General features: G+C 42.0%; 6 protein-coding genes across 6 annotated transcripts in view; 4 read left to right on the top strand and 2 right to left on the bottom strand.

Annotated features, from left to right (window-relative positions):
• rpap2 (RNA polymerase II associated protein 2) overlaps window positions 1-2,780 on the top strand; it is an 11,027-nt gene extending 8,247 nt beyond the window's left edge. Inside the window, exon 12 of the mRNA XM_080726062.1 lies at window positions 2,130-2,780. Coding sequence (XP_080582188.1) covers window positions 2,130-2,274 — 145 coding nt within the window. The 3' untranslated portion in view covers window positions 2,275-2,780. The remainder of the gene's footprint in view (window positions 1-2,129) is intronic.
• Window positions 2,781-4,134: 1,354 nt separating this feature from the next.
• gfi1aa (growth factor independent 1A transcription repressor a) lies at window positions 4,135-7,085 on the bottom strand (the record flags this gene model as incomplete). The annotated part of the gene is made up of 6 exons (XM_080725788.1): window positions 4,135-4,319; window positions 5,028-5,193; window positions 5,383-5,520; window positions 5,648-6,048; window positions 6,520-6,663; window positions 6,974-7,085. The coding sequence occupies 6 exons, from the start codon at window positions 7,083-7,085 to the stop codon at window positions 4,135-4,137; spliced, it is 1,146 nt and encodes a 381-aa protein (XP_080581914.1).
• A 9,717-nt stretch (window positions 7,086-16,802) lies between these two features.
• rpl5a (ribosomal protein L5a) lies at window positions 16,803-20,536 on the top strand. The gene is made up of 8 exons (XM_080726267.1): window positions 16,803-16,879; window positions 18,037-18,106; window positions 18,229-18,344; window positions 18,540-18,674; window positions 18,979-19,181; window positions 19,514-19,691; window positions 19,995-20,083; window positions 20,406-20,536. Exons 1-8 carry the CDS (start codon window positions 16,877-16,879, stop codon window positions 20,506-20,508), a joined length of 897 nt encoding a protein of 298 aa, XP_080582393.1. The 5' UTR covers window positions 16,803-16,876; the 3' UTR covers window positions 20,509-20,536.
• Window positions 20,537-21,168: 632 nt separating this feature from the next.
• Window positions 21,169-33,249, bottom strand: dipk1aa (divergent protein kinase domain 1Aa). Its single transcript, XM_080725451.1, has 6 exons — window positions 32,980-33,249; window positions 26,988-27,122; window positions 24,943-25,050; window positions 24,468-24,644; window positions 23,694-23,825; window positions 21,169-23,449 (listed from the first exon to the last, which is right to left on the bottom strand). The coding sequence occupies exons 1-6, from the start codon at window positions 33,031-33,033 to the stop codon at window positions 22,769-22,771; spliced, it is 1,287 nt and encodes a 428-aa protein (XP_080581577.1). The 5' UTR covers window positions 33,034-33,249; the 3' UTR covers window positions 21,169-22,768.
• An 868-nt stretch (window positions 33,250-34,117) lies between these two features.
• On the top strand, window positions 34,118-46,048 carry mtf2 (metal response element binding transcription factor 2). The gene is made up of 15 exons (XM_080725233.1): window positions 34,118-34,287; window positions 35,228-35,426; window positions 35,633-35,714; window positions 37,467-37,577; window positions 37,674-37,774; window positions 39,198-39,343; window positions 39,500-39,595; window positions 39,812-39,880; window positions 39,979-40,102; window positions 40,542-40,609; window positions 41,232-41,402; window positions 42,343-42,454; window positions 42,603-42,661; window positions 42,836-42,943; window positions 43,141-46,048. The coding sequence occupies exons 1-15, from the start codon at window positions 34,283-34,285 to the stop codon at window positions 43,523-43,525; spliced, it is 1,836 nt and encodes a 611-aa protein (XP_080581359.1). The 5' UTR covers window positions 34,118-34,282; the 3' UTR covers window positions 43,526-46,048.
• A 2,163-nt stretch (window positions 46,049-48,211) lies between these two features.
• ccdc18 (coiled-coil domain containing 18) lies at window positions 48,212-68,998 on the top strand (the record flags this gene model as incomplete). Its single annotated transcript, XM_080725787.1, has 26 exons — window positions 48,212-48,312; window positions 49,979-50,057; window positions 50,355-50,546; window positions 50,659-50,768; window positions 50,929-51,057; window positions 51,396-51,492; window positions 51,598-51,719; window positions 51,916-52,135; window positions 52,235-52,322; window positions 52,664-52,881; window positions 53,162-53,272; window positions 53,365-53,496; window positions 53,770-53,904; window positions 56,249-56,326; window positions 56,611-56,727; window positions 56,851-57,018; window positions 58,345-58,487; window positions 59,184-59,347; window positions 59,521-59,734; window positions 61,004-61,103; window positions 61,244-61,360; window positions 61,464-61,631; window positions 63,990-64,127; window positions 65,267-65,752; window positions 67,172-67,945; window positions 68,879-68,998. 26 exons carry the CDS (start codon window positions 48,212-48,214, stop codon window positions 68,897-68,899), a joined length of 4,422 nt encoding a protein of 1,473 aa, XP_080581913.1. The 3' UTR covers window positions 68,900-68,998.
• Window positions 68,999-71,344: the final 2,346 nt, after the last annotated feature.

Raw genomic sequence — 71,344 nt, 5'->3', positions numbered from 1 at the left:
TCTGAGTGGGTCTGCACTCCATGCATGTGTTCCATGTTTGTATGTGCATGTGAAAGATAGAAGGTCCTGAGATTTTTGGTAATGAGACCTAGACCTGTTGTATGCGGGCAACTTTGTCTTAGTGATTTTGAGACATTGTTTTCTCTCTAACAAACCCCCCTTAGTCATCATAAACATCATAACACACACTGTACTAAAAGTAAATGTAAAAAAAAAAAAAAGTAAATGTTTGTCCAAATAACTCACTCTTCCTGGAGTTCTGTGGCAGACAAAGCTACTTGATATAATGTTGTATGACCCGTGCCATATGGCATTGTGTGCGTGTGTGTGTGTGTGTGTGTGTGTGTGTGCGCGTGCGTGCGTGCGTGCGTGTGTGTTTTACGGACAGTTCCGTGCTGCTCCTGTCTGAGTACACACAGACAACTCCTGGCCTTATCTCCGTCTGATTGCTCCCTCTATATCCGTGATGGAGTAGCACATACACAGGCCCATGTCCTGTAGACGTTCAAAGCTAAATACACTGACAATCTAAATACACAGACTATAAAATGTCCTGGGAAACATTCCACCTGATGCCTAAGTGAGATGACAACAATGAACAGAGAACGGACCATTTAAACTACAACTCTGATTTATAACAATCTAGATTCTAGAGTATTGGCCGTTGTGGGTAGATTAACAAACTGTAAGAAGTATGTATATAGAATTATTGTGTTAATTATCCTGCTAATGCCACAACAGATCTCTGAACAGTAAGGCTAATAGGCTAATCTTACAAACCACTACACGTCTGTGACTTTGTATATCCCTGAATATTTTTCAAATTGGTTAACTATAACATTGTTCTTTTATTTTTTGTTGTTTTTATTAACTCAGAACCACTGTCCCTCCATGCTATGGTCAGTCTAGAGCCGTACTTGGAGGGCAGTGTATGTTACCAATCACCATCTCCATATTTGAGCAAGACTGACTTCATCAATATGATGTCAAAGATTCACAGGAAAGCCAAGCCATTAGAATGCACATCTCCGTGACAAACAAAATGGTCTAATGGACATTTCACCTGCTAGCCTTTTATTTTTCAACTGGCTTTGATCACATTGGCAACCGCCCCGTCATCGTCCTTTTTTCCTCACCGAGTCACATGTCCCATTTGTACTGTAGATGATTTCTTTAGTGTCCCAAATCAACTGCCCTAACCTGTGCGTCCTTCTCTGTCATGAATAATTTGACGTGCCGTCTTATCTATCTGCTGCCTGGCAGCTGTGGAGTAGGTCTGGCCCCTATTGTTGTGACCAACTGAATAATGGATGCCCCCCCTGCAACTCTAGACCCCGGGGTGAACCGGAGATTGGCCAACAGTACACCTATACACAGGTAGAGGTAGAGCTGGGGGAGGGAGGAGGCAATGTAACCACGCCAGTCGGAAGCGTGCCTCCATGCAATACTACAAGCTGGAACTCACAGCTAGAAATAGTCACTACAAGTACCCATACTGTAACTCAAAATGAACATTGTATGCAAAACTACTTTAGTTGTGTATATGCTAGACTAGAGGCATACATTCATACTGTTATTAATCCCTTCACCCAATTAATGCATCTCTATCCCTCTGTGCATCACTGCGGCCAAGTTCCTCTTTCTTGAACACCCCTGTGATTTTGTAATGGCCCAGTACGTTTCCCCCTGTGTGTGTCTATACAATATCACAGCATGCAATCTGTCTGTTAGAGTGTGGCAATCTGCATAGTCCATACATTTCTCTTGCCTCACATTTAGCAATAAACCCCACATATTAGCAATAAACCCCGTTAGTGTGTGGTAATCTGCGTTGTCCATACATTTCTCTTGCCTCACATTTTAGCAATAAACGCCCCACACATAATATTTTGCATCCAGCATTTAAGCAGTGCAAAGATGACTTGATCTAAAGTTCAGGGAAAACAGGGTTGAAAGGCTGATTTGAAAGCTAGGTCTTGCGACAATATTACATGCGGCTAATAGCCTAACTAGAAATATGCAGCAAGAAATGTGTGTAGAGTATGTTTTTTGGGGGGTGTGCCATGTATGATCTTAATACTTGGTCTGTGATGTAGGCAATGTTACAGTTGTGTGTGCATGTGTTTTAGGTTGTCTGAGGTGTCGCCGGTGGTCTGTGAGGCCCTGGAGAGCACAGCATCAGTAGAGTACCTCAACACCCTTATGCAGGAACTCACACTGCAGCAGCAAGATCTACTGACCCTGGTCCAGCTGATCAAAACCTCAGCTCTCTGACACACACACATACACTATTTTCTGATCTACTGACTATGGCTGCAACTATCGATTATTTCTGTCTTTTTCTTTTTTATATATATAGCTCTCTCTAACACATACACAAGGGCAGTCCATACTGTCTCCGACCACCAAACCTTTCGTTGGAAAGGACCGGTTCAACTACAAAACGATGTCACTTGAAACTTCTGAAAAGCATTACCCCGAATTTGAGTTCGGAAAGCTGCACTCCCAGATGTTGTGAAAGGTTTGGTGGTCGGACTGCCCTACACTCTTTCTTGCTCTGTCATGCACACACTATTCTACAGTATGTCGGAATAAAATGTATGTAAATAAACAGGAAATCTGTTAGCCCAGTCCACACCAATGGTCTGTGATGCAAACAAAACCGTTGCAATATGTTGCAGAGAGAAATTGCAGCGATCTGAAATTGCAGGTTGCAGCAGTTTTGGGCTTTTGTTGCAAGTGGTTGCAAATAGTTGAAGGCTGCAACTCGTTGCATTGCAAAACATGGTTGTGGACTGGGCTTTAGAGATGGCAGATGTTGTCTGTGATTCTCACTCTAAAATTCAGAATAAATGTTATGTATTTTTGTGGATTGAACGTTTCTCGGAATGTGTTCTTATTTTATGCTTACCTAGCTTCTACTGTACTACTGGATTGTCAGTTGATGCAGATTTCATTCTCTCTCATTCTTCTTTAGATATACACCAAGAATCTAATTCCCATTTATAATTATTATAGACCTATAGACATTATTTGAAGAGACAGACATCTCTTTAAATTGACAGGTGCATATACTGTATCAACCTGGTGTAGCCTATACTGTAGCTGCTCAAGTAATCTTGGATTGTAAAACATACACAAACATACTGTAGTCTACAATGTGGATGCGTCTAAATCAGATCCTAGATGATTTAAAGCTCAAGCAAATAAATCACACCCACTGAGGGAACGTCATGTGGCCACGGGGATTAATGCTATAAAGAACTGGTGGAGTAATAAAAGTGACGCTATTTTCTCTGGACTTCCTTCACTCGAAGGTTTATGGTATCATAACTTCATTTGTTGGCGGGCGAAAATATTTGGTTTTGACCAGGTGGCTCTCGCTAGGAGAATTCCCGATTTAGTTTTTTTATCCGGGAGATAACTTTAAATCGGGTTTTATTTCGACCAGACTGTCATATAGCCTGGCCCTTAAGACGTGATTGATTGCTTACAGATTCAATTTTTTACAATGCACACATTGATGTTTAACTAGTGAGTGTTGCAATGTTTGTAGCCTATTCAGCAATCAGCATGTTGAGTTTGGATCATTTTACAGTGACGTTGCTGGTTCTTAATTTAAAGCACATAATTAGCCTATCAATTTCTCAATCAATTCTTTTATCATAGAATTTAGAAAAACGAGCCATTTTTCTGTCATTTATTTTTAAGTGATTGTTTTCGATATAAAGGGTCATATCATAAAATTCAGCACAGTAATTATTTTAAAAACGTAGGCTAATGGACACGCTAGCCAGCTACCACTAAATCATTTTAAAAATCACTGCTTTGCATAGGCCTCAGGAAAATGGCATAAACATATACCCACTTAATTAATTATAAATAACATTTCATATAAAGAACACTTTTAGAATAATTTCAATATAGCCTAAATAAATTCGTATAGGTCTATGCCCGCAAAATCAACCAAATACCTTAGCCAAACGAACATCTGACTGCAGTAGAAAATTGAGTAGGCCAGGCCTATAAATATATAGGCTACAACAAACATAATACAATTTCTGCATTCAGTGCATCAAAAGAAAAAGTGCGTCTCGAGTACAATACAAACAAGCGTTCTTCTGTTCTCTTCACTCAACACACTTTGAGTCCATGTTGCGTCTCCTTGTGCCTCCTCAGGTCCACCTTGCGCTGGAAGCCCTTGCCACAGAGGTCACATCCGAACGGCTTGAAGCCGGTGTGTTTGCGGCTGTGTGTGATCAGGTTGGAGCTCTGGCTGAAGGCCTTGCCGCAGACCTGGCATTTGTGGGGCTTCTCACCTGCATGTGTAAATCAGAGGCGTCAATTGGGTATGACAAGCTATGGCAGCTGCCATACCTTAATTGGCTACAGGGGGAAATAATAAAATGTACTTTTCATCGCCTGTTGCTAAGGTATGGCAACATGACTGGTGTCTTGCACGCGCGCCCTCGCGCGCGTGCAAAGTTCAGAAAAAGCTAAGGTATGGCAACATGACTGGTGTCTTGCACGCGCGCCCTCGCGCGCGTGCAAAGACACCAGTCATGTTGCCATACCTTAGCTTTTTCTGAACTGACCCCGCTGGTGCAAATCACATGGAAGGAATAGGAATTATTAATTAAATGTACAAATAATAATAATATGAATTAAGACCTCAGTGTTCATTTAACTCCCAGTGTACAAATGGACCCTTAATGGGTCGATTTGGGTCCAGTTTTATTTCTGATTAGGCTACTGAATGTTATATCAGTATTGCTGTATTTGTCTGTCATTAAATGTCTATAAAAATCGAGTAGGCCTACCAAAGGATGGACCCCAATGTAAACGAGCCATTGTGCTTTCTTGAGTTTAATTCCTATTTAGACCTTGTAGGCCTCCCGTGCTTTTCCTGAACTGCTAAATAGGCCTGTGCAACCAATCAACCAGTTGCTACACAGTTGGTTGTTTATTTATTAATAGTTTATAGGTCTACATTGTGGAAATGTTCACGGGGCAGCCTATATAATCACCTGTGTGAATAAATGTGTGTTTCTTCATGTCGGACTTCTGGTGGAACCTCTTGCCGCAGTACTGACAGGGGTAGGGCCGCGTGTCCGAGTGGATGAGCAGGTGTGTGGACAGAGTGGAGGAGCGCTTGAAGCTTTTGCCGCAGATTTTGCAGTTGAAGCTTCTCTCCTGTGTGGAGGAGTAATAGAAAACAGATAAAAAAAAAAAAAAGCATAATCAATTTAGTCTAGTTATTTTTCGGTCACTTTTGCGCACACATTACCCTCGTCCGTTGGGTTATAGGCTATATAATTGTTAATAATTAATCATAATGTAGCCTATTATTATGTTAATAGTGCGTGGAGGCCGCCTCTATACCTGAGAATGAACTGCCCTGTGCTGCTCCAGGCTCACTGCGTGTCCAAAGGTTTTTCCACAAATCTCGCATTCGAAAGGTCGTGTCCCGCTGTGCGACCGTCTCACGTGAACCTCCAATCCGTGTGGCGTTGAGAATACCTTTTGAGAAAACGTGTTAGACATGCAACTCAAGTGTCATCATCGCCACTAACTCTGCCGCATTTATCTTTTTTATTTATTTTGTGTTGATATAAAATGCCACACATCGATGTATGCAATAGGCTACCTTGCAACATTTGATACACTTGTAGGATCCGTTTGTCTGAAGTTTAGAACAGCTGATTTGGTTTTCTGTCTTGGCTCCAGCGCTGGTGGGCTTGTGTTTGCGATCCAAATACAGCTCATCTTCGTCCCTCGTGCTGTAGATGTCGTGAGCCGCTGAGGAATAGTCCTGGTAGAATCTGGCACCGGGGCCGCGCTGTGCGTAAAGGTGAGAGTCGGCGCCGCTCTCCTCTCCATAGCCGCTCATTGGTGAGTCGGGGTCCACGGGGGCCGCCGGGTGATGGTGATATGTTCGCTGAGCCAGATGTCTGAGCTCAGAGCCTGGGTATGTCCATGCGTACGGTCGGAATGGAACGGTGCAATGGTGACCGTCGTCTCTTGCCGGAGTGAAACATTTCTCTGAATCTGAAAAATAATTTGAGTTAATGTTATAGGCCACTGCTTCTCAACGTGGGGGTCCTTGAGGGGTTTCCATCCAAGGGGGTCCCCCAGCAAAATAGCATCGAAATCAGTTTATCCTCAATCCTATTCTGCTTTCGTTTTTTCCCCTACAAGGTCACAGCTATACACAGCTTGTAGATCTGCTATTTTTGAAAGTTTTTGAAAATCTTGAAAATGTGTGAAATATTTTTGAATCGTTTAGGAAAGAATTAACAACACAAATCTCTTATAGGTCCTGGCACAAAAGCTTTTCAGATAGAGGTCTGCGGCCAAATATGCCTAGCCTATAGGCCTACATAATCAAATGTAGGGGGTCCTAGGCCTCTATAGGCCTATGTGGTTCCTTTTCCTTATGTCTTGAACATTTGTAGTAGGCCTGTAGGCTTGGAGCAATTACAGTAAAAGAAAATAAGGATGGAATTGAACAAAACAAACCTGGCGACGAGGAGGGAGACGGAGGACGCCAGAAGTCATAGTCTGCGGAGCGGTCACACACGCTGCCCTCCAGGCTGTGAGGAGAGCCGGCGGACAGGTCAGCGGTCCTCGCATCGTCCTGAAACTCCCCCTGATCACCGCTCTCTGTTTTAACGCACAGGACAACTATCTGAGATGCATAGTCTATATAGGCCTATACCACGGCCTATACCATGTGATAGTAAAATCACACAAATCCCGTTTGTATTTTCTGAAAACAGGTTCCAGCACTGATTATTTTGCGGGCTAGATTATAATTGTTTTGAGTGGTAGAATAATAAGAATAACGGCATTACAAATTTACGCACCATATTAAATCACAGACTTTGACATCATATTGTTTTCCCAATTACGCACGTCGTGTGACAAAGCCTCAAATACCAATAAAGTTATGAATAATGAACACTTAGCCTACCTGCGCAAACATGAGCCAGAAGTGCGTCCAGTTTGGTGTAGTCATCATCCAGGTACCGTGGCTGGTGGTAGCTGTGGGCCCGTTTACTCTTCACCAAAAAAGACCTCGGCATAGTTGTTTCCCCCGTGGTGTGTCAGACAGTCACTGTTTGTTATGAATCCTCTCCCTCCACACACTGGCCTGACTGACTAACTGACTTTATCTCTGGACAGATTTGAACACCATTGGTTGATAGACGATCCAGCTTTAGGATTTCTGGCAGACGATTACGCATGCGCAACACAACTGTATCGTTTAACAGGTGTCGTCGGGCAGGTGGCCAAAAAAGAGACCAAGGTCCCGCAGGGTCTCCGGGGCAATAACCTGTAGGATGGAAACAGATAGGATTTCAAAAAACGACATTCTGGAAGTGATATGGCTAAACTCATTGAAGGAAGTCTACTGTTAGGATATATGCCTATAATATTGTAAGCCTATACGTTATTTAACCGAGATTTTGCGCATGGCAGCTATTAGAATATAGCCGAGATTTATAACATGAATTAGATTAAATTCAATCATTCAAATCATTTTTGTTCCTTTAAAAATTCTTCTGAGAGAAGACACAACGATTTAAGGAGTTGGTTGTGTGTTTGTGGATTTTGCCAAAGCAAGCTCTCCTGGATAATGACCTATTTGTTTCAGCAAGGTAAAGTGATCTCACTCTGGTGACAGTATCCAGTTAATGACACGCGAACGGCACGGTGAGCGGCCTGTCTGCACAACAGCCTGCTAATGGGGACCCGAGGTATCCCTTACAAGAGTTATACTGCCTTGTCTTACCCCAATAACTATTGTTTTACATCCTCAAAGCTCCCCCTATAGCATCAGAGCGCTAGATAGGGGGTTTAAAATAAAAAATAAAAACAGTCCCTCCGAAATCAGAAAGCCTCAAATCTTTGCGGCTATTTGAATGTTCAAGGTTGGGTGAAAGCAAAGCGTTATCGATTTCTAGCCCATGAGAAAAAAGTTTGTTTGATGCACCTGTAAAGTAAACCCGTTAAGTTGAGATAACCAAAGGCAAAGATGAAACACATGTTCGATACTCACACCAGTCACTTTTTCAGTAGGCAAGAAGCTGTCATCCTATACAGTCACAATCTGACTGCAGCTGAACTATAATATGCTGCTGTCATTCAGTTATACAGTATTGGTTAGAGAGAGAAGCAGCATATAGTCACACCCGTGCAAGATATGTTGACACCCCCTCCCCTTCCTCTCTGCCCCCCCCCCCCCAACACACACACACACACACACACACACACACACACACACACACACACACACACACACACACACACACACACACACACACACACAGAGAGAGAGAGAGAGAGAGAGAGAGAGAGAGAGAGAGAGAGAGAGAGAAAATCTGACGTCCAGGAAATTGTTTGAAGAACCAAAATTATCACATGGACTGCAGAGAAGTGAGGCTGTTAATAGCACACACTACACTATAGCTATAGACAGTGATTGGTTGGGGCCTCCTGTCAAAATGTGTGCATGGCCATTGGCCATGGGTTATAATACATTTTAAAACGTGAATTATGGCTTATATATGGCTTGTATATTGACCTATAGACTAAAGAATTTCCTACATTGCAGAGTACATTATTTGGCAAAGTTCTGAAACTGACAACTCTGACAGAAATGTCTGTTAGTGTAATCAGTTGGCGACTGTCATCATCACAACACAAGAACTTCCATGTGAAAATTAATATAACAGGATGTTATCCTATTCCTTGGTAATGAATGTGTGAGGCAATTGTTGCCCCATTGCCTACAGTATGCGATCATCAAATCACAACACAAATCTGTGAAATTTCATATTGGTCTCAAATATCTATGTTTCAATTTAGTGTTCAATGGGTGAGGTCAAGAAGCTCAATTATTGATTATAATACATAACTTGATGAAATGCATCTAGAAGGATGACTGGTTGCATTACATCAGTTTCACTTATCTTCATTGATGACTATTCAAATCAATCCATTCAAGAATATTAAGAAACCAATCTATCACATATTCCAATTGTAGCAAGGCGTATTTCATGATCAACAGCTACTCTAGCCCGCTTTCAAAAATCTCTTTGTTGAAAATTCTCACAACTCTTAGATTCTCATACCTATTTTGCAGAAAAGTGGTTGGGTTCGGCAACACCAGAACGCTGTCATGCCAAATTCCTACATTTCCCCCCAGATTTGGCCTGTCACATTAACAGTTCAACCACATTTTCGATTATCAATTTAGAGTCTCAAATACCTGTACTGGGTCCATATACGGTTTGCTCTCAACTTTGATTTGCTGTTATTGTTAAATATTGCAATTAATACACTCTATAATCACTGTGAGATGACATGTTTGTAAAATAGGAGAGAGACAGAAGATATTGTGGCAGTGTAGTGTAGCCTAACAGAGAAAAGAAAGCAAAGTTGAAGGGACTATCACCTAACCATAACCTCTCTTTCTTTCTATCTCTCTCTCTCTCTCTCTCTCTCTCTCTCTCTCTCTCTCTCTCTCTCTCTCTCTCTCTCTCTCTCTCTCTCACACACACACACACACACACACACACACACACACACACACACACACACACACACACACACACACACACACACACACACACACACAACTCCTCATTCTCACAGCGAGAATGTGATTTAAAATAGAAATGAACACCTCTCAGTTATAGACCGAGCTGTCGGATATTTTCTGATGCTCAGAGATAACGCTGGTGCGGTCAGAGTGACTCCTCGACCCTATGACCAAGTATAACCAATGCTTGAGCTTCAATACCACATACATGTGAAAGTGCAATCCTCAACCTTTAAAATATAAGAGCTGTATATAGTCACCACATGTTTGAGTATAGGGTGTATATTATATATGGTTGTATAGGATAGGGTGATAAATGTTTGTATACCTTTTAAATCATTGTTGGTTTCTTTTTGTGATGTTAAACTGCTGTGGTGTCCCTGCAACCTGAATTTCCCTTGCAGGATCGATAAAGAAAAAGATACCACAAGCAATCTCATTGATTCAGCTAAACGTTTTTCCCCAAAACAAGAACAAAACAAGCAAAACACAGACACTCATGCAAGAGTGTGTTGACACCCCCTCCCCTTCCTCTCTGCCCTCCCAACACACATACACAGACACACACACACACACAGGCACGCACGCACGCACGCACACACACACACACACACACACACACACACACACACACACACACACACACACACACACACAGACACACACACACACACACACACACACACACACACACACACACACACACACACACACACACACACACACACACACACTCTATCTCTCTTCCACTCTCTTTCAATCTCTCTCTCTCTATTCATCCATCTCTCTCGCTCTCCATACCTCCATACCAGCATGCAAGCCAAATCTGACTGACTGCTCAGAGGGACCAACTGCAGCCACCAGATAGGAACGGAGTGTGAACACAATGCATGATTTACTGGACAGCGACCCCCCCCCCCCACACACCCACACCCCCACCCCCAACTGACCACAAGACACTTTGTCATACAGAGGGTTCATAACATCTTGTCCCCGCCAACCTCGTCATCTAAAATCATGCCATGTCTGCTTAGTGATTCATAGTTATGGCAAGAACATATATGTTTATGCTGTGGCCTGGTTGTTCGTTCTCAACGTGTCTACGATCTTTGAGCTCATATGATTTTTCTTCTTAAATCAGATATGTTTGTATTCAGTATATATATATATATATATATATATATGCCCAATAGCTGAGTGGTTAGGGCACCTAGGGGCTATAGCCTAATATCTGACAGAAGTCCCTGTGATCCGCATGTCAGTCCCCTACTATTTTTACATATTTCCTGTATTTCCTATCTAACTAACTATCTATCCATGTATCTATCTATATCTAATTATAATAATTTCCTATTTGCTTAGGTTCTTTGGGCCGTATTTGGTTTTCTCTGAAATTTTAAGGATCACGTCTGCTGACCATACCTCTCTTACATGAGTTCTGCTATTTTGAGAATAGACAGAATGTCAGCTTTGTGTGATTTCTAAGGAACTACCACAAAAGTGTTAAAAACCCAAATTACCATTAGTTACACTCAACAGATCTCTGAGCATGTGCCATAAACAGTCCACAAATCATTCTGACAGAATCCACCATCCATCACTGTGATCAACAAGTGCCCTTGTTAGCCAACCGGACCATTTCTGGTTGTAAATTCAACCCAAATACTAGGGACCCCATCGCAGGCAGTGGCCTACGGACATGCAGGGACCTACTCACGGTTTCCTGGTCATTGTGTCTTTTGGTATTTGTCGGGGGTTAAGTTGGTCATTTGAAAGGTTAGAGTTCAACAACTGTATTCAGGTCCTAAGCTTTCCTGTCATTGGTTTGATATAGATGTTGTGGTCAGAGCAGAGAGCATGCAGATGACAAATTATCAGTGTATAAGCCTACTCATTAGGTTTGCTCAACCAAATGGTAGAGCACATTTTAAGTCCATATTTCTCATTGAAAACAATGCTGAAATTAACTCAACCTCATTCAGCCATCTCTACCATTTGGTTGAGGTGTTTGATGGCCAATAATATCCACCTGAGGGTGCAGTGACTTCACACAGCATGCTTTCCAAGTCATGTGACACATAGGAAATCTTACACAAGCAAAACAGTCCTGACAGCTTGGCTCTCTCCTGCAGGAATTTCAAAGCTAGTAGGATTATTAAGTCAATATTTTTGAATTTGCCATTATCCAATCTTCAGATATATGTCCCCAAAATACATGAAAATTAGGCATTTTTGCGCATATAATGCCTAATTTGGATATTTAAAAATAAAGTTTCAGAAAACTTGTAATACGTTTTTTTTATTTTTTATGTAAGTAATCAACTGGGGAAGTTTCATTGTTCTAGCTATCAGTTAATTATCTTTCAATTAAATGCACCATAACATTAACGGACATGTCTACAGTTTGGTAGAGGCTTATATTTTAAAAACTGGTGGGTGAATTGTAAAAAAAAACAATTGATTGTTGTTATTAATGCCTAAAGGGAATAGAAAATGCAAAGATTTTATTTTTTGACAGCTTCTTTCTTGGTGCGCCCTTCAAAGAGTTAAATAATTCCTGTGTTAGGTGTTCATGATTGTAGGCTAATAGAAACCTTTCCATTGGTGTCTAGCAACATGATCACGTTGTATTCACAGTAAAGCAAGCAATACATCCATGGCTTATGTTCAGAATACTGTAGATTGTTGCCTTTATATATGTTGTGAATGTGCTGTAATTTTTCATCTTAAAGACACTGGGCCTTTTTACATACTGTACATATCTACTCTAGTTTCCCTCTTCAGATGTGCGGAAATCTGTGGTCTGAATCTCAATTATGAAAACTTCCGTCTGCCTATATGCGTTATGTCTCAACTGCACAGCTGGAGGAGTGCGATACATAACGGTCCATTTTTGTCTGGTGTCAAAGCCAGCACAACACATTTTGGTTTAAGTTAAACTGATTTGGTATTGCTATTTATTTCTACTGCAGTCAGAGCAGCAGAGATCTTTCATATTTAAGCTGAAATGTGAAAACCTATCTCTTTTAAAAGCACCTCCCACCCCTGTCATTCAGAATCTCTTGGTTCTTGTTCATGGTCTTATACTGACACTTTCTCAAATCGTCATTGTTAATTTATCCATTTCTAACTCAGTTAGCAGCACCAGGTTTCTCTGATCTAAATTGAACATTAATTTACTGTATCATGTCACTACGCTGAATGTGTGATATGTCAATTTGTTCTGTTTCTCCAATTCGGTTGTTGCCTTCTGATGATATACCGTACGTAACATACAGTACTGGAGTGGCATAAGGGGACAACTGACGGTTGCTTTACTTTATTGTGAAATCAGAAGCATAGCACCAAGTTGTACACTTGAGTGACTTGAACTTTCCTATCTAAAGCTTGGACCATCTGCACTGAGAATGACAGAGGAGAATCTTATCTGTCTCACATGGGCAGAAAAGCAGAAGACTCTGTTTCCTTTTTATAGTATTTACTGATAAGCTGATCAACCTTCATTTGACAGTTAACTTTTTGTAAAGCAATCTTTCACCACATTTCTTTCTTCCCGTGAGACAGTTGATTGTTTTGACTTTTTGTCTACAAATTCCCTGAACTTATTCCAGTATTTTCATTAATTAATATCATTGTCAACAATATAGAGTGAAAATAATGAAAGATATATAAAAACTCATGAAAACTGATGTAACATGACAATGGATGTAATAAAAAAAAAAAAAAAAAAAAATTATATATAAAATATATAAAATATATATATATATATATATATATATATATATATATATATATATATATATGACCTGTAACTGTGAGTAATGAGCATTGATCAGCTTTCCACTTTTACTGGAAAATAGAGAAGCTAAAAGAGGCCTTGCATTCCATGGCTGCCTGTAACCAATGTTAACCACTCACACTCACAGCGCTAGATTATAGATAAAACATTAGAAAAGCATGGGATTCTGTTCTACTGTGGCTAATAAGTCACCAAAGGATTGATCAACAACAACACATAACAACCATTGACTCTTCCATCGACATAACTGTATATAAAACAATGGTATGTTAAAAGCAGCCATGTTCTGAAATATAATGCTTCATGTTGAGTTCTGACATGGTACATGCTGCTATTGGAACTGGCCTTCAGCCTAAAATGTGTAATCAATGCATTCTGATACTTCTTATTACATTCCAGTCCTCTTTTATGACCATTGCGGTCTATGGTGAACTCTGTGAATGACCACATCTATTGTATTAATCACAGCAGAGGATGTTTCATATAGGGCGGCTCTAGACAGCATCTGCCTTGACTGGGAAAAAGTGAATGAGGAATTAGGAGGCTTACTATCATTGTCAAATTCCTTGCTGTGATAATAATAATTACCAATTTGCTGGTTAGGTGTGGTCAACAGATTCAATGACAACAGATTTTCTTTAGGTTCAAGAACAGTTCACAAGCTGAATCCGTCATTTAGGTTTCTCATGACCATCCTTGTAAACTATGATTTAATAGTGAGAGGAGGGCTCACCCACAATTACTATATAAATATTCATTAACAGGAAGTTTTTCCCCCTAAAATTTCTTTTTGGGGGCTTTTATGCCTTTTGATAGGACAGTAGACTGACAGGAAAAGGGGAGAGAGATGGTGAGTGACACGCAGCAAAGGTTGTCGGGAACGGGATTCGAAACAGCGACGCACTGTCATGTTGGCATTGCAGCCTAGGGTGCCTGGATTACCACGCCGGCTGCCCGGGCCTAATGTGACCCTTTTAAGATTGAGTGTCTCTTCAAACAACATAATATTTTGGACTTTCAGGTTATAATCTGACGTCTACTGAACAATAATCTTTTTATTCAGGCTGACTTATGCAAGTATGCATAATGTGAGATCCAAACCTGGTCATATATTGGGAAAACATTCAATCTAGCCTAATATGACTCATGCTCTGCATGATGGTGTGCTAAAGAAATTCTAGAGTACGCATTGACAAAAGTTCTGATTCATGCTCTGAAAAGATTCACCATGTTCCTGACTTCTCCACCCAATGTTAAGATATTTCTTCATTAGCCTATTTCACCCCAACTCAGCATTCTTTTGAAATGTGAAATTTCACAACCCAGATGAATGATAAGTAGGCTATCCTGGCTGTTAAAGAGAGATTAATCTCTCAAAACAGATTTTCATGAAATTAATAACTGACATGTTTTCAGGCCAGACCAGCAATGTCAACTTGTGTCCCTGAGCAAGACTCTTAACCCCTCCCGAGCACTGTAGAATCCTTTCAATCCTATAGCTGCTCACTGCTCAAAGTTGTTATAGGTTATAGTTATAATTTCACCTACTTTATGTGTATACATACCAGTCGGTACATAATAAACACCCCAAGGAGTCGGGTCTATTCTATTCTAAATAAAATAAAAATGATACATAGAGATAACCTAAACTCTTGGTGTGATTTCACACAGCTTCTCAGAGCTTATGAACCCATTCCTTTAACCAAAGAAGAATGCAAAGTTTAAGCTGCCTCCACAAAAACAAAACAATAATAATAGTAATAACTAGAAACGTGCGGCCATTGGAGCACAGGTCTCCAGCAGGCCGGGTTGCCTACCCAGGGGCCAGGGCCCACAAACGTTGTAGGCAGTCATAGCCAATTTGAATGGAATATGGAAAATCTGATCACATGACTTAATGTGCCCTGATTTGTGTGAGTTTCATATATGGGTAGTTGGTACATGATCCAAGAAATTCAGGGAAAGTATAATTTGATTGTACAACCTAAGATTCAAGAGTTATAGGCCAAAACATGAAGCGAGCTGTTATCATGCCACCATGAGGCCAATTTAAAAATGTTTATGGTGTTCCTTTGCCTTCTGGGAGTGTGCTTGCTGAGTTTCATGATGATAGGTTAAATGGTGCCGGAGATTAGCTGTTTACCAATCTGGCTAGCCATCGTCAAAGAAAAGGTCGATCCTTTTAACTGGAGCTCAGTCTCGAGCTCAGTTAGGCTGTTCTTGAGAGACTAGCTGTTTACAGATACACACATGGATTGTTGTCTCCCTGTCTAAGTGTGTCTCTCCGTCAAGCCATCCAGCCTGGTGGGGACTAATCCTACTATGAATGCTCTGTCCGTGTGTCTGTAGTTCACTATCTAAAAAAACGTTCAAACAAATACAGGTCACTTCGCCAAAAATCAACTTGCTATAGGACACCTCGCCAATGAGCAGGGTTGTCAACATTGGACTGTCAGTCAGGAAAATCCAGGAGATTCATTTTTTAAGGGGTGCACAGAACTCCCCAACCGGAGTCTGGTGGTCCTCCCCCCAAAACTTCTTAACAGATAGGCCTATAGCCTATATTTTCCTGTGTTCTGTTGAATTTTGTGCATGTTTGATACTTTTATCAGGCGGGTACAATTTCAGCCTTAAAATGCCAAATGTAGGTGTACAGATTTGATAAGCAAAGTAAGACATCCTTAGTAGATGTAATTGCCAATCATCCTGGCAAATCCAGGAGCATTGACAAGCCTGCCCAATGAGCGTGGACAATTTGGCGAATTGGATTTTTGGCAAGGTGACCGGATACCGTTCAAACAACTGTCATGACATGCCCGCAGTCGGATAGGCGGTTGTCCAGAACCCTCGATCCGACCAATATGGGCCATAGGCATAATTTTAAGGAGATCTAGTTGTCCAGAAGAGCTGCAACCACTATGCTCATACAAATATAGTTACAGTATGCAGTTTGTTGCATGTTATTTACAACTCAACTTTACACTCTATTGTCACAATGCAAGTTTACTGGTATAAAAGAGTTGGTGAAGTATTTTGCAGTTATGTATTATATAATTTAAGAAAAATACAAATTGTATTATTATTATTATTTAAAAGGTTTAAATATCCAAACAACAATATAGACATGAAGACAGTGTACCTCAGTCTCTTGCGTAAATAAACACACACACACACACACACACACACACACACACACACACACACACACACACACACACACACACACACACACACACACACACACACACACACACACACACAATAATAGCCTATATTATACTTTACTAATACATACACTGCTGCCCCCTATTGAGTCGTGTAGCTTCAGTTCAGCCCCCGTGCAGTAGCGGGCGCTAAAGAGACAGGAAATGGCGTTTAAACAGCTGAGGCAATCGCTCAAAATCTGCTTCGTCAGCGGGCTTCCGTATTGAAATCTTGTCGATCCAGGAGGACGTGATATACCTTTGAAAATGGTAAGCAAATAACATTAATATACGTTTAAAACAAGACAACTGGATGTGTAAACAAGTACTTCAAACGCACGTTCATATTAATAGTGGTTTGGTGTTCAGATGGCGTCGGATTCTGGCTGCGTTATGTTTTGCCGGTTCTGCGAAAACTTCCAGCGTGGCGCAAATGGCCGTGTCTGCCTGCCTGCCCAGAGTCCTACGATTATGTTCTTTTTTTTTAATAAGAATCACCGCAACAAGATTATACGATACTTTTGACGCTGACCACTATCTGTGTAAATTAACATTGTAGATTGAGCAAGTGTCATTTTGGATATGTCATCGGATGTCATTTATCTTTTGGGCAGTTTTTGACGTTAGTTAAAGTTAGTTAACCCCTAGCAAATACACCACGAAAATAGCCAAATATACAAGCTCACAACGCGGACTTGTACATCTTCTATTTTCGAAAAAATACTGTAGGCCTACTAACAGTTAGAGCTGAGCAATTGGTCAGTAGTACCAGGTGTCTCTTCACCTCTTAATGGAAACACAAAATGCATTTCTCAGGTCGGGATAGCAATACATTAGCTTGAATCTCATACAGAAGAATATGTTTAATTGGATGTGAGCAGACGCAATACGCTGCACTATGTGTAGCCTAATCTTTTCTGATTGCCTGAAATTGGCAAGCCGCCTGAAAATATATTTTCTGTTTACTAAAGAGCTGGTCTGGAGAGACTTGAGCGACCCCTGGCTGTTACAGCTTGCCGTGGAGGAACCGAATAGAACATGGCGCCACTTATCCATAATTGAACCGTATTATACTTTGAATGGTGGTTTTCAAGCTCGATAGCAATGATTACCATCAGAATTCATGCGTTTCATTTGTAGTCGTTTCATTTGTAGTCCTAAACGACCATGTTGAGGACCAACACAGGCGTTTTCAATTTGTCTGATTGGCATAGAACTAATGTTCTAATCTACGCCAATCAGATCACCTGTAGTGTGTTGGTCCTCAACATGGCCGGTGTAGGACTACAACATTAATGCAAGCCATGAATATAGTGCGTTAACCTTTGTATCAACTACCAACATTGGTTTAACCTAAACAATATAACTTGCCCTATTAAAGAATGTTGTAGACATATTTCTAACGTGATATGCTTGTGTGTCTGCAGGGGTTTGTTAAAGTGGTGAAGAGCAAGCAATATTTCAAGAGGTACCAAGTGAAGTTCAGGAGGAGGCGAGGTAAATTAATTACCAAATAATGCATGTTTTAGAAACTGCTGCATAGTACCATTGTGTTGCCCTCCTTATTAGAATTTTCGTAATTAAGACGGTACTGAAATAACTGTCACCATTTTTTACAGAGGGCAAAACGGACTACTTTGCCCGGAAGCGCCTGGTCATTCAGGAGAAGAACAAGTACAACACGCCCAAATACCGCATCATAGTTAGGTTCTCCAACAGGGATATCTGCTGCCAGGTTGGTTGAAACACCAAACCAGTGTCCTAAAGTAAATTCATGTCTTAGTTGGTACTTAACGTCATTGTATGCTCAGCTAATGGGTGGTTTTGCCAACAGTTGTGACTTCTTTGTTTGCAAAAATAGCGCTTTTTGGTGTAAAGTGTTCACCAACATTGCCATCATACCCAACACTTCTGCCTGTGTCTATTTCAGATTGCCTATGCCAAGATTGAGGGAGACCACATAGTAGCTGCGGCGTACTCTCACGAACTGCCCAAATATGGGATTCCCGTAGGCCTAACAAACTATGCTGCAGCATACTGCACTGGCTTGCTGCTGGCCCGGAGGGTAAGGGATGACGCGCATATGCACAAGCACACCACATAAGTGACATTTGCTGATGTTGGCAGTTCGGCACCTATGATCAGCCACCCCATGCCCAGTAATGCTGGTTTTGCGCTGATGGAGCACAGCAGATGTTGCTTTCGTATAGTTTTAAATTTTTTTCAAATCAGTGATTTTGGGCTGCCAAAAGGAGGCTGTTGAGGTGTTGCGATTTATTTAATACAATAGGTACACAACATAAACTATAACCAGTTTATTTTTCTGGGATCCTTACGTTTTTTTCCCTCGTTATTTCTCCTTTCATCAGCTGCTCAATAAGTTTGGCCTAGATCAGGTGTACGAGGGCCAGGTGGAGGTGACGGGTGACGAATTCAATGTGGAGAGCATTGATGGACAGCCGGGTGCCTTTACCTGCTTCCTGGATGCAGGCCTAGCCAGAACCAGTACAGGCAATAAGGTGTTTGGAGCACTAAAGGGAGCTGTTGATGGTGGGCTTGCTATCCCTCACAGGTCAGTGAAAAGTATAAGTAAGTTACCAGTAAGTGGTCTGGTGTGTTTAGGCCATTGACTATGGGACGGTGAAACAAAGTAATCACCCTGTTATTAATGACTGATATGATACTGTGTTGGCTGGTTCTCTGCTTCTTGATGATGATAAGAAGCACACTGAGCAAAATGTAGTTGGTCCTTCATTTGCATTAGCTGATGTTTACTGTCCTTTCAAGACGGGGCTGAGAGAAGCTGCATGAACCAAAGCATAGCAGGAGAATAGTTTCAGTTGTTAAATAATCAACATACTGTACAGTATGAACAAATATTGATCTCTGTCGTCTTTGTTCTAGCCTCAAGCGTTTCCCTGGTTACGATGCAGAGAGCAAAGAGTTCAATGCAGAACTGCATCGCAAACACATCTTGGGCATGAACATCTCAGACTACATGTCGTACCTGATTGAGGAGGACGAGGAGGCCTACAAGAAGCAGTTTTCACGTTTCATCAAAAACGGCGTCACAGCAGACACTGTAAGACTTATCATGGTTTTTCAAATGTAGCCCACATAACCCAGTGTTGAGTTGTCAGTTTCACTCACAACAGTGTATGTTTTGTCAGTTTCACTCACAACAGTATGTTTTGTCAGTTTATCTGCTTCTTAATGATTATACTAATCAAGCTGAGCAAAATGTAGTTGGTCCTTCATTTGCATTGGTTGATGTTTACTGTCCTTTCAAGACGGGGCTGAAAGAAGCATGATCCTGTTGGGATCCAGTGCTGCATGATATATATGCACCATATTTAATAACTGGGGTTCATTTGATCTTTTTCAGGTAGAAGAGATGTACAAAAAAGCACATTCTGCAATCCGAGCGAATCCTGTTCATGAAAAGAAACCCAAGAAAGACATCAAAAAGAAGAGGTGGGTTTCTGAGCTCCATAGGCTTTGTTAAAACAAAATCAAAGGTCTTGGAAGGTGTTGGAGATTTCTTTGGGAATGTTTTTGCTATCCAGAAGGCCACCGAATCATCAACCCGTGAACACGGTGGCATTTTAGCTATATACTGGACTAGATTCCAGCATTAAATATTAATACAGAGAAAAAATAACATTCCCTCCAAGTGCATGTTAGAAGTCATGAATAATGGGGACTGGGAGGGCATCAAAATGCAGAATGAATTGGCGTCTCCTTCCTCTGCTCTACTGAATGTTAATGGACTCATTGTTTCCTCTTCCCGTGGCAGGTGGAACCGTGCCAAGTTATCCTTGGCACAGAGGAAGGACCGCGTTGCCCAGAAAAAGGCAAGCTTCTTACGAGCGCAGGAACAAGAGGAAGGGGACGGATAAATCACAGAAAATAAATCTCAAATGCAAATATTTTGTCTCCTCAATTCATGATTGAATGTTTCTGTCTTAAGCATTCTGTATAATGTACTTAAGTTTGGATTTTGATAGTGCCAATATATATATATTCTTTTAGAAATCTTTTATTTTAAAGGGGCACTTCACCACTGGGACAACCCGATTATTTTTTGTGTTCACAATCTGTTTTGAGATATATTTGTATTTCAGCATGTACTAGTGATGCGTTTTGCATGATGCAAAACGCATCACTGATGATGCAAAATGAATCACTAGTCATGCTGAAATACTAAAATAAACAGATTGAACACAAATAACTCAGGATTGTGTTGATCGTGTCCCAAAGGTGAAGTGGCCCTTTAAGAAGGATGAATCACAAGTGAGTAAAGAATAACATGTTATTTGGCACACATTGAGCTTATAAGCAAATCTAAAATTGTTAAAGGGAATTTTGAATTCAGTTATACATTTGCATCCGATTTTCACCATTTATCAAACTGCTCAGGCCGTGAGCTTTGTAGATCTGAAACATTTTCTGCCTATGACATGCCCATTGACTTATAACAATTGCCACATGCATCCAGCCTGGTTTTCATTTGAAAATATGAATCCATTGAAAATTTTAGTTGGACTTTATTGTGCAAAATCATGCTGGTTTCAATTTCAAAATGGTAAACACGTTCACAATATTGCAAACTTAAACAGCCACATTGGTCATGATGACCATCTTTCTTTTTCTGTGACATGCTTTATAGGTGAAATCTATTTTCAGACACATTCATTCCTCTTGTTAGTGTGACTACCAAAGTAACATCTAAAGTGGTTAAAGACCTCCATATATGCATAAGTGTGCATCAAAGTGGATTGATCAATTAAATCACAGTTGTCATCCAAGATCTTGTCATCCAAGATCTCCTTAATTGTGGACAGAAGCTCCATAAAAACAATCTGTCCAAACTTCCGCAGACTAAAATGTACCGTCATCAGTGGTAAACATTCATCGAGTCTATTTTCAGCATCGGTTTTTCTTTTTCATGGCACCATAGATAAATTGAAAAACTTAAGTTAATACAAATTGGACTTTTTCATTGTCATTCTTCAGCAACTTTAAGAAATCTAGCTTCACTCTTGATGCAGCATTGTCAACGTCAAGTCTGTGAAATATCCAGCACAGTCAATTATACTGACTACAGATACGATCCCTATGGAATACTGAAAATCAAAACATTCACCATCATTGTGAATGATCAAATATGAAGCTTCAAAAACTGCTTCACTTTACCATACTTGTTTAACTTTAGGATGTAATAATCTCTCAAAGTGGTCCAGTGCTGGGTGATATTTGAGTTACCGTATACACAATTTTATGTTACAAAAATTCAATAGACAATTACAATATTACTGTTATATTATAATATTTCTGGTGTATTTTTCAATGACGTGAAAGTGAATAATGTTCCCTAAAAAGTCTCTCCGCTACTTCTTTATTTATCCTTGATTTCACCAAGTCTCCTTCCAAATAATGCATCTTTGACTTCTAATCTATTGTTGAGTCAGTGACCATTTCTATTAGAGATTTTAATCTAGATATTTTGTTTGTCAAGTCTGATTTCTGTAAATATATACATAACATTAAGCTGAATTGCACAGTTTTTTACATTGACATGGACCATTGGTCTTTACGTCTTATCACCCAGCACTAGTTCATACAGCAACAATCACTTTGAGTTAATCAACTTCCATGTTCCTTCATGGAATAAACTTGTGTGAGGGTACAAAGCCCATATAATAACATCATGAATCTCAGATTGCAACAGCATGACTAGGTCAAAACAGCAGTTGTTTCCAACATGAACTTAGTATAATCACTTTCATCATATCATTTCTCTGATCCAGTGTGGTAGAAAATGTGTAGAGATGATATGGATGTCAATGGATCCAAATGTGATTCCTATTGTAACTTATTGTTATCCCCCCCCCCCCCCCCTCCCCCCAAACATGCAAATATTGTGTTCATCCGAGTGAATATCTCACTGCACAGCACACATACTGTATGTATCCCAAAGCTTTGTGAGGAGTGACCCAATTTCAGGCAGAGAAGGTAGGATCTGCCAGTCAACTTTATTCTAAAACCAAATAATTGACTAATTGCTTTATCAAAGTGTTTGCTTGTATTTTTCAGCTGTACAATAGGACCTTCATAATTTACACCTCATTAACAGAAATATCTTCGATCTCGCTTGACTTATGAGTCCTTGGTGTGAGAGATCTGTTTCCACAGCAGAGCTTTGAGGTTGTTCAGGATGAGTGCATGTTCCATGTTCATCTGGCCAGCGTTGCCCTTCAGGGCCATGCAGGCATACAACTGCCTCTCTAGCTCCTCGCTCAGCCCTGATGGCGCCCCCCGCAGGAGGTAGTCCTTCAGTGTACCACATGCCTTGGCCAGGTTCGGCAGCACCGGCTCCTCCCGGCATCGTTTCTCTGCCATGTTGCATGACGTCTTACAGTCGGCCCCATATACGCAGTCCGCGTCTGTCTCACACTTCAGTGCCCGCATTGCACGCCGGAACTCGTCCTCTGCAATGACAACTCGTGTGTCTGTGAGCCGAAGCTCATGATGTTCAGTGTAGCCGAAGTGTGCGGCTGCGACATCACAGATGAGGAAGCTGCCATAGGTGCCGTGGAAAATGTCCTCGACCAGTTCCAGCAAACCCATAGAGATCTTGGCTTTGCGTGGCCAGGAGGGGGTGAACCACTGGTCCATGCTGCGCTGCACTCCACTGGGGACCCAGGACACCAGAGGCCAGGGCAAGGCCAGGCCATACAAGGGCCCATATGGAACACGTTCTGTCATGTATAAGTCCCCACAGTACCCAAGAAGTCGTGGAGCGTGTCCCCGGTCTTGGAGCAACAGGCCCAGTAACACCTCAAATAATGACAAAGAAAAAGGCATAAATCTGTGAGACCAAAGTGTCAGAATGAATTCTACAATTCCAATTTCCTTCTTCCACCTCTACTTTCTCCCGAGTAACAAGTCTTGCATAAGATCCCACTTATTTGCATAACTGTGTAAACATTTTTTGCAAGTAGAAAGTTGTTGAAGTAATTATCTACTTAACTAATTATCTACTACTCAATTGTTCAATCACTTCACTGTACTATTATTATACCTCATCCATCTGGAGGAGTGCCCAGGCAGAGCGGGCTTCTGGCAGGGTCACCCGTCCATCCTTGTTACCATCAGCCACAGACAGGATCTGGTTGACTAGGCTGGCCAGGTTAGCCTGCTCTCCCAGTTTGGACTGAGGATGGATGCAGGGATGAAGAAAGAGAAACAGGTGAGGGAAAACTCAATACCTTCCTTCGGTTTTATGCTACTTTCCAACAGATAAGGTTTCAAAATGCTAGCAGGTATTTTGACTGTGTCACTCAATCTGCTACTCTGTATTTGTACTAAACGACAAACAGGTCAGCCACTCCTACTTTTCGCAGCTGTTAAAAGGATTGTATTACATTGAGTTGAGGCCTGATCCATTTGGATTCATATTTCCACACACCGTGTTCACCACAAAGATCCACCTCAATTATATTTCTATGAAAATGATCAGGTGTACATAACGATTCTAGTATTGCTACATGTAGGTTTATTGCAACTTTGATTTGCTGATCAGATTTCATCACAAAAACTTCAGAGAGAAAGCAAAAAAAAACAACTAACCAGCAATTATTTTAGCTCACACATGCATGGTCATCACAGTAGAATAGAAATATGTAACAAAGGCAGAATACAATGCCTCTGCAATGCAGTGATTCCATTAGTGCACACAGTAATACTGCGTAGTGCGCACTCCACACACATTCTCTCATAGATGTCACACAACATACATTGATAAGCGTTGTGTCTGAACATTTCTGAAAAGGGTCTCTTGAATCTCACTGCAAACCTTCAGGTGATTGAAGACCATTTCTCTGAACTTTTCCACAGATGTGCCTCTGGTGGGTTTGTCGAAAATGGGCACTTCTCTTCGTGGCTCCAACTCTTCTCCCAGCTCGTAGTGCAGAACCTCCCCGAGTTGACAGCGGATTATACCATCAGAGTCTCCCCAGCTTCCTGTGTACACCTGGGAAGTAAAAAGAACCTCAGAATAAGAAAACATTGTTAAAAAGTGAAGGAATGCTGCTAATGGCTACCCCAATTTGGAAAGTGGGCTGAGAAACAGCCAGCAAAAATCCAAACAATAATCCAGTAAGTCCAATGGGTGAACTCCAAGCACACTCCCCACGAGCAAGGAGAACGTTTTAATGTCTCAGGGCATGTACACACGTTTTGACTATGTTGGATATTTGCTGTGTAAAAGCTCTTTTTTATAATCAACAGTGTATGAAAAGAATTAAGCTAATTTCAAAGCATATTCCCACCTGGTTGTTAGGTGATGTGGAAAGGCACCGACCCATGTACATAATTTCTTTATCACATAGGCTGCTACAGGCGGACCCATCGATGATTCCTCTTCTGTACTTGTCACACTGTAAGAGATACAGGGGGGGGGGGGGGGGGGGGCTTGGTTAGTTTGTGACTAATGTTATTTCATTCAATTAACATTCTGATCACAGGCATTCTACAGGTTTCCAAAAGCCATGTTTTAGTGCAAGAAGGAATTTCAAGCCAAATCATCTTTTTTCAGCACTTTTCAGTTTCAATAAGTTGCCACAACTTTCTATGACCTTGTCACAATCATTACCTGCAGCAATCAACCCATTTCCATGTTATTTGATAAAAACTTAAATAAACCAGTCCACACCAATGCAACTCCTTGCCATCATTATCCCCTGTCAATGCGCACTCCTAGAGGGCAGTCGCAACTCAGCTACGTTTATTTTCCTACTTTCTCTTTTTCTTGCTTTTTTTCCTGTCTTCTTTTTTCATTACATTGGCCAAGCTGGGCATGTTTTGAGCAACTTTGTTTTATTTGTGTATATAGTAGTTTAGTCAGTTTTTTTCCGTTGTTTAGTTGTTGTTGTTTTTTTCTGATCGGCTGGCGGAAAAGTGGGGGAAGGGTCTTCTGTGCCTTGCTTGGAACTTAAGCATAGGAAACAGCGGCCGGCCTACTTCTTTCTACCTGTCTAGCCTGTCTTAAGCGTGTGGCCCTGGGGCAACGGGGCTGGATGGCTTGTTGCCTTTGTGATTTTTTTGGAGACACTAGTCTTTCGGTGCCGGAGGCATGGGAGATATCACGTTTACGTGGACCTTGTCTTTGGATGGAACTTGGCTGCGGTCCAATCCGGAGCGACGTTGCATCACACGAAGCTCGACACAGGAGGCTCAGACGTGCTGTCGGCGCGAAAGCCCGTATCGTGGTCGTGGGCCAGAGGCGCCCTCGTCGTCACTAACGTAGACTGGATTAGCCCTCGGCGTGGACCGGAGGCGCTGTCGCTGTGGAGGTCTGTAGTGATGGTAAAGACGGCGGACTAACATGGGCCGGAGGCACCCTGGCCGTGGAAACAATGGATCGGAGGCGCTGTCGCAGTGGAGGTCCGTACTAGTAGCCTATACTGTACGTGGGTCAAGACGGCGAAAGAGAGACTGTACCGAGGCTCGGATCGGACGATTGCAACGCGCATACAATACTACAATATTGTTCCATCCCGTGCCATCCAAATGACAAATGGGGGGGGGGGGGGGGCATTCATGTGCGCTTTTTTTTGTTGGGACTCTTAGCACTGGTCAATTCTTGGCACTGACTTTTTTTTTGGCTCTGCACTTTTTAGCATTATTATTATTGTCTTGGTGCAGACACTTATGTATATACAGTATGTGTATATTTGTTGGCACTGCGTTGATAAGTAGTTCCTTATGTTTTAATGAATGGACCATTGTAAGTTCTTTGAGTTTGCAATATGCTTAGAAAAGTGCTTTAAAATTGCAATCCATTAGAAACTTTAGGTACTACTATTTTTTGTTGTGTTGTGTCTTTTCTACTGATCTTGACACTTTATTTGTATATTTTTTAACTTATAGTTGCTCTGTATGGTTGATTCTCCTGTATTGTTGATTCTTCTTTCTTGTTTTGTTTTTTTCGCTCGGCTGTACACAACAGTCCTTTTTCTTTTTCTTACTGTCCTGTAACTTGTAACCTTAACTGCTGTGTGACTCTGGGTGACTGAATTTCCCCCTTGGGATAATAAAGGTATCTATCTATCTATCTATCTATCTATCTATCTATCTATCTATCTATCCCCAAACCGGAGGTTGTGACTAGTTGCATTGCTGTGGACTGGGCTTTAAACTACAGTAGCTGAGAACATGTTAATAGACAGTCCTAATAGACAGTCACAGAAAAATGGTACTGTCTTTGTCTTATCACATTGATTCATCTAAGTAAATCCAGAATAAAAGCATGAATATGTAGCAAAGAGTTGAGCTAATTAAGTATAAATGAGGCTTGAGATGAGCAATCACTCACGATGGTGTTCCTGCACTCATGTCCCCTGCAGAGTTCTGTGTAGGTTGAGTACTGGACATAGAGCACCCAGCTTCCAACTAGAACGGTCAGCCACGTCAAGAACAGGTACTTTACTCGTACAAAGGAGATACGAGCCTAAAAAAAAACAAGCACAATTTAAAAAGAAAGGATGGAACAAACCACAAGATTCTGTACTTTAAATTTGTGAAGGACATAAATCCCATGTGTTAATTGTTGTTTACATACATTACATATACAGTACACTGTATTACAGACACTCATTTTATTTATTAATTGCATACGGCAAGGGTCTTCAACAGGGGGTCCGGGACCCCTGGGGGGTCCTCAGAGTTACTACAGGGGGTCCTCCAAATCTTTGTGTGATAGAAAGTTTTTTTTCTCCTTCTTTATATTAACCATTTAAACCCTAGCGTCCATATTCTGAGAACTATAGCCAAAAAGCAGATCTACATTGTGAGCTTGTAGATCATCTATTTTCGACAAAGAGGTTTGGTGTAGAGGGTAAAAAGAGCAGACTAGGTACAGAGTGAAAGGTCAAGTTTTTTTAAGTATTGACGGTTCAAGTGGTTAAATGTCTGAAAACACAAATTGACATGAATCCAACATACACTGACGATGGTGCTGTCAAACGATGAAACTATATGGAATCTACGAAAAGGTTGTGGGGGTCCCTGTTCATCTCTCTCTCAGCTAAGGGGTCCTTGGCCTGAAAATGTTGAAGTCCCCTCACTCCCTGGCATACGGATTTAAAATAATCAACCCTGATCACATGCAGTACAGCAGGGTGGGAGTCCCATAGCAATGTAGTGAATGAACAGCAACTAGTCAACAACAATGGCCCTTTTATTTAGGAGCGCTCAGTTTTGACGAAAACCAAGGAAATTCTATTTAGTCTGACATGACATGTGATTCAAGACTTAAGGGTTAGACCTGATAAAAAAAAAACATTAAATTACAGTAATCTTTGTCACAGGTTTCAAATGTCACTTGTCTGGCACTGTACCTATACGGGACTGGGAGGGAAATTGTGGATCATTACAAATACAGTCATGTTACGTTAATGTGTAAGTTGACAATGACAAATCCCTGTACTTGCACTACACTTGGCAGAAAAAGCTACACTGCCAACAACAACTTATCTATTCTGTAGTACTTCGGCCCAACAGCTGCTGTTACTAAATAAATCCCATTGGAATATGAAAGAGATGGGACAAAAATGCCTTTGACTTTGATGTGTTACACTGTTGTCATTGTGAGCCATAATCAGGGATTCAGGGGCCTCCTGTTTTTGGCTTAAAGGGAAAACTCCACCCCAATGTGTGTGTGTGTGTGTGTGTGTGTGTGTGTGTGTGTGTGTGTGTGTGTGTGTGTGTGTGTGAGAGAGAATAAAAAATAACATCTCTGCCAAAAATCATCCATTGGTGACCTCCTCAGGTACAGGAGTAAGATCTTTGGCAGGATCTGAGCCAAGGCTAGATAGGGTATACATGGTTCAAACTTCAAAGGTGAGTGTCTTAGACCACTTTGCCTTAGTCTAGGTATCAGCAGAATTCTTCTTTATATTTTAATTATAGTTTCAATGCTGGTTTCGGGTACACAGCAGGACAGACGACTCTACTGTACAGCTGCATAAAGCCTAATATACTCAGTAGTGTGTGACTAAAAAATTCAAAATATTTTCAAGTTTGCATTTTAGATTTATTTGTGGCATTTTCATGCTTCATTCACCTAGTTACAGTGAGAGAGAAACAGGAAACAAGCAGAGGGAGATGGGGAAGGACATGCAGCAAAGAGCCTCAGGTCAAATTGTAACCTGGGCCAGCTGCTCAAGGACTGAGCGTATGCCTTCTATCAGGTGAGCCATCAGGGCGCCCCAGCTATGCTTTGTTAGCCTGAAAATCTGTTATTTTTGGCAAGCAACACCATTGCACGATATAGCAGGGGTTCCCAAACTTTTCAGCTTGTGACTCGAAAGACACGTTTGTGTCCCAAACAAAAATACATTATGAAACCCTATTTCTAAAATAGACAATAAGCTCACAACAAGTTGCATCGTAACACATTATATGCTTATAGATTGCCTATTTTCCTTATTGCATTTTTTTACCCTTTTCTCTTTTTTTTATGTTTTTCATAATGTTTTAATTCTTTTTAGAAAATCTTTTGAAATAATAAAAAATACATTGTAGGAAACTTGAACATCGTTGTTCAAACATGGGACATTCGCGACCCATAAAAATGACTCCCGTCCCGACCCAGTGTTTGGGAAACACTGCAATAGAGTGTAATTTAGCTTAACCTTCCAGTGTGCTCTTCATTGTCCCAGAGAGATAGACATACAGATAAGGCCCTCCCAGAAGGCCCAGCACAAAGCTGTCACACACTCAGATCTGACCCCTTTAGAGAATGTGTGTGTTTGTGTTGAGGAGGCTGTAAATATACATACAGTGATCGCACAGCCAAATGAAAGCCCAACATATAACAGTATGTTAGTGACTCCATCATGGTTTGTAACGGTTATGCATTTTGTTTAACCACTCTAGTAGAGCCCGACTGGTGTCAGATTTGGGGGTCTGGTGCCAATCCCACCTTTTCAGAGTCTTAGCGCACCAAATACATATTTTATTTAACTCCTTGGGTCCCAACTCCTTGGGATACACTACACCACTATGATACACAAGTACCTGTCAAAATACTTTATAAACATTAAGGATGTCCATAATTACAACACCAGAGGCAGCGCCACAGATCACTTTCAACCCAGAGTCAAAACCAACAAAGGGTCAAACTCTTTTTTCTGCTATACCACCAAAATGTGGAAAGCCTTACCGAAGGTCATAAAGGAGTGTGGATCACTAGCATCCTTTAAAATTGCCCTGAAAAACCACTTACAGGCAGCAGCCGTTCGCAACTGGTAAAAAAACTAACCTAGCCCAACCCTACCCTCCCCTGCCCCTTCTTTGTATATGTTTGTTTAGACTTACTGTTTTCTTTTTTCTTTTTCTTTACATATCTACTGCATAGTACTGTGTTCTATTTGTCTGTCATTCAATGTTATATGAGATACTTCAATGGTTTCCAGTGGAAATAAGCTTAGTCTTTTCATGGATCTCCTTTTAGTAGACCTTGTACCAGTGAACTGTACCGTCATAAAACTGTACCTTTTCCTATGCAAACTTCTAATAAAGTCTTCAATCAATCAATCAATCAATTAAGCCTTTGTCCAAAATAGCCATTCTACAAGCTCACAACGCTTCACATCATGACCACGATAAACTACCTTGCAATGATTAATAAACAATTACACAACACAAACAATACCAATGTGGACAAATTATGTGGAAAGAATTATGTGGAAAGACCCACCTGGAGATAACCTGAGATAACCTAAGCAGGAGACATGCCCTGGGTAAGAGTTGTTAATATTTCATATTTGTTGAGGGTGTAACTAACTTGCTGGCTTGTCTTGCCAAGAAAATCCAATATCAGAGAGAGCATTTTGTGTGTGTGTGTGTGTGTGTGTGTGTGTGTTTTACAATTCAATGTTATTAGTTAAAAAAAGGATCTCAATGTAAACAAACAAGCCACGACTTTCATGAGCTTATCCTTTTAGTTGACCTTGAACCAGTGAACTGTACTGTCATGAAACTGTACCACTTCCTATGCAAACTTCTAATAAATACAATCAATACGTGCTGCGGAAGCACAGCTCTTTTCTTCATAATAATATATAGTATAAAGTGTATATATATATATATATATATATATATATATATATATATATATATATATATATATATATATATATATATATATATATTATTAAGATATTGCTATAAAATGTTATAAATAAACATCAGTGTGGCATTGTGTACTGATAGAACTGTGATAGCTGCAATTTTTTTTAAATCTGATGAATCTAGGGTTGCAGTTAAAAGTGTTTTTTTTTGCCATCTGATTGTATTAAACAACGTCAAACTCACCAATATCGCGGCTCTATGGAAAGCTTGAATTATCCTCTTTCTATCTGCAAAGTGTTTGTTTCATAAAAATCCACCGTAGAGTAGACCTCTTATGATATGAGCTACTTTCTGTCAAGAAGTTCCATTCAGGTGATTATTTTTTCTAATTGGAGTTTGGAAGCGCTTGTGGAAAGTCACACAGCAGTCTTGTGTACCACCTCGTTCTAAATGTCACATAATGCAGGAGGCAGCGGGACATGGCGTTATAGAAGACGAGCGTTTCAAGAATGAAAATCATGTCTGCTTGGATTTCTTGACAGAAAGTAACTCATAACATGTTTATGGTGGATTTTTCAGAAACAAAAACTTTGCAAATAGAAAGAGGATTATTCAAGCCTTCCATAGAGCCGCAATATTAGTGAGTTTGACGTAGTTTAATACAATCAGATAGTAAAAGAAACTGTTTTGATGCATTGAATCCCTATGGGAGGTATTGCAATCCTAGATTCATCAGATTAAAATAAATCTATTGTTGCAATGTGCGGCTAGATTACAACTGTGAATGCAATTAAATAGGCTATTAAAGGTGCAGGTATAAATGCCTGTGACAATTAGTTCATTAAAAAGTAAAACATACTCCCTTTATGTACAGGAGCTCTTTCATTGTTCAAGGTCTTAGATATGGAGATAACAGGTGTTTAAAACATTTTGTAATCTCATTGGCCAAGAGTGTCTTAGAATGCCTGTGCCCCGGCCAAAAAGAAGACTTAAACAGAATCTATCCTGTAGCACTACAATATATATGATTTGAATATACAAGCAGTTTTGGTTCCTTATTTTTCATATGGTTTTGGTAGGATACTTAAATCTAGACTTTGACACCCACCAACCACAGAGAAGAAGAGTTACTTTCCAACAGTTGTAATGTAAGAAATGTGAATGTTGCCCTTTTGCCTACAATACTGTATCTTCATGTTTCATGAGGATAATACAGTAAGTAGTTGGTTGTAGCATTTCTAGAGAGAAAAAAAGTGACAGTGGTAAGGAGTTGTTGTGCAAAAGCCAAATAGCATTTCATCATTCTGTTTCTCACTCTCTCTTTCAAAATTCCACACAATACGATCAAGCACAACAACTTGGTTGACATTATTAGGCCTACTAGTCTTATGTTGTCCCCGAATTTGTTCAAATGCATGCATCCCTCCATTCCCTAGGGCCTAGGGAACAAATTCGAAGAAGAAGCTTCTTCTCACAACAAATTCACTTCAAGTTCTTAATATCAGGGATCTCACTTCTAACTTCTTGCTGTGTTTGGAGTAGCATAGTTCTGGCTGCATGCTACCAGTGCCAAAGAGTGGCTTGAGCCTTATTATCCAGCAATGATGACAATAGATGTGGATCATGTGGTAAAGGATGGATTTGATACATGGAGAACTTTAGAAGTCCATGACCCAACAGGCCTACTAATCAGGGAGCCAGCCAGCCACTAACCATTAAGTTCCTGTGATGGATTTCTATGTCTACTTGAGTCTTTCAAAGTGTCTCGGTGATTAATTACATGCCCTAATTTATTAATTTGCCATCTGGTTTTTGTACTCAGCTGGTACACGTGAGAGCACGCGCGCACACAGCCACACACACACACACACACACACACACACACACACACACACACACAGAGAGAGCAGGAATAGTTGTTTAACCTAGAGATTAGTAGAGGTTCAAACTATTTAGTGCAATTTCGGATCTGTGGTTTTCAAAGAAATCTTAGATCTCTGAACACAGAACGTACAAACCACACACACAAAAAACGGTCACGTTAGTAACGTTAGTATATTAGTAACTGGATCTTGACGCACTGTCAGCAGCTGTCAATCTGAAGACAAGAGACAACGACACCAGCACTCTTTCAGATTCGCAGTGTGTGTTCCTCTGTCCCGAGGTGCCATTTAAATGGACTCCGTTTAAATGGCACAAAAATAAATAGAGAGGGAACACTGCAATGTTACCTGGAAATAGAATGACTTCTTCACCCAGGCCCGTGGAAGCAGACCCTTCGCCATCACAAAAATAGATCATCTCAGTGTATGTGGACCCCCTGGCTGTGAGATTTCATCCAAAAATACACGTCGATCGCTGTCCCCGAACGGCTCCATGCAGGTTCTAACCTTTGATTTACACAAATAAACGGTCGACCGAGTGTAACTGCAAGCCGAATGTTGTCCCCGTTCCCCGGGTGGGTTGTGTATTAGCCGCAGACAGCGACGGCATGCATGTCACTTTCTCTGGTGTTGTTGGTGACTTGTAGCGGTAGGAGGATCACAAGCAACACATACCTCACTGCTAAACACAGGCTCTGTGGCGCAGGCGCAATGTGTTCAGCTGACTACAATTATGAGAAAATAAATAAATAATGCCTCTGCTCTGTCCATGTAGTAGACTGTAAAATTATTTTACATATATATAGGGCTCTACCTCAAAGTGGTTCTCAAACTTTTTCCACGTCAAGGACCCCCAAATTGACACTCAACCCGCGGACCTCCATTTGAAAAGATCATGCCAGGCCAGGGACCCCCATAAGAGAAGATTGTTTTTATGGCTCTGGCAGTGATTCTAAACCATTTTAATTTCAGGGACCCCCAGTTTGACATGCATTAGCTAGGCTACGGTAGTACGGACCCCCACCCATGTATGTTATTTTTATTTCTGGGACCCCAATAATTTATTTTGTAAAAGCAATGTTAATGCTCCGCCTCAAACCTGACTTAAGTTGTCTGCATTTGCACCCGTTTTGAAATAGGATTTTGATTCAATGTGATGTATTGAGAATTTCATCCTAAAATTTGTATTACTTGGACGATTAATTTGTGAGGGAACCCAATGAAGTTAAAACGCGTAAATGATATTCTAGCGCCGACAAGTGGCCGTATGATTGCATCAACTTGATACGTTTCAAAATGACCAAAATGTTTCATAGGTCGTTTTGTTACAGAGCCAGTTAAGAAAAATAGCCGACCTACAAGCTCACACCATCCCGTTGCAGTGCTTGTAGATCTGGATGGAGAGCTAGATACCGACGTTCTACTACGATCCCCACAATGCACCTCGCGGATCATCAGCGGGAAACCAAAATGGCGAACACGCAAGGAGAAAATGATCCGTTTGTTATTTTTTGAAGCGCGCGTGAGGGTCGCATATTTTCGCATTGCACGTTCAAAGTGACTTTGGACGGCACGGGGGCGACACGGCGGCTCCAGGCTCTGTTCTGCTGTTTTATTGCACCAGTCGTTTTGTGGCAGCTGAAGTGACCGAATGAGGTAACGTTATTGTTGTCATCTCCATCACCATGTTTTTCTCTCCTTTTGGGAGGTGTGGACTGTGGGTTCGAGGGGTCCTTGGTCAAAATAAATCCTATCCTGACACTTGTACTTTGCATGATAATAATTAATAACTAACTGTAGCTGCAACACGTCCGGATATATTTCACATAAAATACAAATAATTCTTATTTTTCAGCTCGTAATATTATAAGTTAGTCCATTATTATTTTTGTGTGGCCATAATCTTGACCATGTTCAACCAGCGTACGAACAAAGGGAAGCACTGTGACTGATGAACAGTGCAGGAAAAGGACATTATTCCTGTGCTTTTGACAAACAATTGCATCGTGTTTTTTTTTATTTACACACTTAATTAAAAAAAAACGTGTTCTGTGCAACCTAATTAAGTTCAAGTGCAACACTTGCAACACCACCACGACAGACAGATGTCACTGGCGCTCCAGTTTTTGTGCATTTCCCTGCACACACTCCCCAAACAACAATGAGTTTCATTCTCTAAATGTGCACGGCAATGAGGGACTTATTTATTTTAACATGTTTGTCATTTCATTACAAAAGTGTCAGCTACATGATAAATCAGCTTGCCCATCAAAATTGCATGGGGAGGGGTTGATAGTAAACTGTGGTGCCTGGATGGGGTAAATGATATGGATGTCACCTTTATCTTCATCTGGATTTCCACTGTAAGATATTACATGAATGGCCCAATTGTATTCACATAATGATTCTGTAACCCATATGTGGTCAATTTTAATACGGTTATAGTACAGGAAAATGTTGCACATTCATTTTTCAATAAATATGAGTTACTTAGACACAATGGGAGAAAGAGGCATCAGTCATAGCCTCTCTACATGTGGTTTAAATTTAGTTAATATAAAATTAAAAATCTAACTTGATCATTTCATATATCCAGAGAAACTGTGGACCCCTTATCTGTCCATCAAAGAGCCCACCCACAGCGGCAGCCGCACACGGCGCCCCTGTCCCCTGCTAGCTTCTCTGCCAGGGAAGAGTATGGAGACGAGACCATGTTGTCTGACAGGTTCGAAGAGGGACAAGATGTCTTGGCCCGTTGGTCGGACGGTCTGTTCTACCTGGGTACTGTCACCAAGGTAGGTGGAGAGAGACAGAAGTCTGGAATACTGGTCAACTTTATGATTTTGTTACAAAAAAAAATTTCTGGCTGGCTGAAGTGTTGCTGTCCGGTGCTTTTTAAGTGTGAAGAAATTATGTTGTCTTATTAGTCCACACTGTTTAGCCAATAAACATTTCACGGGGAGCTAACTGCTGCTGAATTTGGACATGTTTTTGTTTCCAGATTGATAGGGACAAACAGCGATGCTTTGTGGTTTTTGAAGACCAGTCTAAGTCATGGGTTCTCTGGAAGGATATTGAGACAGGTATGTTATTGTACCAACAACCTCCCCATCGTCTTATATCTATAAATTAATGGAATCCCTGTCTCTCTGTGTATGTATCTGTCCTGAACATAACTCGGGCATCGTCTGACCAGTTGACTTGGCAATGTGTGTCACTGATGACCCGGGGATGTGTTGTGCAGAGTTGGAATTCGGTCAGACCAGCAGTTGTCCAGACCTATAAATCCTCTGTATCATATGTCTTTATGTGTCTGTCCGCGAGTCTGTCATTCTGAGTACTGACAACGGGTACAACGGCAACAAGTACATCAGGTATTGCATAACCAAATATGGCACCTTGTGTCATAGCACTTTTTAGTAGTGGGAAAATATATATTCCAAAAGGCCAAATTAATAAATAAGGAAAGGTAGAAAGCCACTTATAATGCAGAAGTCACTCAGTGTCTTTTGCATTATAACTTCATTATAACTTATGCATTATTTTTCTATATTAAATTATCTTTAGCTTAATGTTGCTGATTCTTTTTTTTATAATTTTTATTATCTGCTGTGCAACATGCCTGCCATGTTTCATTCATTCTTTGTTATTTTCTGTTTGCTTTATTTCGGTTGATTGGGTCCCTGCTGTCCTCTATCAGCCTTTCTCAGCCCAGAGTTATCTCTCTTCCTTTAGCCTTGACAGTTAACGGTCCACAGAATGGCTGGCTTCGGTACAGCAACAATTACATCATTGTGGATAGTAAAATGACGAGGCATTGCTTACCCAACCCGCCATCTCATTTGGCCTTACCCATTGATAAGAGTGGATGGGCGTAGACGAGGGCAGATTACTCTAGTTTGTGTGTTTGTATATGAGAGACAGGTCGGAGGCCTTAGGGAGATAGAATAGTAATTTCGTGCTAATCAGTCTAAAAGCGCCACATTTTGCACAGATGTAGCCCAGGGCATGCTCTAATGATTTAGCTAGGGTGCCCGAGTCGGCGACCTTCAGGGTCACCACAGCGGCCCAATCAAGTTGGGCTCCCATTGACTTTCTATACACTATTCGACAGGAGGAAAAATACATCTGCTTTAAGTAGGATGTGAGGGGTCTAACTAGGGGGTTGTCATGATTCTGAATCCATTGCAAGCATTTGTTTTGCACAAAAAACATCCCTTGGGCTATAAATGGCCCGACAAAACGCCCACACAACTGTGAAAAGTGATGACTCACTAAACCATCGTCTTAGTTTTTTGGGGCCATTTATAGCCCAAGGAATATGTTTTGTGCAAAACAAATGCTTGCAATGGATTCAGAATCATGACAAACCCCCAGTTAGACCCCTCACATCCTACTAGAGTAGATTTTCTTTCTGGGTATTTTCCTCCTGTATAGAAAGTCGATGGGAGCCCAACTTGATTTGGCCGCTGTGACGACCCTGAAGGTCGCCGACCCGGGCGCCCTAGCTAAATCATTAGAGCATGCCCTGGGATAAATATGTGCAAAATTTGGCGCTTTTAGACTGATTAGCACGAAAAAACCCTAAGGCCCCCGAATAACATACAAACTTTCAGGTTTAATGTCAAGAGCTAGGCAGAAAACGTGTGTGTGTGTGTATTTGTATTGCCACCTCCTGGCATAGGAGTCATTTCCTCTCAGGCAGGCTCATAACAGTGCCTTCAACATACTCTGTGTGTGTGGGGGGGGGGGAATCCTTGGGAAAGATCCATCATCTATCATTAATAATATATTGTATTTCAGTTGTTTAAAACAATCCTTCATGTTTGTTTCAGGTGATGAGGATGACGATGAGGATGAAGACGATGACATAGTCTGCTCCATATGCCAGGATGAGACTTCAGAGGAACCCAATGAGATTGTAATTTGTGATAAGTGTGGCCAAGGTAATGTAACCTGTCCTATCACGAGGATTGTTTCCACATTCTGGGTCCTGACTCTAGTGCACAGTTTCAATGGTAAATGGTACTTGTTTTCTTTAGGCTATCATCAGCTGTGTCACTCCCCCATCATTGATGCCACCGTCATTGACTCGGATGACAAGTGGCTGTGCCGTAAGTGTGAGCTTGCTGCTGTGCCTAAGGTATGGATAAACTACCAACCTGATTTTTTTTTATTATTTATGTATCCATCCATTCCATTAAACAGACTACAGTTAATGGAATAGATGGAACAAAATAGGCAGTGCAGAGTAATGTTGATCGATTCGTAATGTTGATCTGGCAATAAACCAAAATATACTCACAAATCATGGACCATGGTTACATGATATTAAGTGGCAAGAGCTTTTCAAATGTCCATTTGTCTGTGGTTAGAGGGTTGTGACAGTTGATTGAGCTTTTGCAGAGATCTTGTATTCACGTCAAGTTTCCCAAGAAGCCTTCTAGGGAAAAGGGGCTGTGTTAATGTGGGCTTCACTTCCTCCACACAGCTGATTCAAATCACTTAACAAATGAGTTGAATAAGCACCAAGTAATTGCCATGCAGAGATTCAGGTGTCACAGGCTTGCACCTTACAGCAACAGCAGCAACAGCAACCAGATGAAACACAGGACTCCTGTCCTGTGTTTCATCTTGGTCTACAGCTAAGAGGAACAGGAAGTGATGCCCAACTTTCATGCAAGGAATCATGGCCCTTACTGGGAAGTGTTTTGTGAGTTTTTCAATTCGAGTGGAAACATCTTATGGGACCAGCCAATGTATTCCATGTATCCATGTTTGTGATTAGCAGTGACCCCTGTGGTTTCACAGGCATGCTAGTCAACACAACTAGTAATGACAGTTGGAAGTTTCGCATAGCAAAGCATACATTTGACGATGGTAATCTTTGAGCGGTGCAAACCGCTCCTGCGTACTTTGACTCTGTTCTAATACGAAATGTAGTAGTACTTACAAGTACAAGGAGATCTTGACATCACTGACAGAACGGTCCATACAAAGAGAAATGTGTGTGTTGTGTTTTCATTTTTCATAATGCGAGTACGGTAATTGCTCTCATGTGCAAAAGATGTGTCTCTGACATGTTGCAGTGCTTTCTGTGTGATCTTGCAGTTTTCTCTAATCCTCAGGATTTGAGCCTCTTATACACTTACATTTAATTTCAAACGGCAAATAAAATATGAAAATCTAATTTGGAGACTGCCACAATTATTAATTTGCCACGATTATTTGATTTATTTTTTAAATATTTGTGTGCATCCCTAACTGATTGCTCTTCAGAATGTATGCTGTTGAAGTATGATTCCAGGCAGAATATTAATCAAACTCAAAGAAAGCTTTGGTTGTTGTCAGCATGCATTGCTGATAGAAATGTTGGGACCAAGCATTTTATTCATCAGTGGAATCACTTCTTAAAAGATTTTATCAATGGAACGATGTGTATTGCTAAAATGAACCGGGCAGCTCAGTTTATGATTGGGGCTCGGAGCGAGTGCCTCTGGCTAAACCAATGAATGGGGTTCCATCTGGTTAAAATATAGTATTTGTATATGTTGTGTGGTTTCTAGAGGGGCCGTACTCAGAGGACTGAAGTCCGTCAGCAGCAGCAGGAGTGGCAGTTGTCTCTGCCATACTCCCTGGAAGAGCTGGTGTGGGATCAGGGTCACAAGATTAATATGCAGGAGTGCTACTGCTACTGCGGGGTGGTAGGAGAGTGAGTAATATACTGTACTTGTCCTCCTGTACACAGTACACGCAATAGTGTGATGCGCATGAATACATTTATGTATGCACGTAGACACTAATCATATGGGAAACATTTGAGTTTCCACACAACAAAACAAAACCTATGCTCTCGGTCTTCCTTTAGGTGGTTTCAGAAGATGCTGCAGTGCAGCAGGTGTCAGCAGTGGTTTCATGAGGAATGTCTCCAGTGCCTACAAATGCCCTTGTTCTATGGAGACGGGTACAGATACCATACCTTATTTTTTTTACATGTAGAAATACACTGCTTCTTTTCCCCCAAAACATTAAATAAATCCCCTCATGCCCAAAATCGGGAGGCCATGGTTAAAGTTTTTAACATGCTTTAATATGTCTTGGCTTTAGAAAATGTGCTAGAATAACAATTGAATTAACATTGTGAAGGGTTAACATATTTTATACCCCTTTATGTCCTCAGGTTCTATCTGTTTATTTGCTCAGTTTGCAACTGTGGACCAGAGTACCTCAGCCGATTGCCTCTTAGTTGGTGAGTGCTGTGGCTATTAAATATCATAAACACTTAATACGCAAGTTTATGGCACTTTGTTTGCTACTAAGACTTGGCACTAATTCAATCTTGTACAGGGAGGAGGTGGTCCACCTCAGTTTGTACAACCTGAGTGTCATCCACAAGAAGAAGTACTTTGACTCTGAGACAGAACTCATGAACTACATCAACGACAACTGGGACTTGCTGCAGCTGGGAGAGGTCAGGCTACTAGTAACTAAATGATTCATTGTTGAACATCTGACTACCACTTTCAGGGATCAGGCAGGTGTTGGAGAACTATGTTTGAGTTAGAATTAAGTGTTGCATAATGCCTGAAATGGTTAATTTTGTGTCACACTATTGAAGTCACCAAATATGCAATGTTACATGCTGTAGCATGTTGGAATGGGATCAGTACTAGAAAATCCTGTGACTGTGATTGTGACTTTTGAAACCCTGTAGTGTACACATTGTTATAGATTATGGTATAATGTGATCAGCCTGCACTCTAGGCCTGGGATTCTGCTTAATTATTGTATTCTTATATATATTTTCAGTGAGATAGATATTTTGCTACAGCTTCGAAGCAATACAGTTACATTTCTCAAATATTTGGCATATTTAGCCGTCTCTCCTGTATGCTGTCTCTCCTCTACAGCTTGCTGACACTCCAATGGCAGTGCGTTTTGAACGTGTTCTTAAAGCGCTAACCAACAATAGCAACTTGTGAGTTTTTCAAACCATTGGTGTTATGCTGACAATTACTTGATAATGTAAAATACATATCCCCCTCCTGCTATATCTCCTTTTCCTCTTTTCCCCGCTGATTTCATTTCCTCTCTTCCTGCTGGCCATTATTTCCCATCTCCTCTTTCTTCACCTTACTCTCTCAAAACTATCCAGAACAGTTTTCACCTAGCAACCATCCGACTGCGGAACAAGGGCTGAGCCCAGGCTGTCACCAATGTTGTATAATTTGCAGACACATTCTGCCAATCAGGCATATCACTTTGTACATGTCTAGGGTATGGTCAGGTTGGGAAAGAATTTGAGAACTCTATCACAGAGTAATAGTAATAAAATTATTTGAGAACTCTAATTACCCGCTGCTTTTACTGCAACGTTTTCCCTTGCATTCTGCATTTTTTGCCTTCCATAGTGCCACAATTTGCACCTTTATTTTTATTGGATTTGTACATTTGATATGACTATATATGCCTTCCTGTTACTTGACCTGTTATGCGTTCCCTTCACTCTATTTTCTCTTCCCTATTCTAACTCTTCCTGTATCTGAAAAGTTGAAAGTTGTCACAACCCCCTTTGACCCCTTTTATTCTTTCTAATTCAGATTCATGTCAGGGAAGGAGGTAAAGAAGAAGAAGCATCTGTTTGGCTTGAGGGTCCGATACCCACCCGCTCCCCTGAGTTCTGAGGAGCACACCGGCCGAGAGCCAAGGAGGGGCTCGCACAAAATCACCTTGAAGGGACACAAGTCCTCCAGACCCCTGTCTAACACCAGGTAGGACAGGTCTCAGGAGCTTTCTTTATCAAATGTTACATAGATGTAGCTCGCACTATCCAAGACGTGTGTATGTCTTTTGCACCAGCAAATCTTGCAAACCACATCCCCATCGTTTTAATTGGTTATGCTGTCCTCACTTTGGCTGGGTGGAAGTGAAATGTGCCTGCTTGCAAGCCAGTCTGTTTACATTCTGTACTGAAGCTTGCTAGCTAATGTTAGCTAGCCTAATGTGCACATCATTGTCATGTTTTATGTGCAATTTGGAAACGGGAGATAAACCTAATCCGTCCACCATGGCAACTTAAAACGGTTCGCTCATCAAGGCGCAAAGTCATTGGCTGCTCAGTGTGGGCACTTATTGTATAATATTAATTTTAACGATCTAATATCGGAGGAGGAGGATAATTGCACTTCCTTTTTCTACTTGAATTAAGAATCATATCTCCTACCTAGCAGGTGCTGAGGTTGTCAGTTGAGTCTCTCGATCTTGACCTTTAATCACCAAATTCCTCCATATGTCATGAGTTGGAGATCTAATATTATGACGATTCATGGGCTTGTTTATTATTAATTCTTTTTTTATAGAGGGACACTGCATGTTTAGCATTATATCACAGTAAATATGCCAGTGCTTGCTATGTGGCAAATGTTCTACTATAAGCACGTTTTTTTGTTTTGTGATTTGATGATAATGCAATGTCATTACAGACAGAGTTCAGAGTTCACACACAGCCAGCCTCGTTACAATAGTTTCGCAATCGCTTTGCTGTGTTTTGATACGGTGCTATAGCCTTTTGGTATTGACACGCACGCACTTGTTTGAAACTGTGGTTCTTCAGGCAGAAATATCAGTGTCAGTGAATGCACTACAGTTGTATAGTTAACTGAAAACTTAAGAAGATCACTGATTTTTGTTTGTTTGGTGTTTTATTTTCAGAACTTCCAGCTTGTTAACCAACGGCACAGCAAAAAAAAGAAAGAGAAAGCAAGGAACACATTCTCTGGAGACTTTGGCTAAACTACGACGTTCCAGTGAACTCCTCTCCCAGGTCTGTGTGTGGTGGTAGTAGTAGGGGAGGGTGTTTACAACTTTAAGTGGGTATACTGAGTACTGACTGTATTTTCATAGTGTGACTGTAAAGAGTGTGGGAGGGAAAGCAACCGGGAAATTTTGTTTCTTTCCATATTCTTCCATAGGAAGTAAGGGAGCCTGTGCCAGTAGAAACCCATGCTCTGGATCTCTCCACCTCTAGCAAGTGAGTCAGCAGTACATGGAGCAGAAATTATCTAACTCCTCCTAAGTAATCATAACCCTTGTGACTGTGGCTAGTATAGTGAAACTGTTAGTATATAGTGCTTGTAACTTTACTGGAGAGACTGCACGGTTGCTCAAGCAAATACATTAATGTAATGTTCTTCCCACTCCACAGCAGCAGGAGTGACGGGTCTGGACTGTCATCTTGTACCTCAGATGCGGAGTCTATAGGAACCCTGAGCACCACAGAAACTACCTCAACAAGTTTTTCAATACAGTCCAGGTAAAGTATGTATTATTTAGCACAGTGCCACAGACTTGTTTGCCAATATTTAGTCCTTTTTATTATAATTTGAGTATGTAAATACAGTTATTACAGCTATTTTTTGTTTGCTGACTTTGAGACCTTTGAAAAGGGACAAGGATTGAGTTAAACTCAATCTTAAACTCAATCCTTGTCCCTTTTCCACACTTGTTCAGCCTCTGTGGCCCCAGTAAGAGACGTGCCACAGCTCGCATCATGCCCATCTCTGCGCCCCCCATAAAGAAAAAACGTGGAAGGCCACGACGGGCCTTGCAGCCCTCCAAGCCTGAGATCCCCCTTCCAAGCCACACTGATCCCAACAATCCTCACCTCTCAGCCCCGGACACCCCGGGCCCCCTTACTGGGCTCCACTCCACGGACTTGGTGCATGGCCTTGACCCTAACATGCAGCTCTCCCACCTTAAGACCTCCATCAGCAGCTATTTCGGGGCAGCAGGCCGCCTGGCCTGTGGTGAAAAGTACAGGGTCCTGGCCCGCCGGGTGACCCTGGATGGAAATGTCCAGTACCTGGTGGAATGGGAAGGAGTCACTGCCTCCTAGCTTTCTTATCATCATCGTCATCACTTGTAACCAGCTCTTATAACAGGTGTAGGACTCTGTGGGACCGTTTCCCTCTACCCTTATTGACTTTTGTGCAGTCCAGATGGGAATGAGTTACACAAGTGATGGTTACTTTAAACTAAAGCCTCCTGGGTTAAAGCAGTTCAATGTTATTACAGTCCATTGGAGTGTAAGGTAAAGAGTATCCTTTGAATGTTTTCCTTGTTTTGACTTTGACTGATTTTGACCAGTGGGCTTTTAGTGAACTGTTACAGTGTGTAACATTTCAAGCCCTGCTAAACTTACATTTCCATGGCATTTTGTTTTCTTCCTACATGTTCCCAAGCAGTTTAATGTAAAACAAAATGACAGACATCCATTTTTGGTAGAATGTAAAAATAGGTCTGGTAGTATGAATGGTGTTGGAATCTAGAGACAGAGGGGACATTCTTTTAGCCTGGCATGACCAGACTAATCTCACTGCGTAGATATTAGTCTGGAATCCCTGTGTGGATCTTGCATTTCCATGGGGCAAATAAAAAAAATGCTTCTGGTGATGAACCCTCCCCATATTTGCAAACTGGGCCCTGATTGGTGAACTTAGGGGGCAGAGAAATCCAATCACAACCGAGCGGGACTAGACCAAATCTCCAGAGGGCAATTTTTTATTTGTACTGGCAGATTTGTCTTGTCCAAGCTAACATTCTTTATCAAGGAACTCAACTATATATACGTTATGCACTGTGTATTCTGGCCAACAGAGTCACGTGCAGAGAGATCAACTACTTGTTAACATGATACCAAATGGGTTAAAATGTTCTCACATCAGTGTGCCCATCTTCTCTAGTCCTTGCTGTGAATGCCTCTTGTTGCCTTGAGTGGACCTGGCCTTTCAACGATTGTTGAAAGTTCTTTTTTGCAAGTAGAATGCAAAATAAGAGATAATGTTGTGCTGCTGCAGACCCGTTTATTTTATATATATATTTGTATTATGTCTATTAACATTATTATTTGTGTTCGGGTATGCCTCTCCAATCCAGAAAGGCATATTTTTCTGATTATAATTTTTACTAGATTGCACACATAAGTTGTCACCCGTTGACGCTTAGTCTGAGCTCATCGGTTCACTCAAAGCAGCGGCCATAGTTTTTATTTATCTTTAGCAAATGACATCATTTCCTGATGTTGGTCTCCCAAAACCAAGCATTAGTGTCATATCCTGAAAACTGCTAGCTCTAATGAACAGTGTTAATTCTGCATATAACACCTAATTTATACTTAGTTGCGTGCCAGTGTGATTTTTTTGTTTGTATTTTTTTGCGCTGCAGACAAGCTTGTAGATTAGCTACTGTATTTTCAGTGCGAGAAGCAATACACAACCAAGTATAAATCAGGCTTAAGTGTCCAATGTCAGAGGGATTTTGTTTTTTTCTTTGTAGGCATGTGCTTCCAGCTTCTGAGTAAAACCTTTTACTTAACAAAACTTCTTAATTTCAAATGATAAAAAATATATAAACCTTGTATAAGTATTTTTTCATGTTTTGTTTTACAAGTAAATTGTCTTTGTTTTGAACAAATATTATTCTCATTTAAAGTGTTTTGATTGGAAATTGTTAAAGTGACTGTTGACATTGTTTTTGTTTTTTTAATACTCCAATAAGTGAAGTGCAGCTTAATCGGAAAATGTAGTCGTCATGGTCCTGTACTGTTGTTTTACTTTTGAGCTGCCTATGCAAATCAGCCCTTAACAATACTTTAAAATAATTTATACGTACATTTCTGTCGTCATAGCTCTGTTTAGCTTGAAAAAGCAGGCAGCAACATTGACATTATATTAATACTTTACATGGATAACTGACTCAGGCTTTCTGTTGGTGCTATTTATTGTTTTTCATTCTAAGACTGTGCGCTTAGATTTAAAGTTTGCTTTTACTGCCAAGCTCACCTTGAACAGACTCAGGATAATTACTCAGAAACTTCACTGTATAACATCCAACGCCAGCATGTGTAGTGTGATTTAAAATGATCAACGATTGTGTCAGAATACTGTAGCATTTATTTAGACCATGATTTCTCTGCAAACTAGCTGCTTTTATTAGAGCAAAGTCAGTCTTGGTCCATTATTATTTTGAGTCAGTAAACAATCAAAATCACTGGATACCCCCATGTGCTTCAATGCAAAAGGTAATAATTCAATCACTATCTCTTTTTTGGAGATGTTTCTTTGTTTGATTACTGAGTAGAAAAAGTCATTGAGGTGATCAAGGGGATGGGCCTTTTTGACGATGATACCTCTTATTTAAAGTTGTCATACAGTACATTGAAGCTTTTCTCCTTTTTATCTTGCCAGTGTTAGAAACTAGGTCTTGTTTGTTACTGGCTTTGAGCAGGCTTCTACGGCCAAAGAATAAACATGTATTGTAAAGTCTACATAATTATGTTTCCTACAGTTGTGTTACATTTTATACATTACCATATAGGTGGACATGTTGCTTCCTAAACCGTTTTGTTAAATAATAAAAAAAATAAACATATTTTGAAGGTTTTGTCCTGAATTTGTTGAGTATATAAGGTATTTAGCTTTTTATGCACAAAACCCATTACGGTATATTGAAACAATTTCTCAAGCCTGACCACAGTGAATAGAAATGTATTTTGCCCAAAGCTACTGCAACTAGTGTTTTGGAACAGCAGTTCCATTTGGTTCCAATTGTACGCTCAGAAAATAAACACTGAGAATGTTAGTGTAGATTGGGATTCCAAATATTAAAAATGCATGCATATCAAATTGGGGTTTCCTTGAAATTAAAATTGAGAGGTTGAGAATCACTGCTGAGCCTGCCATGCCATAAAGATCTTCATCTTCTGTGGGCAAATATCAATTTGGGGGTACTTGATATGAAAACGTTTGAGAACCACTGAATTAAATGCAAAAATTGGGTGTTAAAACATTGGGACTCAGCTATGGATTGAGATATTATTTGCATAGTGTTTTTGATGAATAGTTAATCTATTGAATCTTTTGGGGGTCGATAGGGTAACTGGTCTGTCTGACCTTGTCCCGGACTCCCGGGTTCGAGCCCAGTGGCCGATTTTCTGCATTTCATTCCCCTACTCCCTCCCCATTTACTGTATATCCACACTAAATAAATATATTTAAAACCCTCCTCTAATCCACAGCGGTTCAATTGACCCTGTCAGATCCAACAGATTCTTCTGATAATTATTGTTGTATTAATTATCAGTAGGCCTATGTTTGCATCTTTCGTACATAATATTTAACAATGTGTACAATTTGGTAATTGGTATTAAAAAGCAAAGGTCTTTGAACGTAAATTAAATTGTAACTTTAGAAATGCGCAGATAAGAGATAACCCTGCACGTTAAGCTAATCGATCTGGGGACCCATTGGGGGTCCTGATCCCCAGTTTGGGAACCACCACTGTACACAGACCAGTTACCCATATATGGAGACCCCTGGTACCCATATGGAGATCAATGTACTGTATATGGTACATCCCTTTTATGCATATACTTGGAGATCCCTGTCTCAACCAACCACACAGATATGGGCTGTCTTCCTCCATATAAGGGCATTCGCATATGAAGTCCTGTTAGATATGTGCTTAATATTGATGACATCAGGGATCTCCATATATGGGCATAAAAGGTAGCCTGATTTCAGACGCTGTCCGCTCAGAGAGTGGGCACTGCAGGTCTATGGGCTGGAGCCAGGCAACATAAAAGGGATTCTGTTAGAGTGGTTCCCATGACATCACAACATACAATTCCTTTATTCCCATACATGGAGATCCCTATCTGAACCAGCCAGACAGATATTGGCCATGTCTTGGCTATCTGGCCAGTAATGTATATCGATGAGGGATCTTCATATAGGGCATAAAAGGGATTCTGGGGAATAGGTGACAGTGATGTGTCAAGGGAACCAACCCATAGACTGTAAAAATATGTACACACACACACACACACACACACACACACACACACACACACACACACACACACACACACACACACACACACACACACACACACACACACACACACACACAGGGAGACAAGCTGTGACATTTCTCATGGTAAACTGCGATCTTCGGTCGCAATAACTCTATCACTGCGCGCCACTGTTCCCGGCCCTTGGGCATCACAAACCTCTGCACCAATCACTTTACAGGCGTGATCTATTGTCCAATCAGAAAGCACGTTGTTGACGCAGAGAGGAATATGAATGAAAATACAACTTTGGCAGGCTAGCGTGTGGATAAACTGATATAGATTGGTGATGTTGCAGTCCGGTTCATGTTTTTATTAGACCACGAACTTTGCAAGTAGTAGTAATAGTTTAAAGCATGCCTGTTACGTTTACTTGGCCCTATTTGGCCGTTTGGTACCTTCCAAACACACCAACCTGTTGATACAATAAGGTCGGAGCTTTGTTTACAGCGAGCGTCAGCGTAGGTAGTGCGCTAGGTGGCTATTTTATTATGTTAGCTATTAAGTTGTCTCTATGAATTTGACCGTCAGTGTCTTGGTAATGTATTCCGTAAAGCGTTTGCCTGCACGCACACGTTTGCTAACGATCATAACACTGTAGCAAACAAAGCAAAGTAACCGTACAAAGTCGTTAGACACTGTTGACAGACAGGAGAAGTTGTCTTCTGTTAAATGTTTGAAAACGAGGAGAATCTTAACGAAGATGTGGACACTTTAAGGAACCAGCTTCGATTTACCGAGCTCAGTCTACAAAGTGTGGAAGAGCAACTGAGGTGAGAGATTCAAGCCTGACTTTGACAGCTAGACCTCTCTTCTAGAGCAGTGCAGTGGTTCTCAAACTTTGAAATTTGAAGGTCTCCCATTAACTTTGACAATGTATAATACATTGAACCATTTGTACAAAGTTCAAAGTTACAGACTTGTTTTAAAGGGTTAGATTTATATACAGTATACACAGTAAACACTTACACATTGTGCACAATTGTATACACCAATAGAGAGTATTCATTTGGCATGCTTTAGAGTTGAAATAGAATATGTAACTCGGGTCTTGGAATTGCTTGATCAGATTAACATATGACTGTCATTGGATCAGCTGGAAGACCACCTATTTCCCCTTTCTTGTTTGTTTGTTGCTGCTTTCTGTATATCAAGCCTCCAAAAATGGTTATACTTCACTGCTTCTCATTTGGCCCCAATGTAGTCAGTCGAATGCTGTGATATTGTATTGTGTCGAGAATAAAGACACTTTTGAATTTGAAGACCTCGATCGTTTGTTTGGATCTCCTTCAGTTCTACGGGCCTTATATGAGATACTTTAATGGTTTCCTGTGCAAATAAGCCAAGTACTTTCTAGGATCTCCTTTTAGTTGACCTTGTACCAGTGAACATCATGAAACTGTACCTTTTCCTATGCAAACTTCTAATAAAGTCATCAATCAATCAAGCCTGCTGGTGTACTGGACCGCAACATAGAGACCACAACAACAACATTGTTGTTACTAGCCCATTAACCTCGCATTACCAACTTTCCCATTAGGTACAGTGTATTAGATTGTGTAATAAAATGTTACAACACATTTATACTTGCCCAAGTGAGTACATATGTGCAGCAAAACAATGGATACATAATCTCATGCATCTAAAAGCCATGTTCACATTTGGGAATAAGTGAATCGTTACACAATGGAGTACATAGTGTACTACTTGAATCTCATGGGAGCTCAAATTGGACAGATGTTTCGTTGCAATTGTAATTACAATGAAGAACCCAGCAGATACACTTTACTAGAAACTATAATACTCTACTGCAGTATGTTTACTTTAATATGCACTTGTTACACTTGAACGAGGCAATGGAAAGCTTCAAATAGACAGGTATTATCTGCAAGTATGCTACACATTTGAGGACGCTGTAATATTGTGCAATCATAATGCAGTAATTCCATGTACACAATTGTATAATTGTACACTTATTTCCAGAACATGGCTTCTATGCTTCAGATCTACTTATTTTGCTTTGATTTTACAGCTAATTGAATGTATCCTAGTGGTTTGGGGTGTAAGAGTACTATGCCTATTTGACAAGTGTTGTAAATAGCATTCCTAAGTTAATACACATACGTATGTATTTACTCTACATTCAGTACGTAAGTACACAATGTCCCATTAGCCATGATGTAAGCTTGGAGTATCAATGTGTATCTGTACATTTAAACAAACTGTTGTTTGTAAAATTGTTATGGTGCTTGCTAATACAATTAGTCACTTCCATCGATCTCCATATCTAATTTATCTTTACCTCTAATGCAGTCGATCAAGTGGGCATGAGCAGCCTGAGCCTCCCTACCAGAGTACACCCATTGGGTTGCCCGGTCGTCTCACTTTAGATGACCTGCAGAAACCTGATGGCCCTTTGTCCCATTCTGGCATCTACAGTGTGGAGAAGTCTGTCAGTGGAAAGTCTGAGAGGCGTGCAGCTGCTGTCAGTCTTAGTTCACCTTTCTCCAAGTCTATGGTGAGATCATAGATGGGTCATAATAACAGATCTGCTTCCCTGTTCATGGCCTTTGCTGGGGGACCTGATGACGATTATTGCTATGGATATATTGAGTGATGAAAGTAGATTGAAGTTCTTGTCAATACTTAATATCACAATCTTAACAAAAAGGTTATTGTCTTTGTCAACTTGGACACTTTACTAGCACATGTTTGTCTCTTTTCAGGTCAAATAATAATAACAACCCTGTTTACAATTACACATCCTAATTTATTTCATCTTCTTTTCCTTTTTCTTTCTGTCTCTTTTCTGCAGGTCCCCTCTTGCCATCCATCCTTCCACCATTCTGCATCACACAAGGCCAGGTCTTTGGAGATGGATTCAGCTCCTGTCAGAAACAAAGTGGGCTGCATGCGTCAGGAGAACGCCTGTCTAACCATGCAGAATAAACAGCTTATCAGTGACCTAGAGGCCACACAGTACCGACTGGCCTCATCCAAGAGCCAGGTACAATATGTCACACACACATCTGACAAAAACAGTTTTTTTATCACAAAAACTTGTGATGTAAACTTAACGCTTGGATGAGATGATCAGATGTACATTTGTGTCTGTCCAGCTCCATGTCCTGGGCTCCAGCATAGGGGTCAGAAGCAATAATGTGGCTGTCATGAGTGAACAGATCCTTAACCTGGAGGCAGAGCTGGAGTCTCTGGCCAGACAACTTAGGTAACCTCGCAACCACACTTGCTGTTATCATTCTTAGCTGACAAGTACTGTTGTAAATCATCTAAACATGTCCCTTTCCAGAAGCTACAACGTTCCAGTTCATGGAGTTAATATATCTTTATTCTAGAGAAAGACTTTGATTGTTGTGTGTTGGTCCTAGGGCAGCAGAGCTGAGAGCAGAGCAGGATCAGGAGGCAGCAGCCCAGAGCGACACTGTGGCGACCAGACTGACAGAGGAGCTGAGTGCTCTCAAAGATGAGCTGGACAACAGGACAGCAGTGGGAAAACGGTTAGATATGCATCCTCCACTCCACAACCCTCCACTGGTTTCTGTAATCTTACTTACCAAGGTTCTGTTAGGGGGATGTGTTTATCTTCATGACATCACTGAACATGCTAAAATGTCTGTCTATTACTTTAAAACGACTTTAAAACTTACTGTAATGAATAAAATAACCAATCTGCTTGGTAAATATGGTGGAACACTGACTAGGTTGACAATGTCGGTAAGGTTGGTCATTTTGCTATACTCCGTCATATTCGGAGATTATGTCGTTGGAACAAAATGTCGGCCATGTGAATATAGTCAATAACATTTTAATGGCTGTACCAACTCATCTCTTACAGGGCTGAGCAGCAAAGGAACCAAGCCCTTGAAAATGCGGAGAAACTCAAAGAAGCTTACAAAGAATACAAGGCCACTGTATCTGTTAAGCTTAAAAAGGTACTCTCATTCACCACCAGTCAGCATGCTTCTTTCTCTTCAGTTCTTCTGAATGTGAGTTCAGCAGTGGTGAAGATAATATTGCTCTGACAACATATTTTGCAGGTGGTGGAGAGCGAGGGCAGACTAAAGGAGAGTCTGATTGAGTGTGACAGAGAGAGAGAGGAGTTGGAGAGCAAGTGTGCTGCATTGGAGAGGCAGCAGGCAGAACAGAGCCAAGTCATTAGGTATTCCATGTTCTGCTGAACATTGAAGTATCAAAGGACATTAAATCAGTCTGTGTATATTAAAAACAATCTGCTTATACTATGTGTGGACACTTAAAGTATAGATTTAATTCTTCATCACTCATTACATTCTTTCAGATTAACTTAATCCGATTGGGTCACATATACATGTATAGTCTCTTGTCGCCCCACTTAGCCAGCTGAAGGAGGATGTAAGACAGGCTAAGACTTTGACTGCGGAGAGAAGCCACCTTGAGGGCAAGGAGCTAGCCTCTCTGCGTAAAGAGCTGGATGAGCTGCGGGCTCTGAGCCAGACCCAGGAACAGAGGGTGGCACTGAGCCACAGAGAGTCCCAGCAAAGCCAAGCGGAGCTGGCCAGCCTGGAAGCCATTTTGGCCCTGCTGCATCTAAAGGAGGTGGGAACACAGACATGCACACATACCCTCAATTTATTGTCGTGCCCACACATTTCATGCCTTTGTAAGCACACATGATTTAGTCGTTTTGTATTGCAGGGTCCTGATGGGCCATTATGTGCCAGACCCTGCCTCATGCCTCCAGTGGACTGTTACAGGACTACACATCTAGCTATGTCTAAGTCAGGTAACACTGCAGACCAACTAGGTACTTTTATTTGGGAGAAGTGTTCATTTTGCGCTTGCCATCCCGGCACAACGAAAAGAGGAACCCCTCTCGAATTATAATAGTAAGATAACTCTTAATCCTGCTATTATAATAAAATAAAACTGTGAAAACATTGGGTGCACAGATCGCACAGTTGCTTCATCACATATACTGTCTATCTTTCTGTAGGGAAACCAGGAAAAACATTCACATACTATAGTTTGTATAGTCTCTTTCTTTCCCTGTCTCGCCATCTTCCCCTCCACTCGTCCCTACCACTCCTCCACATCTCTGCCCCTAACCGTGGCCCCTGTCTGCAGGTGAGCGCTACCAGCTGCTGCTGTCTGCGCTGCAGTCCATGGAGTCAGAGCGTTGCAGACAGCAAGGCCTGGCCCAGCGGCTCCAGGAACGCCTGAGCCGGGCCCAGGAGGAGATCTCCGCCCTGCACAGCTCCATGGACCAGAGAGCCTCCCACTACCAGAACCTCCACTCGGAGCTGATGGAGAAAGTTAGCCAGGCTGCCAACACCGAGAAGGAGGTGAGGGAGAAACGGTTGTTAGAAACAATTCAGCCACTATCCTCAGCCATTCTCTTCTCCTTAACTCTTCTTTCATTCACACATTGTCCAGGTGTTTGGTTTTAACCAAGCAGCCTGATTTAACGTATGAAGTTGATTTTAGGAACAGTTTCTTGTTTGAAATGTCAACCTGAGGTACTGTACATCGATTTCCTTGGGATGAAGGGTTGTGTTCTACTTTCTTGTCTGAAAACTGCCATGTGCAATCACAGTCTATGTATTTGTGTGCACGCCTCTCCAGTGGAAGAGGAAGACTGCGCGTGTAGCGGCGCTGGAGAAGCAGTTGCAGGAGAAGACATCAGCATACAGTCAGGCTGCACTGAAGAATACAGAACTGGACAAACAGCTGCTGGTACACAGTACACACACACACACACACATACATTTGATACAAGATTTACTTGTTTGGCCAATAGTCTGATCATCATGCCTTGTATCTCCTAGGAGCAGACCAGTAGTCTGCAGCATTACCAGTCAATGATGAGTAAGAAGCAGAGAGAGTACCAGCAGGCACTGGACAAGTGTAAGCAATCCTACTCTCAGCAGTGCACAGAGCTGCAGCACAGAACAGAACTGGTACGTTCTCTACGTGCGTGCGTGCGTGCGTGCGTGTGTGTGTAATTATGCAATTTACAACCTTATTTAAACCTATGAACCAGGGTTCACACAGGTGCTAATAAGGGATGGTGTTGTTTGTGTGTATCTTACATTAACCAATCGTGAGCTGCTAGAAAAACTCTAAAATGTACACCCTCCATCTCAACAGCACCAATTATATGTATTTATTTATTTTCTTCAGGGATGGAATTGTCTCGATAACACAAAAAATATGTTGTCTTTTCCCTCCAGCTGCAGTTGTCTGTGGAGGAGTCCCAGTCTCGGGTGTTTGAGCTGGAACAACAGCTCAGTTCAGCCCAGAGGGAGAGAGAAGTGGCGCAGAATGATTTCCTCCTTCAGCAAACTTGCCTGGAGCAACTCACACAGGTTAGAATAGCCTCCATGGACCTGACCTGAAATGTGCAGATTCCTTTTGTGTGAAAAAAGCGTAGCCCTCTGCTAACCATTTCATCCATTGAAAATGCAGTAGCGTATCTCCATGACCACGCGCAGGTAGATTATCTTGTCCCTCCGAAAAAATCTAGAACACAACACTGACTTTTTGTGTTGGGTAGTTGCACTGCCATGATGTAACCACAAATATTGGTGAGATATCTTCAATAGTTGGCTCCGATTATTCAAACATTTGTTCCACATAAGACATTGCATGGCTCAGATGGCAAGATCCGTTCCGATTTTTCTGTAGGACTTGGGATGTTGCATTGAATATATGAAACCTTTGAAGTTGGAACTCTCAAATCTCACTGAAACAAGATCATGAGTGGTTTGGAGGGAAACATTCAGATATGCTTGTGACATTTTTCAATAAGATACTGCTCTAATCCTTGTGTCCATTTTCCCCACTACATTATCGCGACCACAATTATACATTTTGAAGGCAATTAAAGGCAGTGATGCCTTATTTTACTTTCTTGAGTTATTTTGTTCACAAACATAATCTATTCAACTGTTGTCCTCTCGTCTAAACTATCTAAACTGTAACTTATGTTGCCTGATGAAGGCCCATCACCAAAAGTAAGAAAAATACTTTCTTAAAGAAGAGGTTTGTTATTCTCTTATCTGTACGTGTGTGTATACTACACCAACGCATCTGTTACAAAGATTTTAATCAGGTGTGAAAAAGATTACTGTTGCTGATTTTAGACTATGAATCCACTTACAATTATTACCGAACTTTATATAATAAAAAAGAAATTTGCTGCTTTTTTGGCCTTTATTGATAGTATACAGACAGGAAATGGGGAATGACACCCAACAAAGGTTGTTGGGATCAAGACTTGAACACTGTCAGACTGCAATAGAGCCTAGGTGCCTGGACCGCTAGGCCAACTTATTAAGCATAACTGAAACCACAAGCCAGATTTTGGTACTGTCAAAAGGGTTAACCGATTTTTTTTAACCGTGCTTAGTCTGTAGCAACAAACACAAAACCATACATGGCCAAAAGCAGTTATTAGATGCTGTAGCGGAAAGTGAGTTTGCTGAGCTTGTAATGCCCTAAATAAAGTGGCACCACTCAAGGTTAAAATAATAACACCTATTTATTGTAAAGTGACCGGTGCAGGCTGCTCAACAGCACAGCTGGGTGGCTACAGCTGGTGTTGCAGACAGTAATCATGGACAGATATACACTGTTGGCGCTGCTCAATAAGTCATGCCATGATAGATGGCACTATCTATGTTTTGAAAAGGTCTTGTGGAGCAGCTGAAAAGAGATGTACTGGAGGTTCACCGTAGTATTTACAAAGAATACATATTACCTATAATAACACTATGCATTGTAAAGGGCTATATATATATGTTACAGTATGTTCAAGAAACCAGTAAAAGTTGTCAAGGAGCACTCGTTTTGACGTTCACCACACACTAATCACCACCAGATGGCGACGTCAGCCACTGCTCTGCCATTCACCAGAGTGTATATAAGAGAGTTACGTCACGCTTTGAACTCGCCGCAGACCGGAAGTGTTTACTCTTTATTTACTAGCCTAGCCTAGCCTAGCCTAGCCTAGCCATTAGCTCCATTGTAGTCACTTGGACAGGGCGTTTAACGTGCGCTTGCCCAGGCCTTACGGCCTGGGCATAAATATAACGATTGCATTCACCACGGCTTCGTAACTCGCGCGGCGCTCCGCCGGCCGCGCGGCCCTGGCCCGCTCTTCGCGGCCACTCGCGCCTGCGGCGCTCGGGGGCGAAGAGCAGGACCAAGGTCCGCTGGCCTTCGCGCCGCTTGGGGCTTCGTGGACCCAGGGGGGCCTCGTAACTCGTTTGGGCTTCGTGGATACAGGGGGGCTTCGGTAGCCGCTCGCAGTGTCGTGGACAATAGAGCGGCGCACCGCCTGGAGTACGTTGTTGTGGCGACCGCTTGCTCCGCCCCGTGCCGCACCACGAGTGCTCCGCGTCTCGAATGTGCTGTTTCTCTAATATACTATGACATATATATATATATATATATATAGAAAATGACAGCAATTTTAGAATATTTTTGATAGATTATTGATGTTAAAGTGCTGGTGACCTCTGCAGGCAACCCTGTGAATGGCAGGCAACAATGAGCAAATACTAGAAAAAAAAAGATCTGAACTTTGCAGGATCGAAGCAATCATATTTAAAACACGGTAATAGATTAATTAATACCATACATCCCTTGTTACAGTACTATAAATATATATATTAAAATTATTAGTTTTTTTGTCTGTTTTCTTGAAAGGAGCGGGAGGCGGAAGCAAGACAGAGCGAGGAGGTACTCCAGAGTTTCAAAGAGCAGGCAGCAGAGTCTGCCTCCAAGGTCAGTATAAAACGCTACCTTTGTCTTTTTGGACACATCAGTACATCAGATCATGGTCCCAACTGTTGCTGGAAAGCCTTGACAGTTGTTGAGTTATAAGCTTGGTTGTAGTAGTAGTTATCAATGGTTACAGGCAGCCATACTCGAAGATCAGCATATATTCGAATATATTTGTCACAAGTTGCACCTCATGGAACAGTGCTCAGTTACCCACACAAAAAGCCAGGAAATAACATTTGATCAGATCATATTTGCTATCTTTTTTACTCTGTTTTGTGTGTTAGGTGTGTGATTTGGAGGAATCTCTGTCAGCATGTCGGGAAGAGCTGAGCTCCTACCTGAAGCAGATGGAAGAAATTAAACACAACTATGACATTAAGCTGCAAAAACAGAGCAATAAGGTGCAGAACTGGACAATTACATGCACTTTCTACTATGATTTTATTTCCACATTGGTGCACGTGTTTTCCTCCTCTGTTCAAACACTCTCCATCCGCTCTCTTTCTGTGCCCCTGTCTCTCCAGATGTCCTCTCTGCAGGAGAAGCTGCGTGGGGCCAGCCTGGTGTGTCAGAGCTCCAGTGAGCAGAACCTGCAGCTCCAGGTGTCCCTGCAGGAGCAGCAGAGCATGCTGACAGAGAGCAGCACCCGCATCGCTGAGCTGGAGGAGAGTCAGAGCCTCCTTCAAAGACAGGTCTGAGAACATCAGCACACACACATACAGTACACAAACACACATTGTGTAAACCAGGGGTCTTCAACATTTTCAGTCCAGTCCGCATCGGTAATGTCCGCAATTTGTTTACAACGCACGTTGGGCGTGCACGCGTGAAGTGAAGCTCCTCCATAGCAAATCCATTGAGAGACCCATAAAGAGACTTCATTTACTCAAAACAATACATTTTGATCCCAAGGCCGGCATGTTTACAGTACAAACTGCACTTGGCTGCTATTTTTGGCTAAAGTTCTCAGAATATGGACACTAGGGTTCAAGTGGTTAATATAAAAAAGGAGAAAAAAGTTTCTATCACACAATGATTTGGAGAACCCCCTGTAGTAACTCTGAGGACCCCCCTAGGGGTCCCGGACCCCCTGTTGAAAACCCTTGGTGTAAACAATTAAAAACATACGCTGCTGTGCCGGGGGGGGGGGGGGGGGGCCTTGGTGGACACAGCACCTTAGAGTCCTGTGGGGAAAATTCAGGTTCATCCAACTGATGTCTGCTCAAATGGTTACGGTAAGTTGTCTTGCTCAGGGACACCTCCGCACATAGAACGGGACGAGAGGTGAATCGGTGACCTGATTACCAGACTGCCTCTCTACCAACTAAGAACTTAGCCCAGAGCTTAGCACCCCAATCATATATACACAGTGAGAGTTGATATCTGATCCGGGTCCATTAGTCAGATGAAAGTCAATCATTCTCAAATAAGCAATGACGCATGATTAACCAATAAACTAAAAGGAGGAGAAATGTTTAGTGATGTTCTACAAAGTTGGATGCAGTGATTGTAGCTTGTTATTTGGCTGCTGGTTGTACGTGCCCCATTTACAAAAAAACAAAGCACAATAATCTCCATTCACTGGATGGAGCCAATGCAAGAACAGTGGCTTGGGGCCAGGTTCTCTGACCTGTCCATAAAGATCTGCTTTGGATGAGAGACTGATGAACTCACAAATGAGGTTCTATAGAGGATTCACTGTTTGTAGTGGAACACTAGTTATTTATATTATGCATTGATTGAAAGGCAAAGAACATGTATTTGAAATATGATGTTTCTTGTCATCAGGATCTCTGATGTGTGACAATTGCAGACTTTCCTCTCAGACATACAAATATATTTTCTATAAAACAATTCAGCGTGCTGAACACAGCGTGCGAAGGAAGCACTAAGAACAACCCTGTTAGGCTTTTTTTTTCTTTTTCATTTTTTTAACCTAGATATGTTTCAAACAACATAAAACACTGTGTAAGGAAGGTGTGTCTGTGAACAAGTGGTGTGGTGTTTCTCCTCTAAAGGTGTCAGCGCTGGAGCAGGAACTGGAACGCACACGGACCTCCCTGGAGGAGGGGGTTAGGAGGAGGGAGACGGAGGCCCAGGAGAATGACAGGGACATTCGTGAGAAGAACCAACTAACCGAACAGCTCTCTGAGTCCGTCACGTAAGCATCAACTGTACCTGTCCTGCAGGCAGGGGTGTCGCACCAAATTCTGGGCCCCGGGTACAAGGATTCACTGCTACTATTCAATGTTATATAACTTCCCAGGCAATTAAAGGCTGCAATGCCCTGTGGGACAATCTTATGACTGGCACGTTGTGTGGTTTTAGCACATGTGTGTTCTTAGGTCCCTACGTCTCCTCAACTAGCCCATCCTTCCACACAGTATACAGTGGTGTATAAATGTGCAGCAGTCTGTTCTCAGATTTACTACTAGTGAGCCTGTGTTTGGGGCCGCTATACTTCATTCTTAAGGACCACTGGCTTAGTGTTACTATAGTTTATTTTAAATTGTCTGAGGGAATCCATTAAAGGGCATGTTTTCTTAACCTATTCCATTGTGTGTAGGTAGTACTTCTCCGGCATTTCTCTTTGTGCTGCAACATTGCTCTACTAGGGAGACTACAATGGGAGCCATGTTCACTCTTAGGTGGGGATTGGAGATAGTGTGGCGTATAGTATTTTATCCCAGTGATCATGGATTATATTGTGTGTGCGTGTGTGTGTGTGTGTGTGTACACATACACGTACTATACGTGTACTGTCACGCTGTAGAGTTGTATGCTTTTTGTGCTGCATGTTTCAAATGAAGTGATTGGACTGTTCTGTCATACTTACGTCTTTTGGTGCCCTCTGCAGCAAGCTGACATCAGAGTTGACAGAGTGTCGTGGCGAGCTGTCGTCTATGGAGTCGGAGCTGCATCGTCTTAGGAACGAGACAAGCGCCAAAGCCTCTCAGATCAGCTGCATGGAGCGGAGCCTGCAGCACACGCAGAGCCTGCTGGACAAGAATAAGGACATAGGTACGAAGACGTGAGGGTGAAATGAATTAAGTTAGAGAAAAGATTTTAGTAGAGAACTCTGATACACAAGCCAAGCACCACCAGTGTTGCTTCAATTCAAGTGATTAAAGTCTCACTCGCTCTCTGTCATTCTGTCTCTCTCTCCCTCCCTCCATCTCTGTCCCTCCCCCAAGTTGAGGATCTGGAGGAGAAGCTCCACCGGAGCGAAGCCGAGAGACGGAGCTCCATCCAGCAGGTCCAGGTTCTGGATGGTCAACTGCAGGCAGTGCGCAGTGAGCTGTCTGGCACCCTGGAACACCTCCAGGAACTGAGAGGCATCCTGCAGAGGACCCAGGTCACTGCGGACGAGCGACAAGCCTCACTGGAGAAGCTGACTGTGGAGCTTAGGTGAGGACACTGAAATCTGCTGGATATGCACACAAAGAGAAGAGGCTCAGCGTCGGTGAAGAGAAACTCACTTCCAACACTATTCTTAAACTATCCTAAAAACAATGCTTGTGTTATATGCTGTATTTTTCATCAAGCATCCACAGGGGTGCCTGCGGTCATACAGTTCAAGCTTGTATCACATACATGTAGTATAAGTGTGCATACATATACTAAATTGTGATCATTGTTCAGTGATCCGCATAACATTAAGTTCAACACTTAGTCCAGTGCTGTCCTGTATTATTAGATTGTTAATGGATTATCATAATGTACAAAATGGAAACTGTATCTGTGAACTAATGTTTGAGAAGATCAAATGCCAAGCATCCAATTTCTCCTGATCTTTTTTTTTTAAATCTTTATTTTGTTGTTGTTTTGTTTAGATGTTGTTTTTTATAATGTCAGGTAATTTATTATTTCATCTTTATCTCATATGCTATATTTGTTGTTGCATTTATTTACAATTCTGTGGGGACTCGTCTTGAATTCTCTTCATAAATGCCTTAACATGACTCATGTCAAAACGTCTTTGTGTTCCAAAACATGTTGGCAGACATAAACACTGTCACACTGTGGAAAAAGTACAGTACAACAAGCACCTGAGGGAGAATTTCCACACAGCAAAGACCTCAGTCTTAGATTAACTAAGTGGAACAGAACGCCTACGGTGTATTTCTCATATAACGTATAAATCAGTTGTTAGTTTAGGATTTATCTATGGGTGTATTGTACTTTCTCTCAGGGCACACAGCCAGCAGCTTAGGAACATGTCAGCTGTCTACTCTCAGACTCCTGTCTAGAGCATCAGCATGAGTCTAACAGTCTACTCTTATAACAAAGTACTAGTTGTATAAGTGCAATAAGCAAACACATTTAATCAGTTTTGGTCACACTGTGACCTGAACATATTCCTCATTGATTGTTAGCTGCTTTGACCAATAGCACACTCCCCTAACACACTGCTGTCCCCACCAGATGAACAGCAGAGGGCATCTGTTAAATCCTCTCTACTTGTGCCAGTTAATGCAGTTTGACTATTTCACCATTGTGTGTGTGTGTGTGTGTGTGTGTGTGTGTGTGTGTGTGTGTGTGTGTGTGTGTGTGTGTGTGTGTGTGTGTGTGTGTGTGTGTGTGTGTGTGTGTGTGTGTGTGTGTGTGTGTGTGTGTGTGTGTGTGTGTGTGTGTGTGTGTGTGTGTGTGTGTGTGTGTGTGTGTGTGTGTGAGCAGGGAGAGCAAGAGGGAGTTGGAGGAAAGGACCCATGAGGTCTTAGACATGGACAATGCCCTCAAGGAAAGACAGGGGGAGCTACAAGAAAGAGCCAAGCTGGTACAATGCACGCACACATACAGTACATACTTTTGTTGTATATTCATAAACTGCACATAACTAACTAAATACCCTTTCCTCCCTTCTCTCCACATATCGTCCTCACCTCCCCATCTGCTTCCACAACACCTCTGTCTCAGCTGGGCCAGCTGGACGTGGCCATCAGAGACCATAAGCAGGAGATGGAGAAGAAGGTTGAGTGTCTACAGAAGAATCTGGAGGCCAGAGAGGCTGAGCTAAGGGACAAGACCCTGAAGGTTAGGTGCTACATTCACACAACTCAGACCAAGTCAGGCTTGCTGTTTATACAACACGTATTACATACTGTAGCCAAAATATAAGGACAAAATAATATGATAGCTAACAAATCATAAAACGTTTGTGTTTCAGTCTCAGGAGTTGAGCCAGCAGCTGCATGTGTATCAGGAGAAGCTCCAGTTTGTGTCCCAGGAACTTCAGGAAGCCCAGTTTCTCAGTGAGACTTTGGCTGAAGACCTGGAAACAAGTCAACAACTGGTCAAGGAGAAGGTAGAGGCCAATGCATAGTTATATCAACTATGTAACATACTGTATACAGTACACCACACATCCTGATATTGTCAACAATATAATATGAACCATATATCAACTACACCACAACCAAAGACTGTACCTCCACTAACTTGTGTTGATAGGTGACAAGCTTACTGGGGAAGCAGGGGAGAGATAGATGTCATTTTGGCAATTTATCTAATACTTACAATTCAGCAAGCACAAAGTGGTCGCAATTTAGAACCTGAATGTTTAGCTCCATTGTCTCGCTACACCTCTCACAAACATAGCCACCACGTCGAACAAGCGTGAAAATTTACAACTGTCCACATTTTAAACATGCCACTCTTTGAACGGCATTTATTTCAATTTAACAACATCTCGCCTTTCGCCTCACGCAGAGCAGCCAGTCCTGACATAGTATTCTGAACATTCTGGCCAGTGCTGAAATGATCATCAGGGTATCAAGTTACAGAGGGAGGGAGGGGGAGGGAGGGGGGAGAGGAGCTGAGCAGAGTAGAGTATCGAATTACAACAGAGGGGGGTGTGTGTGCGTGCGTGCGTGCGTGCGTGCGTGTGCGCGCGTGTGTGCGCAAGTGTTTTTTTCCCCCCAAAACTTTTTTTTCAATTTTTTTTGTCTATTTTTTTCAAAAAAAATTTTTTTTCAAAAATGTTTTTTTTTTCAAAAAAAATTCTTTTTTTCAAAAAACTTTTTTTTTCTCAAAAAACTTTTTTTTTCTCAAAAAACTTTTTTTTCTCAAAAAACTTTTTTTTCTCAAAAAACTACCATATTTGGCCATTACACACACCACACTGCCGCAACATGGCGGTGAAGGCCGCGCAGCGGCCTGAACTCTAGACTTTTCGGGCCGCAAACTTCTAGTTATTTACAATACATTGAAAACAGTCTATAGATACAATAATGGACACTGCCTATGGCCTCTTGGAAAACAAGCCAATTTGTCTAAAATAGACCCACATAAAAAATGTGCTATTTTGTTTTATAACATACTAGTAAGACGCCTCAGGGCGATGGCGAGGTCTGGCCATGTCTTGGCCGTCTGGCCAGTGATGTAGATCGGACCAATTGCCCATATATGGAGATCCATGTACTGTATATGGAGATATGCTGTGAGACCCCAAACATGCTTAATCAGTTATCCCTTATGTGAAAATCCTATGACGTCTATCACATCTGACATCGTACTGTACATACCAGTAAGACTCCCTAATCGGGAGATAAGCGACCGTAGGTCACATGTATACACAAAGAGTAGGGAGCAGTGTCCCCAAAAAATGTGGAGGGATCCATGTTGATGACATGAGTGTAGACATACTGTGTAGCGAGTTTCGTGATAATAGGGGAGAAATTGGAGGAGCAGTGTCCAAAAATGTGCTTTCAAAAATCGGCCTGAAGGTGGCGCTATATGGGACAGATCCATGTTGATGACATGAGTGTAGACATACTGTGTACCGATTTGAGTGATTTTAGGGGCAAAATTGTAGGAGCAGTGTCCAAAAATGTGTTTTGCAAGAATCGGCCTCATGGTGGCGCTAGAAGAGGGCCATGTGAGAAATGAGGGGTGGGGTCTCCGCGCCGCCGAGGCGGACGAATAGGTACCGGCCCCGGCTCTCCCGGTCGCTCCTAGCCCAAGTTACGGCATTTTATGTGCGCTGCAGTGGCAGGGGGTCCTCCACTGGGGGCGCCACCACTTTTGCATCCATTCTGGAGCACCAGGAGTCGGTGGTCCCCGGGAATTCCCCGTGAGCAGCCCCGTTGGGGTGGTCATTTGGTAATCTTTGCACATTTGGTCATTTTTTACACCTGGGGGTCCCCCAGGGACCTGGGGGTCCTTGGAGGTTGTAGTTTGGCAGGCAAGGAGTGTGTGTGCAAAATCTGGCATGGATCGGGGCAACGGTTGCGGAGATATGAGCAGGGCAAAAGTGTGACGTGTGACTGACTGACGCACGGACAGCCGGTGGAGCTTTTGATAGTAAATGCGACCTACGGTCGCAACAATCCCTTTTATGCCCATAAATGAATATTCCTCTCTGAACCAGCCACACCACTGTGATGTCACCTATTTATGCCCATATATGGAGATCCGTGCTCTGAGTATCTGACATCACTGTGATGTCACAACAAGTGTGTGTCAGGGCAACAAGTGTCAGGCGTTACCCGTCCAGAGTCCAGCCGGATATGGTCAAGATGGGACAGTTCTGACAGTAAACTGCCAGTCGCAATAATTACATTATTCCCTCAGTCATATATCACACAGAAAATGCTTTGGTTTACGTTACCAGTAGTTTCTTATTGTCATGTATAAACACGACGCCATCTCTCCCTGCTGCTAGGAGCGTCAGTGGCGTGTGGTGCAGGAGGAGCTGGCTGTGAAGGAGGCCAGCTGGAGGCAGGGGGAGGCCAGGCTGCAGGGCAGCATCACCTCCCTGCAGCAGGAGCTGGAGCTGGAGAGAGAACAACACAGTAAGGAGGTATGATGACACTCAGGTCAGGATCAGGGGTGTCGCACCAAAGTCTAGGCCCTGGGTACAAGGATTCACTGCGGGCCCCCCATGAATGTTCTTCATAGGGGGAGGGGGTTTAACCCATTTAGACTGGGAAGTGGGAACGCATTAACACTCATTATTTTCTGCTTTAACCATTGAAAAATAGCAGATATACAAGCTCACAGCATGGCATCGAGTGCCGCGCTGCAAGCTTGTAGATCTGCAATCTTTGAAAAATTGTGAACATTTGTGCAAGTCTTTGAATATTTCAAATCCTTCTACCTATGTTTCCCATCTCAAACTATTACGTTCCAGGGATCCCCAGAAGCAAAACTTTAGTTACAAATGTTTGCTTAAAAAATACATATATTCAAAGATTTGCACACATTTTCACGACTTTTCAAAAATATCTACAAGCTCGGTGCCGTGCTGTGAGCTTGTATAGCTGCTATTTTTCAATAGCTAAAGTATAATATAATTTAGGCCCCTCCACCTTGGGCCCTATAACTCAGCCACCCCCCCCCCCCCCCTTGTGACTCCTCTGGTCAGGATTATATTTACATTAAAAAAAAATGTTTTACTTCATTACTTCACATTTTTTTGTCCATCTTCTAATCTGATAACTGTTGATTTCAACTAACATCACTATCTTAGCCTGTTAACCTCACTTCCCCATTTACTGCCCTATTTTCTTGGCTCTGACTAATATTTTAACTTCTCTTTCTCTTTTTGTCTTCACTTTGTCAGTTCTCATTCACTCATCCACCAGTCCCATTACATCATCCTCCCTACCTTCCATTTTTCTTAGTTTTTCTTCTTCTTTCCTTATATCCTACTATTTATATTTTGAAATGGTGGAATATTGATATCTACAAAAGCTCACATTGTGACGCAAGCTTGTAGATCAGCTATTTGTCTTACAACAAAGTGTATAGAGGCCATAAGTGTTTTATCACACAATAACAGGATAGTGTGTTCGTCATCACGATGCATGTCATTTACTGGTCGGTGGAATGACAGATCCAATCCCTCTTAGTTGTACCTCTGCTGAAAGATCTCGCTTCTTTAACAGACATTTTCCTTCTCTACCACTCATGCCTCCACCCTCCTCCTCCTCCCCCCAGCTGGGGTCTCTACAGCAGACCCGAGGCCAGCTGCTCAAAGTCTCCGAGCAGATCTCCTCCACCATGCGCTCCTCCCAGGAGCAGCTCAGCGCAAAGCTCCAGCAGAGCCAGACCCAGCTGGACCAGGCCAAGGCCCAATGCGATCAGGCTAAAACCCACGCCACGCAGCTCCAGGCCCAAGTGGACCAGACCATGAGCCACCTAGACCAGACCCAGAAGCAGTTAGACCATTCCAAGGCCCAGGTCGCTGAACTCCAAACACAGCTGGATCAGAGCCATGCCCAGCTCCTTCAGACCAGAAGTCAGCTGGAGCAGAGCGTGACTCTGTATGAGCAGGCCAGGACCCAGAACGGTCACCTCCAGGCCCAGTTAGAGATGTGTCGGGCCCAGTTTGATCAGAGCAGAGCCCAGCTGTCTCAGCTCCAGAGCCAGCTACATGGCACAGAAAAGGTCCTGGAGACGGCCAATGAGACTCTGCTCATCAAGGTACAGTTCTGATAAAACACTGATATGGTTTTGCCACTGTAAATGCCTCATATTGTGAAACTGTACTGTACTGTTTAGGTCAATAACATAGGGAGTATACACACTGGAAGACACTGGAAATCTAAATCCACAAATGTAGTCTTGTACATCGTCTTCTAACGATGTATTTCAGGGGTATTATGTACATAATAGCTACTAAGAAATATTAACATATTAGAAACAGGGGCATAGTTCCGCCGATTTAAAATGATTCCAATACGGAACTAAAACTTCCTATGGTTGGCTGTTAGTTGCGCGTGAGAGTGAAGACGGAGAAAGTGAAACCACAAAGCCAGGAAGCCATCACTGCAGTAGCAGCTTCTTACCACCAGGTGTCCCTTTATTTTACTATAGGTTTATGTAGAAGCATAAATAGGGGGGAAACCCTTTGAACTTTTGTAGCTTGTACTTGGGACATCCTGTCACCTCATAAGGTTTCATGACCCGGGGGCCCATGAAACCAATTCAATGCCCACTGTATCATTTTAACAACCCACACTGAATTAAGAAAACCTCTTCAGTTCCTAGTTGTCTGGTTAACCTCATAGCAGTGCTCTATATCAGTGGTTCCCAAACCTTTTAGCTTGTGACCCAAATGTGAAATTTGCCCGGGCCGGGACCCAAACTAGTGAAAATAACAGATCTACAAGCTCACAACACGGTGAGTTCATCACTTCGTGCCACGGTGTGAGCTTGTAGATCGGCTATTTTCACTACTACTTAAACATTTGTTTTCTAATTTACCGTATGTAATTTCTTAGATTTTTCTTTTATTTACTCATGAAATTACTATAATAATTAAAAACAAAATGTAGGAAACAAAACATCTGCAAGAGTGATCTCTATTGGCATCCCCAGGTTAGCATTTCACCAGGTTAGCTTTCACCAGTGTCGCCAGGTTAGCCATTTCACCAGGTTAGCTTTCAACGGGGTCGGCAGGTTAGCATTTCACCCGCGGGGGGACGACGCACTGCGGGGAGGCGACGGAGCGTCGGCAGGTTCGCATTTCACCAGCGTTAGTTTTACTGAGGTTAAGGTTTGGTTTAGGTGCTACCTGCCGGCGCTCTGTTGTTCTGTCCCGTGGGGAAGCGACGGAAACGGGGATGCAATTCTACCTTGGGGACGGGGGAATCACGTCCCCGTCTCCAGTTTCTACGGCAGGTTAACACTTCACCTGGGATAGTCTGGCGGTGCCCGCCTCTATCACACACTTCGTTACCACCACTACCGCCAGGGGGTGGTGTTGTGCGGTCTGGTTTACCAGGCTAGGACTGGGACGCACAAAGAGCTCGCCCTCCCTCCAAAAAATTAAGGGACCCACAAATGGGTCCTAGCTCAGTGCTCTATATTATATTGCTTAATATGTATCTCTCCCTGCAGGAGTCTGAGGTGACCCGTCTCCAGGCCAGGATCTCCAGTTTGGAGAGAGCCTCAGACCGTCAAAACTCCACCCTTCCCACCACCCCGCTGCCTCCGTACGTGCACACACACTCGTTCCCTGCCCAGCGCTCACACGCTCGCTCCCCTGCCCACTCACCAACTCGCTCCCCTGGACCCAGCCCCTCCCCCACCACACACTTCCCCTCGACGCACCTCTGCTCTCCGACGCGCTCCCTCGGCCAGCAGCCTCTCCCCTCGCCGACCGATTGCGCGCACCCCCAGCCTCCTCTCCTCCCCGACCTCGGCCCTCAGCCACCGAGCCATGCCCGTCGCTGCCTGGGGTGGCCGCAGTCCAGCAGCACCGACTCCTCCCTGGATCTCCCGGAGAACCTGAAGGCCACCCTGAGGGAAGCACTGGACCAGCAGCCCTGGGAGTCCTCGTCCCTCTCCATCTCACCCTTCCCACACACGGCCTCGGACAGCGGCTGGCAGGGACTGAGCGCCCTGGACGCCAGCGTGACCACCGACTCCTCCTTCAACCCCCTCACCTACATGGTGGAGAAACCGGACGACCAGGAGGAGGAGGAGTGGAACCCTGAGCGTGAGGCTGTGTTGGGACGAGGAGCAGGCGAGAGGGAGAAGGGCTCTGAGGGGGATGTGGGCTCTCTGGCGGGGATGCTGAGGTTTGTTAACCACACCCTGGCCATGCAGGAGAACGCGTCTCTGTGGAGCTCCATGGGGCCGTCCCAAACCACAGACAACCTCACTCTACAGGTAAGATCATCACATTGAGGCTAGACATCTATAAATCTCACAAACCACTGGACACCAAAAAAAAAATACTTGTATTATGAATTATGATAAATACTTTTTGAAATATTTAACTTTCGTTTTTATAATGGTGCTGTAACCTTGCCAAATTCTGGAGTCATGTGTCATAGATATTATGTTAAAGGTGAACGATGTCATAAATGACTGATGTCACAGGCATTGAGATCCACACTATGGATACACATTTCCCATGTGGATCCCGAGATCCACATGATTATAATTTTTGGAGCGGTGAAAGCGCTCCCAATAGACAGGTATGTCCGTGGGTGGCTATGTGGCTGGCTGGCTGGCTGGCTATGTCTGTAGCCTGGCAATACCTTGAGTGGCCACACAAGTTAAAGGAGGGGCACTGTTGTGCAGGCACACACACACACACACACACACACACACACACACACACACACACAGACAGGGTATAGCTGCTCAGATTCACCGCTCCACTTCAAACCGAGGTTTGATTTTTTTGATAACCTTTGTAAAACAAACATTTTAACATTCAATTAAATGGATCAAATAACGGTATATTCTTTGGTGAAAGATCACTGAGTTTTACTACCTATCTTATCATTAATTTAACTCATTAGGTTGTTGTTCAGACCTCAAAGGGTGTGGCCATACTTGGTACACCCAGTGATAACCCCTCTCAGTGTAGCAGCAGCTTTACAGATATTGTGATTGATGGTAATGGCTTTAGATAGTTTTTAGGGGAAAGGACGGTGATGGCAGGATATTATATGCTGGTTGTCTTCAAGGTATTTGCTGAGAAATGTCATGGACCACAGCCATGAGTGTATGCTAATTTCAGCAGAGGAGAGCATTGGTAGAAGTTACATACATACTTCCTGTCTCACTGCTGTATATTTGTTTCACTTTCAGAAGAACCTCAAGGAGACGTGAAGCTGTTCTACCAACCAAGGTAGCATCTGTCCTGTGCAAAAGGACTTCCTTTACTACCAAGGAACCATAAAATACTGTGTCCGCTGTTTACATAGTATCAGTCTTTCACAACACTGTTTGCCTATGTGTACACTGAAGTGTGTGTGTGTGTGTGTGTGTGTGTGTGTGTGTGTGTGTGTGTGTGTGTGTGTGTGTGTGTGTGTGTGTGTGTGTGTGTGTGTGTGTGTGTGTGTGTGTGTGTGTGTGTGACATTTTATATATAATTCAAGTGTAGCATTTTATGTGTTGTATGTTTTTATATATTTGTAAGTGATTGTACATGAAGTGAATGTTTTATTTATTTATTATTAAATAGAATAAAATGTTTTTATGTTAATATTTGTGTATGTTTTGTGTTGTTTGGTCCATCATGGTTACTACTGTACTTATTCTCCAGAGGATGGTTGGAGGATGATTCAGAACCGATGTGGGTTTTTCATGATGGCTGGTCTGTTGGGGACTGTGGGAGTTGTGTTACCAGAGCGACCGGGTAGTTTCCAATCTGAGAAAAGGAATTTGTGGTCAGAGCTCTAGATGAGGTCAAGTGGAATCTTATGACAGCCAATCTGACTCTGTTGGATTTTGACACACTGAGGATGGTTGACATAACCACAACAGTCTAGATCAGTGGTTCTTAAATGTTTTCATGCTGGGTTGCAGAAGTGTTGTGTTTGTGATGAAAGTCTGGAAGATCCAATGTGTTGAAAGTTTTACTCCTCATGCATTTGCATCTTGTGCCAATTCTAAAAATGGATGGTATTGTGGTGATGAAGTCACCATCGAGCAGTGGTTCTCAAAGTGCGGTCCAGGGACCCCTAGGAGGCTCAGCCCCCCCCCTGCAAAATGTGTTAATTAATACAGCATCGTAATCATTTCAACCATTTATATGTCTGCTATTTAAAAATTGCAGGGTTCTTGTCATCTGCTATTTTTGAACAATTTTCAAAAAGTATTGAAACATAAAAAATACAAAAATAAAACATTTCTTAATACATATCTTCCGCTCTGGAGGCCCCTGGCACAAAACATTTTCAGATGGTTATCTGCGGCCAAATATATATCAATTTGGTGGTCCTTGACACAAAAGTTTGAGAACTACTGCCATAGAGGACATCTTTGTAGATCACTGATAACATTTTGATGAGTGTAATATTTATTGTATGACTGTAGTATACACTGTGCTTAGTAATTCATATTCATATGAAATCCATGCTTAAACTGGAAGTGGGAACTAAAGATTGAAGTAGAGAAGGACATTGCATCATTGTATGATGCAATGTCCTTCTCTACTTCTACGAGTGTGTAGCCTTATTCTGTGATGCAATTAACACATTAATCCCTATAGTCTGACTAAGACATGTGTGCACTTAATTTAGGAGAGAATATCTCAACTGTTCTTGGCTAATATGACCCCAAGGAACAACTTAACACCTTTCAGTGCCCAGAATCACCACTAGAGGGCACCCAATGGCCATAGAATCCACCATAGACATACGCTGTATATGCACAAGCCTTGCGCAGCCATGACGTGCCTGAACACTTTCCTTTGTGCATGAACAGGAACAGGATGAAGTTAGCTTGAAGTTAGCTATTGGCTACCAAGCATTTTAGAAGCCCTATTTTCGGCGATTTAGCCGTGATTAAACCTTGCACACCTCATGGATATGCATGGAACAGAGAAAATGAGCTCTAAAGATCCTGGATTGCATTGGAGTGGATGGCAAATATCGGCGGCGCGACGCTCTCGCGGGCCGTGTAAACAGATGATGGCCGGCGGCCCGGCTCGAAGATTTTTTTTTTTTTTTCCCGAACTAGTTCGGGATTGGCACCCCGGACGTTAATAAGGTCCAAACTATCCCATAGGCACAACAAGAGTTAAGAACTGTGAGAAATTCTCGATCCGGAACGAAATACCTGAAAATTGCCACGCTTTTTTATAAATTACCACAACTTCCAACATATGGCTCTATCTTCTAAACCGTTGGAGCTTTACTGACGTGCTCAAAATGTTCAGAATACCAATGTTTATGGGGACATATACATTTGTAACATTTCTAATTTCAATATTTTATGACAAAACAACTAAGAAACACAAAAGAATGACAACTTATTATTGTCCAGGGCCTTAGGGAAACCTTTTGCACTAATCAGTGTAAAAGCACCAAATGTATCTCAGATGTAACCCAGGGCATGCTCTAATGATTTAGGAAGGGTGCCCAGAGACTCTTCAGGGTCATCATTGTGGCCAAATCCAATATGGCCACCATCTCAAAAAAATTACAAATGAAATGTACATACAGACTTACTTCAACACACTACACGTTCATAAAAGTTGTTGAACAAGCGTAGCAGATTCCTTATGAAGGTGAACTCTGAAGTGGTTGGTCCACCGACCATTCCATGCTC

This window comes from Nannobrachium achirus (assembly GCF_963921795.1).
Source record: "Nannobrachium achirus genome assembly, chromosome: 5".
NCBI lineage: Eukaryota > Metazoa > Chordata > Actinopteri > Myctophiformes > Myctophidae > Nannobrachium > Nannobrachium achirus.
The sequence above is the reverse complement of the archived record's forward strand: the minus strand, read 5'-3'. Positions and strand labels throughout refer to the sequence as shown.

Excerpts from the sequence above, each read along its gene's own strand:
- rpl5a (XM_080726267.1), top strand. Across the intron at positions 18,345-18,539 it reads ACAGGGATATCTGCTGCCAG|ATTGCCTATGCCAAGATTGA; the intron begins GTTGGTTGAAAC and ends TGTCTATTTCAG. Across the intron at positions 18,675-18,978 it reads GCTTGCTGCTGGCCCGGAGG|CTGCTCAATAAGTTTGGCCT; the intron begins GTAAGGGATGAC and ends TCCTTTCATCAG.
- dipk1aa (XM_080725451.1), bottom strand. The coding sequence starts at position 33,033 with ATGGCGAAGGGTCTGCTTCCACGGGCCTGGGTGAAGAAGTCATTCTAT. Across the intron at positions 25,051-26,987 it reads ATGAGTGCAGGAACACCATC|TGTGACAAGTACAGAAGAGG; the intron begins GTGAGTGATTGC and ends TATCTCTTACAG. Across the intron at positions 23,450-23,693 it reads CACTCCTCCAGATGGATGAG|GTGTTACTGGGCCTGTTGCT; the intron begins GTATAATAATAG and ends TCATTATTTGAG.
- mtf2 (XM_080725233.1), top strand. Across the intron at positions 35,715-37,466 it reads CTGGAAGGATATTGAGACAG|GTGATGAGGATGACGATGAG; the intron begins GTATGTTATTGT and ends TGTTTGTTTCAG. Across the intron at positions 39,344-39,499 it reads TACTGCGGGGTGGTAGGAGA|GTGGTTTCAGAAGATGCTGC; the intron begins GTGAGTAATATA and ends GTCTTCCTTTAG.